Source organism: Salvelinus alpinus, chromosome 3 (assembly GCF_045679555.1).
Source record: "Salvelinus alpinus chromosome 3, SLU_Salpinus.1, whole genome shotgun sequence".
Lineage (NCBI taxonomy): Eukaryota > Metazoa > Chordata > Actinopteri > Salmoniformes > Salmonidae > Salvelinus > Salvelinus alpinus.
Genome location: NC_092088.1, coordinates 89571866 through 89624700, shown reverse-complemented (window position 1 = coordinate 89624700; position 52835 = coordinate 89571866). Strand labels below are relative to the sequence as shown.

The 52835-nt window shown below is 43.4% G+C and overlaps 1 protein-coding gene across 7 annotated transcripts; it reads right to left on the bottom strand.

The window, feature by feature from the left end:
- Positions 1-257: 257 nt before the first annotated feature.
- On the bottom strand, positions 258-40196 carry LOC139571500 (tetratricopeptide repeat protein 31-like). Of its 7 annotated transcripts, none has more exons than XM_071394433.1 (15): positions 39982-40196; positions 22869-22951; positions 22244-22327; positions 22044-22100; positions 21651-21854; positions 21240-21356; positions 9827-9872; positions 9554-9644; positions 7944-8085; positions 7685-7789; positions 4445-4535; positions 4198-4231; positions 3864-4044; positions 3634-3768; positions 258-2907 (listed from the first exon to the last, which is right to left on the bottom strand). In XM_071394433.1, exons 1-15 carry the CDS (start codon positions 40037-40039, stop codon positions 2809-2811), a joined length of 1527 nt encoding a protein of 508 aa, XP_071250534.1. In that variant the 5' UTR covers positions 40040-40196; the 3' UTR covers positions 258-2808. The 7 variants fall into 7 exon arrangements, with proteins under 7 accessions (XP_071250534.1, XP_071250530.1, XP_071250532.1 ...); XM_071394429.1 differs by having other exon boundaries at positions 3634-3749; positions 22869-22948; positions 39982-40194; XM_071394431.1 differs by having other exon boundaries at positions 3634-3749; positions 22244-22321; positions 22869-22948; positions 39982-40194.
- Between the last annotated feature and the right edge of the window lie 12639 nt (positions 40197-52835).

Sequence of the window (52835 nt, the reverse complement as noted above, 5' to 3'; positions counted from 1 at the left end):
TAGCAAATACTTATGTAAATAAGGTATGTATTTTTTTATTTATAAATCAGCTAAACATTCTAAAAACCTGTTTTTGCTTTGTCGTTGTAGGGTATTGTGTGTAGATTTATGATGTCATTTTTTATTTTAATTTTAAAAAAAATACATTTTAGAATAAGGCTTTCACATTACAAAATTAAGACATTTTCAAGGGTTCTGAATGCACTGTATACCATAACGGCAGGAAGAAAACAGAAAGATTGACTGAGAGGCTGAAATTATTTGAATTAATATATTATGTACAAAAGGACTCTTTGGCAGACTCTTTCACACATTTAAAATATTTGGTCAATTTGGAATGAACAGAGATTACATTGCTTGAGTTAAAAGTTTTGTGGAGTACATAGTCATTAAAAAACACTTTCTCCTGAAATTGGGACTAGAGAGAAATGGACTCATACTAAAACTGGGCTTCGCACATAAACACTTTATTATTAATTTCTATCAAACTCATAAAACATGCATTTGCCCAAATTAGTGAATACTGTGTACTTGGGATCACTGAACTAAGAAAACACACTTCTGTGAGTTTTTTAAAGATAATAGTATAGCGTTTTCTCATGTGACCTTATCCTAATATGAAGTTCTGATTTCTTTGACCAATCTCTACGAAGCCGAAAACCAGGCAACCACAAAAGAGCAGAAACTCCCACCACATTTAATAACAATTCTTTCTCTCAACAGTTACTACACAGATAGGGCTGATTTCCCAGACTAAGCTTAGTCCTGGACTAAAAATCACTTAAATGGAGAATATGCATTGTACTACTACAAACCATCCCAGAAAGTTCTAGCGGCTGGTGAGTCATTTGAATTTGAATCATATACCAACCACTATGGTCTCACAGGTAAAGCAAATATACATATAAATACTCAAATAAATAGCCTGCACTCGTCTGTACACAGTTTGAGATATAGAGTAGTGTGGACTAAGAAAAAATACTTTTCCATTTATAGTGGCAGCTACAGCTCCTCACCACGAGAGGCTTGTTTTGATTCACTGGGTCTCGGAGAAGTTATCCATTTGCATTTGAAGGCTTGAGTGACAGAATAAAGAAACAGCTTACACGTATTACCAGTGCAGACAGCCTTTGGTTGTCTACAAGCATTCTTTGGTTCAGACTAAATACTGACATGGAAGCCTTGGGTCTACAGAATGGTGAAAATCTGAAGAGGAACACAACAATGGGAAAGTAGATGTAGTTCCGTGTCCAAAGCCTCTCCCCTACAGTGTTGGGTGTCACCCTCACTCGGACAGCTCTTGACAGCTTAAAAATGACACAGGGACAGAATGACAGTCTAACGCTGCAGGGACAGACGATAGTGTGAGAAGAGCCTAAGAGGGCTTTACTGCAAAGTGGTGAACCCATTCCTGAAAACCAACCTCCAATAACTACTGTACCATTAGTAAAATCAGACAGATGTAAACCAAAGACTCAGCTAGCTTGGTCTTACATAGCTTCAGCTAGCCACTTTAGACTGCTGAGATGTACCCTCAAGCTTCGGTCTTGCCTACAGACATTCAGTGACACTGTCCTTTAATAGGACACATTGGGAAGGTGCAAGGTCTAGAGAGGGTAGATTGAAACAGAGAGCAAGAAACATATGGTTCATTTTACAAACAAGATGCTTATTTTCCAGATATTTTAAGGGCTGGCAAACTAAACTTTAAACAAACCCTGACAAACATAGAAAAAAGTTGGTGTCAGTTCTGTGTCAAAATCACCCAACAGATTTAGAGTGTGCATTTAAGCTGTTTGCCATCAGGTACAGTAGTAAAATGAAACATGGAATAATACATTGAAAAACAAGGTTCTCTGTTAAATTGGTGGTATACCTCTCTGCTCCACCCACACATTGCAATGGCCCATTTAGCTAAGGCCAATAGCACAGAGCCCATAGCCCACTGTATTGCAAGCCCTGGGCCATGTTCATTAAGGCATGACAAGGAAAACGTTTGAAAATGTGTGGCAAAGGAAAAGGAGTGTTTCATATTGGAGAAACACAGGTAGTCCCTCTCTGTTTCAGTCCTTTTAATTCCATTTGGTGCCTAACTAACATGACCATTTTAGTAGGCAGGTTACTTAGCAGCGAGGCAGAGTGGAAGGGAGGAGCCTCTCTTAGGGATGAACTGAAACGTCAGGTTGAATCTGCTGCAGGCTGGATGGCTGCTGGGTCTTTGGTGTGGTGGTCTGGGTGGTTATTGGTTCTCCTTTGGTGTGGAGAGCATGGCCGGGCCTGGTCCGTTCTGGTCTGGTGGTATTGGCATGGGAAGAGAGAGACATGGATGGGAGATGAGGATGAGGTGGAGAGCCCAGTTCCCTATGCCACAAACCCCAGACAGTAATAGTACTGATGTTAGCCGTAGGGCTAGCTGTAAGGCTATCAAGGTTTTAAGGCTTCAAGGTGTTGAGGTTCGTTGCCATGCAAAGCCTAAAGGCCCAGCTGTAGTCAAGGGGGACTGCTGATGTCTTCTGGTCCATTATTACAGTCATAATGCTCTTCTATTATAGCACTCATTATGCTGTCCTCCATTTTATTAGTCTGAACATTCGCCTCCATCACAACAACAAGTCCTACACTGTCCATTTAATATTGAGTCCATCGTCATAACGGGGTCCCAGTTTTTTATAGAAGGCCAGAATTGAGGAGGAAACATTTCACGGTGAAGTCTACACCAGTTGTATTGGGTGCATGTGACAAATAAAAATGTATTTAATTTGAAACGGTGCTCAGGGCTGCCAGGGCTTCCTGTCTTTGCCACTCTGTTCAGCAATGTGTTTGTAGCGACACTTGTCCCCAAAATGGCAGCCGGTGGTCCTCCAGAAGTAACACTCGTCTCCGTTCACTGGGCCACAACGTCTGGGACTGGAGAAGGGGCAAGAAGGTTAGAAGGTTACAAAAATTAGATTTTGGGATGAAATTATACAAAATGTTAAAGTGGGCCACGTAGCTCATCGTCAACGGATTTCCTCTTGCTTTATTTTAAAGGGATACTTCATGATTTTGGCAATGAAGCTCTTTATCTACTTCCCCAGAGTCAGATGAGGGCTTTTCATATGGATTTTTTAACAAGATGGTGCTGCTGAGTACGGCTGTTTGGGAGGCCCGAGATTGTGTTTTTGAACACCTGTAATCTAGGGCAAAGAAAATATCATAACAAATGTTTTTTTTAACATAGTGGTGCAGAGGTGGCACTGGTGGCACTGCGCCTACATTCTTTGGGTTGAACCCTGAGTTTAACTTGTGGAATACATTTTTATGTCTCTGTGTGCAGTTGCTAACTAGCGTTAGTGCAATTGCTAACTAGCATTAGCACAATGACTGGAAGTCTATTGTAACTGCTAGCATACTAGTAGATACCATTGACATCCAGTCATTGCACTAAGGCTGGTTAGCATTGGCTCGTGAAACTACCTCCAACTTTTTTCATACTGGTTCCAGACATAAAAAGGGTATCAATGAGTTCATCTGACTCTGGAGAAGGGATAACTATTCCACCTTTTGCAGTTTTAGGTTAAGTGCCTGTGGGAGGGGGGGGGGGGGGGGGGTTCACCTTTCACAGATCTCAGCTTTAAAAGGGTGTTTTCTTACCCAGCAGCTGCCTGTTGCAATGCAAGGGGGCTGGTCTTGAGGGGGATGGGCAGAACCCTCTGGCTGCGGTGGTCTGGGTAGCGAACCACCAACCTTGTGTTCTCTATACTGTAGCCCTGTGGGGGAACACACATACTAATACATTAAGGTCAATAGAATAGAAAGTTAAAACATAGACATACAAAATAAAAAACTGAAAAAAGCCACAGCATCTTTTGAAGGCCACTCACGTTGAGTTTCTCCATGGCCCTCGATGCCATGTTGGCGTTCTTGAAGTTGACGAAGGCACAGAACCGCTCGTGGAGAACTCGTATGCTGTCTATCTCCCCGTAAGCTTTAAAGAGGTCCAACAGGTGTTTCTCAGTCAGCTCAGCGGTCACGTTCCCCACCCAGAGAGACACACACGGGGACCTGAAGGAGGAAGAGACATCACTTATGTCCACAGACATCAAGTTACACATACTTGTCCACACCAAATAAGGAAATCAAAAATGTATGTTTTCTATTTGGGGCCATGACCCCTGACCCTTATTGGGTCAACGAGATTGGCTAATATCCACCTACCCTGGCAAGCCCAATGAGGAATCCTGGCTCACCACTGAGGAAAGAGATTAGACAACTGAATTAGATCACACAATATTTTTTTAAGTATGACCTACATTTCAGCAATAGCTCATAAATGTGTTCCTTTCCTTCCCATGTCATTTAAATTAGACTAATTCCTGACATTGCTGCCCTCTAGGCTTAAGAAGAGAAAGTGCATGTTTTTCCATACCACTGGCACAGCCTGCACAGTGGTGTTTGTCCTCACCCCTAGAAGCCTCAGGTGAGGTCAGCACAGCCTGTAGAGTGGTGAATCGCTCCAGCAGAGAGACACTCTGCCCCTCCTCAAAACCCAGATCCTAGAGACAGAGACGAGTGTGAGACAGAGCGAGAGGGAGAGCTTCCACCTAAAAGGAAGCGATTCCCAAACCTTCCATGACAAAGCCATCACCTAAAGAGAGATTAACCTGGAGAAGAGTCCCCTTAGCAAGCTGGTCCTGGGGCTCTGTTCACAGACACAAACAGACACCCCAGGACAGCAACACAATTAGACAACCAAATCATGAGAAAACAAAAAGATAATTATTTCCAATGTGTCAAGTAATTAACAAAAAACAGAGCAAACTAGAATGCTATTTGGCCTTAAACAGAGAGTACACAGTGGCAGAATACCTGACCACTGTGACTGACCCAAACTTAAGGAAAGCTTTGAATATGTAGACTCAGTGAGCATAGCCTTGCTATTGAGAAAGGCCGCCATAGCCTGTCTTCTCTTGAGAGTGAATTTTGATAAACTCCCATATCTACTGGGTGAAATACCACAGTGTGTCACGTTTGTCGTATTGAGGAGACCAAGGCGCAGCGTGATATGAATACATTCTTCTTTTAATAACGGAAGAACACTGAACAAACAAAGTAACAAAAACGAACGTGAAGCTAAATAGAACGGGTGCTGACATGCAACTCCACATAGACAACTACCCAGAAAACCTAAAGGGAAAATGGCAACCTAAATAGGATCCCCAATCAGAGACAATGATAAACAGCTGCCTCTGATTGGGAACCAATTCAGGCCACCATAAACCTACATTACCTAGACATACAAAATCCCCATAGATAAACAAAACCCCTAGACAAGACAAAAACACACATACCCACCCTCGTCACACCCTGACCTGACCAAAATAATACAGAAAATATAGAAAACTAAGGTCAGGGCGTGACACAGTGTGCCATCACAGCAGCAAGATGTGTGACCTGTTGCCACAAGAAAAGGGCAACCAGTGAAGAACAAACACCATTGTAAATACAACGCATATTTATGTATTTTCCCTTTTGTATTTTAACCATTTGCACATCGTTACAACACTGTACAGTCGTGGCCAAAAGTTGAGAATGACACAAATATTCATTTCCACAAAGTTTGCTTCTTAAGTGCCTTTAGATATTTTTGTCAGATGTTACTATGGAATACTGAAGTATAGCTACAAGCATTTCATAAGTGTCAAAGGCTTTTATTGACAATTACATGAAGTTGATGCAAAGAGTCAATATTTGCAGTGTCGACCCTTCTTTTTCAAGACCTCTGCAATCCGCCCTGGCATGCTGTCAATTAACTTCTGGGCCACATCCTGACTAATGGCAGCCCATTCTTGCATAATCAATGCATGCAGTTTGTCAGAATTTGTGGGTTTTTGTTTGTCCACCCGCCTCTTGAGGATTGACCACAAGTTCTCAATGGGATTAAGGTCTGGGGAGTTTCCTGGCCATGGACCCAAAATATCGATGTTTTGTTACCCGAGCCACTTAGTTATCACTTTTGCCTTATGGCAAGGTGCTCCATCATGCTGGAAAAGGCATTGTTCGTCACCAAACTGTTCCTGGATGGTTGGGAGAAGTTGCTTTCGGAGGATGTGTCGGTACCATTCTTTATTCATGGCTGTGTTCTTAGGCAAAATTGTGAGTCAGCCCACTCCCTTGGCTGAGAAGCAACTCCACAGATGAATGGTCTCAGGATGCTTTACTGTTGGCATGACACAGGACTGATGGTAGCGCTCACCTTGTCTTCTCCGGACAAGCTTTTTTCCGGATGCCCCTAACAATCGGAAAGGGGATTCATCAGAGAAAATGACTTTACCCCAGTCCTCAGAAGTCCAATCCCTGTACCTTTTGCAGAATATCAGTCTGTCCCTGATGTTTTTCCTGGAGAGAAGTGGCTTCTTTGCTGCCCTTCTTGACCCTAGGCCATCCTCCAAAAGTCTTCGCCTCACTGTGCGTGCAGATGCACTCACACCTGCCTGCTGCCATTCCTGAGCAAGTTCTGTACTGGTGGTGCTGAATCAACTTTAGGAGACGGTGCTGGCGCTTTCTGGACTTTCTTGGGCGCCCTGAAGCCTTCTTCACAACAATTGAACCGCTCTCCTTGAAGTTCTTGATGATCCGATAAATGGTTGATTTAGGTGCAATCTTACTGGCAGCAATATCCTTGCCTGTGAAGCCCTTTTTGTGCAAAGCAATGATGACTGAACGTGTTTCCTTGCAGGTAACCATGGTTGACAGAGGATGAACAATGATTCCAAGCACCACTCTCCTTTTGAAGTTTCCAGTCTGTTATTCGAACTCAATCAGCATGACAGAGTGATCTCCAGCCTTGTCCTCGTCAACACTCACACCTGTGTTAACGAGAGAATCACTGACATGATGTCAGCTGGTCCTTTTGTGGCATGGCTGAAATGCAGTGGAAATGTTTTTTGGGGATTCAGTTCATTTGCATGGCAAAGAGGGACTTTGCAATTAATTGCAATTCATCTGATCACTCTTCATAACATTCTGGAGTATATGCAAATTGCCATCATACAAACTGAGGCAACATACTTTGTGAAAATTAATATTTGTGTCATTCTCAAATTTTGGCCACGACTGTATATATGCACATAATATGACATTTGTAATGTCTTTATTCTTTTGGAACTTCTGTGAGTGTAATGTTTACTTTTGCAGCCCACGAGAGTGGGCGAGAGAGCGCGACAGAGCGGGCGCGACAGAGCGGGCGGGAGAGAGAGCGAGACAGAGCGGGAGAGAGAGCGAGACAGAGCGGGCGAGAGAGAGAGCGAGACAGAGCGGGCGAGAGAGAGAGAGAGAGCGCGTCAGAGCGGGCGAGAGAGAGAGCGCGACAGAAAGGGCGACATGTTCCCTGTATCTAATATTAGGTTTTTGGTTGAATATCTGATAACATTCAGTATCAAAAATATTCAAAAATAGAGAAAGGGAGCAAATACTTTTTCACGGCACTGTACATGGAACAGCTGTGTGAGTAGCAGTGTGAAAAAGCACTAAACCTAAACTCCAGTCTTCCCGTCCTCCGCTGCTTTTCATAAAAGAAAGGAGACTAGGAAACAGTTTAGGAGATCTGTAACTATAGCTATACATTGCCATTTCCCATACGTATCATGAGCACGTTGGTAGCACATAGCCACGTGTGTGTGTATTCAAAGATGTGTGTGTTCACCATAAGCTGTAAGACTTTGCAGTTGAAGAGATCGTTGACAGCCTCCTCACAGTCTTTATCCAGCTTCAGCACCTGTTCCATGGCTTTCTCCGCCTCACTGTACCGCTACACACACACATACACACACTTAGGAGGTCAAGACTCCTCAAGCCTGCATAAACATATATTATATAATTGGTAAATAATCACTATACAGAGAATTTGCATCCTATAGAATACAAAAGAACAGGAGAGGACAGTTATGCAGTCTGTGGTCCACCTTCATCCCAATGAGTGCACTGCCCTTGCGGAAGTGTCCTTTAGGCCAATCAGGTGCCAGCTGGATGGACCTCTCAGCATCAGACAGGGCCTGGGGGTACTGCTCCAAACAGCTATAACAGTACGACCGGTTCCCAAAGAACCTGGACGGACAGACAGATAAACACACACGGAGACACACACACACACACACACATACAGAGACACACACACGGAGACACACACACACACACATACAGAGACACACACACGGAGACACACACACACATACAGAGACACACACACGGAGACACAGAGGGTAAACTGTGGTTTATTGTCTATGTCGTACTGTACCAATGTATTGATGTCGGCTAGACACAGTCAGTCTCCAGTATCTATGCTGCAATAGTTTGTGTCGGGGTGCTGTTATATCTGGTGTAATTCTCCTGTCTTATCCGGTGTCCTGTGTGAATTTAAGTATTCTCCCTCTAATTCTCGCTCTCTCCCGCTCCCGGAGGACCTGAGCCCTAGGACCATGCCTCAGGACTACCTGGCCTGATGACTCCTTGCTGTCCCCAGTCCACCTGGTCGTGCTGTTTTCTAATATTTCTCTCTACAGCACCTACGGTCTCGAACTCTCAATGCTCGGCTATGAAAAGCCAACTGACCTGTTACACCCTCGACAACCACTGTGATTATTATTATTTGACCCTGCTGGTCATCTATGAACGATTGAACATATTGGCCATGTACTGTTATAATCTCCACCCGGCACAGCCAGGAGAGGACTGGCCACCCCTCATAGCCTGGTTCCTCTCTTTCTTCCTAGGTTGTGGCCTTTCTTGGGAGTTTTTCCTAGCCACCGTGCTTCTACATCTGCATTTCTTGCTGTTTGGGGATTTAGGCTGGGTTTCTGTATAGCACTGTATAGCACTTTGTGACATCTGCTGATGTAAAATGGGCTTTATAAATACATTTGATTGATTGATATTAGGACAGGGACACATTTGTTGTTGTTTTGGCTTTGAAATGATACAATGAGTATGAGGTTAAATTGTAGACTGTCAGCATTCATTTGAGGGTATTTTCATCCATATTGGGTGAACCGTTCAGAAATTACAGGACTTTTTGTACATTTTAAGGGAAGAAAGGTATTGGGACAAATTCACTTGTGTACTAAAGAAATAAAAAGTGAAGTAGTTGGTTCCATATTCCTAGAACACAGTGACTACATCAAGCTTGTGACTCCGCAAACTTGTTGGATGCATTTGCTGTTTGTTTTGGTTGTGTTTCAGATTATTTTGTGCCCAATAGAAATGAACGGTAATTAATGTAGTGTCATCTTGGAGTCACTTTTATTGTAAATAAGAATAGAATGTTTCTAAACACTTCTACATGAATGTGGATGCTACCATGATTACGGAAAATCCTGAAGTAATTGTGAATAATGATGAGTGAGAAAGTTAAGAGGCATAAATATCATACCCCCCCAAAAATGCTAACCTCCCCTGTAACAACAAAAAAGGTGTCACTGTCCTAATACTTTTGGAGCTCACTGTAACTAGCGTATTGAGGTCAGAGGTCATGCTGTAGTAAGTGATATAATGCAGACATATAACGATGTGATATTACCTGTAATCCTTTGGGTCGTATCTGATGGCTTCTGTAAACATAACGATGGCTTGAGAATACTGTCCCTCCTGCACCAGCTTGATCCCTTTTTCTACAGGGCACATACACAGCCAGAGGCTCAAATGTACAAACAACATCTGAGCATGTTTGCACAGCAAGGTGTGTGTGTGTGCACCCGTATGTGTGTGAGGGTGTGTACAGAGAGTAGTGTGTGTAATTGATCACTGCCTAACGCTGCCACACCTGGATGGATGGATAAACGCACACACTCACCTGTCAACGAGGCGCTTCTCTTAGTCACAGCATCTGTTCCATTCACCTGAAGAAGCCAGAACATGTTCCCGAAAAAGTAAGGCAAACACATTAATTTGTTCGCATATTAGCTCCCTAGAGTTTGTCCTACCTAGGAATATGTTTATTGTCACTGTAACCTGCAGCTTTAGGCCTAGGTTGCTGTTATAACATGCTAATAAGCACTTTGTGGAAAAGTGTTAGATAAAAAGCACGTAGGCCTAGGATACATCAGTAAAATGTGACTGACTTTCTAGGAAATGATATATATATATAAATAAATAAAACTGTTGGTAACCTCTGACCCAGTGACACGACTGACCGTGCTCTAGCCTGTGCACTGAGGCAGTGTATGTGTATCCATGTATATGTATGTGTGAGACTATGCAAGGTCAAACACATAAACGTTCCAATAACTGTTTACCATGCCATCCAGATGCAGAGTTCACCTCACCTTAGGGAGGACATTGAACCTGCCACGACCTACAGATATCAACACGATGGGAGACCAGATAAAAGCCTTTTGCTTATTCATGACAAGATTGTTGGAGTTGGATGAATAATATTTTTATATAAACATACAGTACCAGTCAAAAGTTTACACCTACTCATTCCAGGGGTTTTCTTAATTTTACTATTTTCTGCATTGTAGAATAATATTGAAGACATCAAAACTATGAAATAACACATATAGTAAGATGGTGCCGAAGAGGATGGCTGACGTTTTAATGTTCCTAACCAATTGTGCTATTTTGTTATTTTTATAGCTTATTTTTTAAACTTATTTTGTACATAATGTTTCTGGTACCGTCTCTTATGACCGAAAATAACTTCTAGACATCAGAACAGCGATTACTCACCACGAACTGGAAGAAGCGTTTTCCTTCAACGAGTCTGACGAGAAAGATATACTGCTCTCCCGGGAACAGGCCCAGATCCCTGCCATTTGCGTGAAGAAAAGACGGAGGAAAAGAGGAAGCAGATCACGCTGCCTTCTGAGAATCTATAGGCGAGCGAGTAAACTCCCACTGCCAACCGTCCTACTTGCTAACATGATTATCCTACCAACAGGACATTAAGAACTGTAATATCTTATGTTTCACTGAGTCGTTGCTGAACGACGACACAGATAATATAGAGCTGGAGGGATTTTCAATGCACCGGCAGAACAGAGAAGCTACGTCTGGTAAGACGAGGGGTGGGGGTGTGTGTCTTTTTGTCAATAACAGCTCGAGGTATTGCTCGCCTGAGGTAGAGTACCTTATGATAAGCTGTAGACCACACTATCTACCAAGAGAGTTCTCATCTAAACTATTTGTAGCCGTCTATTTACCACCACAGACCGATGCTGGCACTAAGACCACGCTCAACCAACTCTAAGGCCATAATCAAACAAGAAAATGCTCACCCAGAAGCGGCACTCCTAGTGGCCAGGGACTTTAATGCAGGCAAACAAATCAGTTTCACCACATTTTTACCTGCATGTCACACGTGCAACCAGAGGGAATTTTTTTTATAAAAAACCTACAGACCACCTTTACTCCAAACATAGAGATGCATACAAAGCTCTCCCCCGCCCTCCATTTAGGAAATCTGACCATAATTCTATCTTCCTGATTCCTGCTTACAAGCAAAAACTAAAGCAGGAAGTACCAGTGAGTCGCTCAACACGGAAGTAGTCAGATGACGCGGATGCTACGCTACAGGACTGTTTTGCTAGCACAGACTGGATGAATCCTGGGAACACATTCCAATGGCTTTATCAATAAGTGCATCGACGGCATCATCAACACAGTTACCGTACTACATATCCCAACCAGAAGCCATGGATTACAGGCAACATCTGCATTGAGCTAAAGGCTAGAGCTGCCACTTTCAAGGAGCGGGACACTAATCCGGACACTTATAAGAAATCCGCTTTGCCCTCAGATGAACCATCAAACAAGCAATACAGGATTAAGATTGAATCCTACTACACAGTCTCTGACCCCCTGCCAATGTGGCAGGGCTTTGAAAACTATTACAGACTACAAAAGGTACACCCAGACGCGACCTGCCTAGTGACGCAAGCCTATCAGACGAGCTAAATGCCTTTTATGCTTGCCTCAAGGTAAGCAACACTGAAGCATGCACAAGAGTACCAGCTGTTCTGGATGACTGTGATAATGCTCTCGGTAGCCGATGTGAGCAAGACTTTTAAACAGGTCAACATTCACAAAGCCATAGGGCCAGATGGATTACCAGGACATGTACTCAAAGCACGCGCGAACTAACTGGCAAGTGTTTTCATTGACATTTTCAACCTCTCCTTGTCTGAGTCTGTAATACCTACATGTTTCAAGCAGACCACCATAGTCCCTGTGCCCAAGGAAGCGAAGGTAACCTGCCTAAATGATTACCGCCCCATAGCACTGGACAGTAATCAAAAGTGCTTTAAAAGGCTGGTCATGGCTCACATCAATAGCACCCTCCCGTATACCCTAGACCCACTCCAATTTGCATACCGCCCCAACAGAGCCACAGATAACGCAATCGCACTACACACTGCCCTTTCCCACCTGGACAAAAGGAACACCTATGTGAGAATGCTGTTCATTGACTACAGCTCAACGTTCAACACCATAATGCCCACGAAGCTCATCATTAAGCTAAGGACCCTGGGCTGAAAACACCTTCCTCTGTAACTGGATCCTGGACTTCCTGACCGGCCACCCCCAGCTGTTAAGCGTAGGCAACAACACGTCTGGCACGCTGATCCTCAACACTGGGGCCCCTCAAGGGTGTGTACTTAGTCCCCTCCTGTACTCCCTGTTCACCCACGACCACATGGCCAAACACGACTCCAACACCATCAATAAGTTTGCTGACGACACAACAGTGGTAGGCCTGATCACCGACAATGATGAGACAGCCTATAGGGAGGTGGTCAGAGAACTGACAGTATGGTGGCAGGACAACAACATCTACCTCAGTGTGAGCAAGACAAAAGAGCTGATCGTGGACTACAGGACGAACAGGCCTCCATTAACATCAACGGCCTGTAGTGGAGTTTCAGGTTCCTTGGTGTCCACATCACCAATGAGCTATTATGGTCCAAACACACCAAGACAGTCGTGAAGAGGGCACGACAAAACCTTTTCCCCTCGGGAGACTAAAAAGACTTGGCATGGGTCTCCAGATCCTCAAAAAGTTATACAGCTGCACCATCGAGAGCATCCTGCCCGGTTGCATCACCGCCTGGTATGGCAACTGCTCGACATCTGACCGTAAGGCACTACAGAGGGTGGTGCGTTCGGCCCAGTATACCAGGTGGTGTCAGAGGAAAGCCCATGAAATTGTCAGAGACTCCAGTCACCCAAGTTATAGACTGTTTTCTCTGCTACCGCACAGCAAGCAGTACCGGAGCGCCAAGTCTAGGACCAAAATGCTCCTTAACAGCTTCTACCCCCAAGCCATAAGACTGCTGAACAATGAATCAAATAGCCTCCGGACTATTACATTGACGACCCCCCCCTCCATTTGTTTTGTACACTGCTGCTATTAGCTGTTTATTATCTATGCATAGTCACTTCACCCCCACCTACATGTACAAACCATCAAGCGCTATGTTGAAACTGGCTCTCATGAGGACCGCCACAGGAAAGGAAGACCCAGAGTTACCTCTGCTGCAGAGGATAAATTCATTAGAGTTAACTGCACCTCAGATTACAGTCCAAATAAATGCTACAGAGTTCAAGTAACACACACATCTCAACATCAACTGTTCAGAGGAGACTGCGTGAAATCAGGCCTTCATGTTCAAATTGCGGCAAAGAAACCACTACTAAAGGCCACCAATAAGAAGAGACTTGCTTGGGCTAAGACACACGAGCAATGGACAGTAGACCAGTGGAAATGTGTTCTTTGGTCTGATGAGTCCAAATTTGAGATTTTTGGTTCCAACCGTCGTCTCTTTGTGAGACGCAGACAGGACAATGTTTTGCAGCAGTTTTGCAACAGGACAATGACACAACACATCTCCAGGCTGTATAAGGGCTATTTGACCAAGGAGGAGAGTGATGAAGTGCTGCATCAGATGACCTGGTCTCCACAAATCACCCGACCTCAACCCAATTGAGATGGTTTGGGATGAGTTGGACCGCAGAGGGAAGCAAAAGCAGCCAACAAGTGCTAAGCATATGTGAAAACTCCTTCAGACTGTTGGAAAAGCATTCCAGATAAAGCTTGTGGAGAGAATGCCAAGTGTGCAAAGCTGTCATCAAGGCAAAGGTGGCTACTTTGAAGAATCTCAAATATTAAATACTTTTTTGGTTACTTCATGATTCCATATGTGTTATTTTATAGTTTTGATGTCTTCACTATTATTCTACAATGTAGAGAATAGTAAAAATAAAGAAAAACCCTTGAATGAGTAGGTGTGTCCAAACTTTTGAGTGGTACTGTACGTCTCAGCTACCATTACACAATAACTGCGTTTCTTGGACATACCAGTCGTTTACAATTCAACTGAGAGTGGCAGAAGTGAAATGTTACAATTGACCCCGTATGCGGGGTTAAACGTAACAGGCTGCACGGCAGTGTTAATTTTGTCAACAATAACTATGACGAAAAATATTAGTCAACAACCTGTTTTTCCCTGATGAAAACTAATGACAAAAACTAAATTGTTGCGTTTATATTTTTGTTCAGAATATTTTCATAAACTATACCAATCAAAAGACCTCATCTTACTGAAAAATGATACATCATTAGACACATGGGGAATGTTCCACAGGACAATCCAAAAAAGAGAGCTGGCAATTTAGAATGATAGTAAAAGGTATGATAGTATTTTTTTTTCTTCAATAATCACATCTATTAGTTCCTATTTTAACTCTAGACTAAGGCGTCCAATTTACCCCTGGTCTCCCCTATTACAGTAGACAGTTAACACTCCTACTACTGACAGCAACCTATTGCCAACACACAGTAAACAGATACTATACCTAGTTATCCTTAGACCCCGACCCCACACTCCTACCACAGTAAATAGATACTGTACCTAGCTATCCTTAGACCCCGACCCCACACTCCTACCACAGTAAATATATACTGTACCTAGCTATCCTTAGACCCCGACCCCACACTCCTACCACAGTAAATAGATACTGTACCTAGCTATCCTTAGACCCCGACCCCAAACTCCTACCAGAGTAAATAGATATTGTACCTAGCTATCCTTAGAACCCACACTCCTACCATAGTAAATAGATACTGTACCTAGCTATCCTTAGACCCCGACCCCAAACTCCTACCACAGTAAATAGATATTGTACGTAGCTATCCTTAGACCCCACACTCCTACCACAGTAAATAGATACTGTACCTAGCTATCCTTAGACCCCACACTCCTACCACAGTAAATAGATATTGTACCTAGCTATCCTTAGAACCCACACTCCTACCACAGTAAATAGATACTGTACCTAGCTATCCTTAGACCCCACACTCCTACCACAGTAAATAGATACTGTACCTAGCTATCCTTAGACCCCGACCCCAAACTCCTACCACAGTAAATAGATACTGTACCTAGCTATCCTTAGACCCCGACCCCACACTCCTACCACAGTAAATAGATACTGTACCTAGCTATCCTTAGACCCCACACTCCTACCACAGTAGATAGATACTGTACCTAGCTATCCTTAGACCCCACACTCCTACCACAGTAGATAGATACTGTACCTAGCTATCCTTAGACCCCACACTCCTACCACAGTAGATAGATACTGTACCTAGCTATCCTTAGACCCCACACTCCTACCACAGTAAATAGATACTGTACCGAGCTATCCTTAGACCCCACACTCCTACCACAGTAGATAGATACTGTACCTAGCTATCCTTAGACCCCGACCCCACACTCCTACCACAGTAAATAGATACTGTACCTAGCTATCCTTAGACCCCACACTCCTACCACAGTAAATAGATACTGTACCTAGCTATCCTTAGACCCCGACCCCACACTCCTACCACAGTAAATATATACTGTACCTAGCTATCCTTAGACCCCACACTCCTACCACAGTAAATAGATACTGTACCTAGCTATCCTTAGACCCCACACTCCTACCACAGTAAATAGATACTGTACCTAGCTATCCTTAGACCCCACACTCCTACCACAGTAAATAGATACTGTACCTAGCTATCCTTAGACCCCACACTCCTACCACAGTAGATAGATACTGTACCTAGCTATCCTTAGACCCCACACTCCTACCACAGTAAATATATACTGTACCTAGCTATCCTTAGACCCCGACCCCACACTCCTACCACAGTAAATATATACTGTACCTAGCTATCCTTAGACCCCACACTCCTACCACAGTAAATAGATACTGTACCTAGCTATCCTTAGACCCCACACTCCTACCACAGTAAATAGATACTGTACCTAGCTATCCTTAGACCCCACACTCCTACCACAGTAAATAGATACTGTACCTAGCTATCCTTAGACCCCACACTCCTACCACAGTAAATAGATACTGTACCTAGCTATCCTTAGACCCCACACTCCTACCACAGTAAATAGATACTGTACCTAGCTATCCTTAGACCCCGACCCCACACTCCTACCACAGTAAATAGATACTGTACCTAGCTATCCTTAGACCCCACACTCCTACCACAGTAGATAGATACTGTACCTAGCTATCCTTAGACCCCACACTCCTACCACAGTAAATAGATACTGTACCTAGCTATCCTTAGACCCCACACTCCTACCACAGTAGATAGATACTGTACCTAGCTATCCTTAGACCCCGACCCCACACTCCTACCACAGTAAATAGATACTGTACCTAGCTATCCTTAGACCCCGACCCCACACTCCTACCACAGTAAATAGATACTGTACCTAGCTATCCTTAGACCCCACACTCCTACCACAGTAGATAGATACTGTACCTAGCTATCCTTAGACCCCGACCCCACACTCCTACCACAGTAAATAGATACTGTACCTAGCTATCCTTAGACTCCGACCCCACACTCCTACCACAGTAAATAGATACTGTACCTAGCTATCCTTAGACCCCACACTCCTACCACAGTAGATAGATACTGTACCTAGCTATCCTTAGACCCCACACTCCTACCACAGTAAATAGATACTGTACCTAGCTATCCTTAGACCCCACACTCCTACCACAGTAAATAGATACTGTACCTAGCTATCCTTAGACCCCGACCCCACACTCCTACCACAGTAAATAGATACTGTACCTAGCTATCCTTAGACCCCGACCCCACACTCCTACCACAGTAAATAGATACTGTACCTAGCTATCCTTAGACCCCGACCCCACACTCCTACCACAGTAAATAGATACTGTACCTAGCTATCCTTAGACCCCACACTCCTACCACAGTAGATAGATACTGTACCTAGCTATCCTTAGACCCCACACTCCTACCACAGTAAATAGATACTGTACCTAGCTATCCTTAGACCCCACACTCCTACCACAGTAAATAGATATTGTACCTAGCTATCCTTAGAACCCACACTCCTACCACAGTAAATAGATACTGTACCTAGCTATCCTTAGACCCCACACTCCTACCACAGTAAATAGATACTGTACCTAGCTATCCTTAGACCCCGACCCCAAACTCCTACCACAGTAAATAGATACTGTACCTAGCTATCCTTAGACCCCGACCCCACACTCCTACCACAGTAAATAGATACTGTACCTAGCTATCCTTAGACCCCACACTCCTACCACAGTAGATAGATACTGTACCTAGCTATCCTTAGACCCCACACTCCTACCACAGTAGATAGATACTGTACCTAGCTATCCTTAGACCCCACACTCCTACCACAGTAGATAGATACTGTACCTAGCTATCCTTAGACCCCACACTCCTACCACAGTAAATAGATACTGTACCGAGCTATCCTTAGACCCCACACTCCTACCACAGTAGATAGATACTGTACCTAGCTATCCTTAGACCCCGACCCCACACTCCTACCACAGTAAATAGATACTGTACCTAGCTATCCTTAGACCCCACACTCCTACCACAGTAAATAGATACTGTACCTAGCTATCCTTAGACCCCGACCCCACACTCCTACCACAGTAAATATATACTGTACCTAGCTATCCTTAGACCCCACACTCCTACCACAGTAAATAGATACTGTACCTAGCTATCCTTAGACCCCACACTCCTACCACAGTAAATAGATACTGTACCTAGCTATCCTTAGACCCCACACTCCTACCACAGTAAATAGATACTGTACCTAGCTATCCTTAGACCCCACACTCCTACCACAGTAGATAGATACTGTACCTAGCTATCCTTAGACCCCACACTCCTACCACAGTAAATATATACTGTACCTAGCTATCCTTAGACCCCGACCCCACACTCCTACCACAGTAAATATATACTGTACCTAGCTATCCTTAGACCCCACACTCCTACCACAGTAAATAGATACTGTACCTAGCTATCCTTAGACCCCACACTCCTACCACAGTAAATAGATACTGTACCTAGCTATCCTTAGACCCCACACTCCTACCACAGTAAATAGATACTGTACCTAGCTATCCTTAGACCCCACACTCCTACCACAGTAAATAGATACTGTACCTAGCTATCCTTAGACCCCGACCCCACACTCCTACCACAGTAAATAGATACTGTACCTAGCTATCCTTAGACCCCGACCCCACACTCCTACCACAGTAGATAGATACTGTACCTAGCTATCCTTAGACCCCACACTCCTACCACAGTAAATAGATACTGTACCTAGCTATCCTTAGACCCCACACTCCTACCACAGTAGATAGATACTGTACCTAGCTATCCTTAGACCCCACACTCCTACCACAGTAAATAGATACTGTACCTAGCTATCCTTAGACCCCACACTCCTACCACAGTAGATAGATACTGTACCTAGCTATCCTTAGACCCCGACCCCACACTCCTACCACAGTAAATAGATACTGTACCTAGCTATCCTTAGACCCCGACCCCACACTCCTACCACAGTAAATAGATACTGTACCTAGCTATCCTTAGACCCCGACCCCACACTCCTACCACAGTAGATAGATACTGTACCTAGCTATCCTTAGACCCCGACCCCACACTCCTACCACAGTAAATAGATACTGTACCTAGCTATCCTTAGACCCCGACCCCACACTCCTACCACAGTAAATAGATACTGTACCTAGCTATCCTTAGACCCCACACTCCTACCACAGTAGATAGATACTGTACCTAGCTATCCTTAGACCCCACACTCCTACCACAGTAAATAGATACTGTACCTAGCTATCCTTAGACCCCACACTCCTACCACAGTAAATAGATACTGTACCTAGCTATCCTTAGACCCCGACCCCACACTCCTACCACAGTAAATAGATACTGTACCTAGCTATCCTTAGACCCCGACCCCACACTCCTACCACAGTAAATAGATACTGTACCTAGCTATCCTTAGACCCCGACCCCACACTCCTACCACAGTAAATATATATTGTACCTAGCTATCCTTAGACCCCGGCCCCACACTCATACCACAGGAGATACTGTACCTAGCTATCCTTAGACCCCACACTCCTACCACAGTAGATAGATACTGTACCTAGCTATCCTTAGACCCCACACTCCTACCACAGTAAATAGATACTGTACCTAGCTATCCTTAGACCCCACACTCCTACCACAGTAGATAGATACTGTACCTAGCTATCCTTAGACCCCACACTCCTACCACAGTAAATAGATACTGTACCTAGCTATCCTTAGCCCTGACACTACCACCAGAGCAGACAGTTAGCCATCAACACTCTTAGTGCAGACAGCAAGTAATCACCAACACTGCTATAACAGCTATCAAACAGCAAGCTTTCACCAACTAGCTAGCTACCTAGCTATCCTTAGACCCCGACCCCACACTCCTACCACAGTAAATATATACTGTACCTAGCTATCCTTAGACCCCACACTCCTACCACAGTAAATAGATACTGTACCTAGCTATCCTTAGACCCCACACTCCTACCACAGTAAATAGATACTGTACCTAGCTATCCTTAGACCCCGACCCCACACTCCTACCACAGTAAATATATATGATACCTAGCTATCCTTAGACCCCGACCCCACACTCCTACCACAGTAAATAGATACTGTACCTAGCTATCATTAGACCCCGACCCCACACTCCTACCACAGTAGATACTGTACCTAGCTATCCTTAGACCCCGACCCCACACTCCTACCACAGTAGATACTGTACCTAGCTATCCTTAGACCCCACACTCCTACCACAGTAGATAGATACTGTACCTAGCTATCCTTAGACCCCACACTCCTACCACAGTAGATAGATACTGTACCTAGCTATCCTTAGACCCCACACTCCTACCACAGTAGATAGATACTGTACCTAGATATCCTTAGACCCCACACTCCTACCACAGTAGATAGATACTGTACCTAGCTATCCTTAGACCCCACACTCCTACCACAGTAGATAGATACTGTACCTAGCTATCCTTAGACCCCACACTCCTACCACAGTAGATAGATACTGTACCTAGCTATCCTTAGACCCCACACTCCTACCACAGTAGATAGATACTGTACCTAGATATCCTTAGACCCCACACTCCTACCACAGTAGATAGATACTGTACCTAGCTATCCTTAGACCCCACACTCCTACCACAGTAGATAGATACTGTACCTAGATATCCTTAGACCCCACACTCCTACCACAGTAAATAGATACTGTACCTAGCTATCCTTAGACCCCACACTCCTACCACAGTAAATATATACTGTACCTAGCTATCCTTAGACCCCACACTCCTACCACAGTAGATAGATACTGTACCTAGCTATCCTTAGCCCTGACACTACCACCAGAGCAGAAAGTTAGCCATCAACACTCTTAGTGCAGACAGTAAGTAATCACCAACACTGCTATAACAGCTATCAAACAGCAAGCTTTCACCAACTAGCTAGCTACCTAGCTATCCTTAGCCCCAACAACACTTCTACAACGCAGTGACTTCTAGATGGCAAGATATCCTAAGTCTCACAGCAGACAGCTAGCTAGCTATCATCAACACACCTACCACAGAAACATCTTTAACCCCAACAACACTCCTACCAGTGCAACTTCTAAGTAGCTAACTAGCTAGTTATCGTTGCCACAACTCTTAGAGACAGACATCAACAAAACACCCACCACAGCAACCAGCTAGCTAGATATCCTGGCTAGCACCACTCTTACCATAGCAACTAGCCAGCAAGGTAGATATCCCAATGCTCACGATCCACTTACCTCTCTGGTTCTGCCCTCATTCTCCTTGGACTTGCGACCAGGTTTGGTCCAGCCTTTTGGCCTGATGTGGCTAGCAGCGTTGGCAAAGAACGCACAGCTCACATCCCACTCCGGTTCCTACAGTAGAGAGACAAAAATAAAGAAATCATATGTGTGAGAGAGAGAGAGTGGTTTACTAAAGTTACCCATCAGTGTGTATTAAGACTCCTCAAGTAGAGACGGCTCCCCTAAACTAGCCTGGGTAGCTTCCCAGACTGTTTCTTGACTCAACAACACTACATAATTGGCCTGGTTCCATCTCAGTTTGTGCAGTCTTTACAATTCCTATAGTCATTGTCACAGACAGCACAAGCAGACCTGGGACCAGGCTCTTACGCCATTGCCAAGATGAAGGAGTCAATCTATCCCTACCTCTTCAGAGTGTCGTGCAGCGGTCTTCTGGGGTACTTTAGTCCCCGAGGGGGCTGGGGATGGGGCGGGAGGCTCCTTGGAGCAAGGAATGGCTGCTCTATCCTCTTTTTCTTCTTCTTGCTCCTCCTCCTCAAGCTCAGAATCGCTCTCATCTGCTTCCTCCTCCTCAGATTCACCACCATCATCATCCTCATCTTCAGCGTCCTGGTAAACACACACAGTTAGAGAGAGCATATCATAACCTAGCTGGAATGCCAACTGTCCATTCCTTTTTATAACAACCATTCCTTTCCATACAAACCATTCCTTTTTTTGATTACTGCAAATTAGGGTGCTAATCGTCATATGATTCAGATTAATTTAGAAGACATGTAATATTGGTTTGGAGTTTACCTGCTCGGTGCTCTCAGGCATCTTTACCTGCTCCAGCTTCTTGCGCTCCCGTTGACGCTGAGAGAAACATAGAAACAGCATCACGCATCAGGAATACAGATGACTATGTTGTTCACTATGGACAGAGCAGGTCTCATGTATTTTAACTAAACACTATGGCTCAGGAGGAGTAGGTGTGTGTGTGTGCGTGTGTTGCTCACCTTCCTCTTGGCTCTGCGTCGCTCCACTCTGCGTTTGGCCTTCTCCTCCTCACTCAGACTGTCCTCTCCACTGATGTCCTGTTCCTTAAAGACATTATCTGGTACTACTGTATACGTTCTAGCCAGTAGTTCTGAAAGTAGTGGTCCTTGAAAATTGCATACTACGTCACATTTGTGAAGATATGTGCACCACATCATTGCTCTCCCTCTACTATGTGTGTGCAACACTTGTTGGCTGTCACTCAAATGTTGAGGGACTGAAGCTCATTGGCTAGAAGTCAAATTGCTAGGAGGCTGGTACCCGTGGGGGAAAATGTAGGGGAAAATGGTGCAGCACATTTTGTAGCTAATTGAGGTAAGACAGTAATTCTGCTCATAGATTATGCATGTATGAACTACACATTGGCACATCCAGCCCAAAGCGGGAGGTTTAAAAAAATACTCAGTCATCGCCTAAGTTCCAGAGCATGCCTTTTAACTTTAAGACCACAATGCTCCGAACACTCAAACATACATTGTCCTTCAGTGTAACATGTCCTTACCTCTGACTAATAGTGTCACATCATTTTCAGGAAAATCATTGGAGATTCCTGCAAAAAATATGATTTGAAGATGATTACCTTACCTGAGACAGTGTGACGTCATCAGTGGGGTCAGGGGTTGCTGCGCCACACTCCATCTCCTCCTGACCCTGGGCACTGGGGGCTTCTGGGCAAAAAACAAAAACATACGAGTGTACAAAACATTAGGAACAACTTCCTAATATTGAGTTGAACCCCCATTTGCCATCAGAACAGCCTCAATTAATCAGGGCATGGACTACAAAGTGTTGAAAGCATTCCACAGGGATGCTGGCCCATGTTGACTCCAATGCTTCCTTTCCTCAGTTGTTTCAAGTTGGCTGGATAACCTTTGGGTGGTGGACCATTCTTGATACACATGGGAAACTGTTCAGCGTGAAAAACTCTGCAGCGTTGCAGTTCTAGACACACTCAAACCTGTGCGCCTGGCACCTACTACCATAACCCGTTCAAATGCAATATTTTGTCTTGCCCATTCACCCTCTAAATGGCACATATAGACAATCCATGTCTCAATTGTCTAAAGGCTTAATAAACCTTCTTTAACCTGTCTCCTCTTCTTCATCTACACTGATTGAAGTGGATTTAACAAGTGACATCAATAAAGGATCATAGCTTTCACCTGGATTCAGGTGGTCAGTCTGTCATGGAAAGAGAAGGTGTTCCTAATGTGTACATCAGGGTTCTATTCATACGTTACATGCTCAAAGAGGTAAGCCAATCAATGTCTGATATAGAGAATTGGTTGAAACCTAGCTAACATTAACAGAACTGTGCGGTCAGATACAGGCTTGAACCAGGTCACGGCTTCGCTGCCATCGGATTCAAGTCAGTCTGTCACGCACATAAGTCTGAACAGTTCCTTCTGCAAAAAGGAGAACTGAGAATATATATCATTTTTTTTATATTGTTTATGGTCAAAGCCTTAAAACAGGGGTGTCAAACTCATTCCATGGAGTAGTGTCCATAGTGTCTGCTGGTTTTTGGTTTTTATCCTGTCAATTAAGACCGAGACAATTAGATGAGGGAAGTTCCTTACTACCCAGTGACCATAATTATCAATCAAGTCCAAGGGGGGAGCGCAGAAACTCTGCCCTCTGTGGAATGAGTTTAACATGCATCTTACACCGACAGGATTCAATCTTCTGTGTTTTACATTTCAAGCTCTGAATTCTGATGGAGACCAATGGATCAAAACGAGGACATTAAAAATGAAGAAGTGAAACAGCAGTCAAGAGGTGTACATGTGACTTCTCTAGAAATACAGCGCATTCGGAAAGTATTCAGACCGTGACTTCTTCCACAGCCTTATTCTAAAATTGATTAAATTGTTTTTTCCCCTCAATCTACACACAATACCCCATCATTTGGCAAATGTATAAAAAAATACTAAACTGAAATATACATAAATATTCAGACCCTTTACTCAGTACTTTGTTGAAGGACCTTTGGAAGCGATTACAGCCACAAGTCTTCTTGGGTATGACGCTACAAGCTTGACACTCCTGTATTTGGGGAATTTCTAACATTCTTCTCTGCATATCCCATTCAAGCTCTGTCAAGTTGGATGGGGAACGTCGCGGCACACCTATTTTCAGGTATTTCCTGAAAATAGGATGTTCGATCGGGTTCAATTCCGGGGTCTGGCTCGGCCACTCAAGGACATTCAGAAACTTGTACCGAAGCCACTCATGCGTTGTCTTGGCTGTGTGCTTAGGGTCATTGTCCTGTTGGACGGTGAACATTCACCCCCAGTCTGAGGTCCTGAGCGCTCTGGAGCAGGTTTTCATCCAGGATCTCTCTGTACTTTGCTCCGTTCATCCTGACTAGTCTCCCAGTCCCTGCCGCTGAAAAGAATCTCCACAGCATGATTCTGCCACCACAATGCTTCACTGTAGGGATGGAGCCAGGTGCACTCCAGACGTGACGTTTCGCATTCAGGCCATCTTGTTTCTCATAGTCGGAGAGTCCTTTAGGTGCCGTTTGGCATAATCGAAGCGGGCTGTCATGTGGCTTTAACTGAGGAGTGGCTTCCGTCTGGTCATTCTACCATAATGGCCTAATTGGTGGTGCTGCAGAGATGGTTGTCCTTCTGGAAGGTTCTCCCAAGTACACTGAAGCTCTATCAGAGTGACCATCGGGTTCTTGGTAACCTCCCTGATCAAGGCCCTTTTCCCCCTGATTGCGCAGTTTGGCCGGGCGGCCAGCTCATTAAATATTGATGGAGGCTACTGTGTTCTTGGGGACCTTCAATGCTGCAGAAATGTTTGGGTACCCTTCCCCAGATGTGTGCCTCAACACAAACCTGTCTCGGAGCTCTACGGACAATTCCTTCGACCTAATGGCTTAGTTTTTGCTCTGACATGCACTGTCAACTGAGGGAGCTTATATAGACAGGTGTGTGCCTTTCCAAATCATGTCCAATCAATTGAATTTACCACAGGTGGACTCCAATCAAGTTGTAGAAACATTTCAAGGATGATCAATGGAAACAGGATGCACCTGAGCTCAATATTGAGTCTCATAGTAAATGGTCTGAATACTTATGCAAATAAATGTTTTTTATTTTATTTATTTATTATTTATTTATTTATTCGCTTTGTCATGTTTTTTCTTTTCTTCCTTCAAATATTTTAGAATAAAGCTGTAATGTAACAAAATGTCTGAATACTTTCCGAATGCACTGTATGCCTAGCTGTGACACCAATCTGTGCCTTTCCACAACTTTGTCCCTGTTTTTTTTTTTAAGATCCTTGGTGCTCATGATTGAGTGTTTGCTTTGCAAGTCACTACTAGCAGACAGAACCTACAGGAACTGCTGAATGAATCCTGAAATCATGTGAATCAATACAATTTAACACAGGTTGAGGCCAATAAACGTGGTGTGTGATTCTGAATGTGATTGGTTAGCCCTGAGCTAATTTAGGATTGCCATTACAAGGTGGGTGGACGCTTACAGTACAGTACGCAACCAAGCTATTCCATTTATTGATTTTCAAAAAAATACATTAAAAAATGTCACTTGTGCGGTAGGATGTGTAGATCAAAGAGTGTTAAGTATTTTAATTCCATGCTATAAGGCAACAAAAGTTGAACATTTTGAAAGGGAGTATAGACTTTCTATAGGAACTGTATTTTTAGATTTGGATAATTTTTTCTGCCTTGTGTAAGTTTTAGAAACATTGGCTTGTGCCTTGAAATTCCGTTACCAAAAACCCACTCATCTTTAAGATATTTTCTCATTTCTCTCCCTCATGAGGGACAATAATGAAAGTTAACAGAAGTAACAAGTAAAGGTAGACAATTAGTTAGTGTTTTTACTGATATACATTTTTCGTTATAAATGATTAAGTCAAATAAAATGTATTTGTCACATGCTTCATAAACAACAGGTGCTGTGAAATAGTTATGGGTCCTTCATCAACAATGCAGAGTTATGATAGTGATTAAAAAAGTTACTTTGAAAATCACCAAAATCAGTGACGGATTTCTGCAATTGAATTGGCTACAATGGGAAATCATAGAAGTCAAACCACAGTTGGGTTCACAAGTTTGGACAGCACAGTAGAGCAGAGTATTAGTTCAGTGCAGTACAGTTCAGCACAGTACACAGTAGGGCACACGAGTTGAGAACACTATAATGTACTGTACTATACTTTACTGTGCTCAACTGTACTGATCTCTACCGTGTCGTAATTTGATGTCCAAACTGGTGAAACATAGACATCTATGATTGTTTCAGATTTGGTCCGGACCAACAAAATGTGGTCTTGTTTGAGAGCAGAGCTCATTAAAATAATAGCCAGTGTGTAGAATAATACCCAGATATGCAAAGGAGGATATTTCATATGTATACTTTAGTGTACCTATTTAGGATACATCACCATGAAGAGAATGACATTCATATCCATAATTATGCATTTCTATGTTGTACAGATCAGGGACCCATGATGAAATTCCGTTACCGGGTGTAAATCCACTTCACTTACTCAATAAACCAAATAGATTTTTTCAATGTCAAGGTGTGGTGTCATAGATGACACCCCATTGTTTCGGCTGACATCGTTGAATCTTAATTCAGAGCAGATATTAAACAGAGTTTTTTAAACATTTTGGGACTTTACAGAAATTCTGTTACCAAACTTTGCATCTGCACAGTTCTTCCAGTAAGTGTGTTTCTGTAAAAATGTCAATGTAAATTGTTAAAAGGAGTCCTTGTGTATAGCGTTGTATAGTTTGTTAAACTTTTAAATCAATGTTTTTTGTTTGGTATACATTCTAAGTGAAAAATCTAAGTCCTTCAATGGGCAACAAAAAACATGGTTATGCACTGGGCAACAACAGACAGTGATTCACTTGACACAAAACAGAGTTCAGTGGTTAAGGAGTGAAACTGATTGTTGTGGAATCATGTGTCATTTGCCTACAGTTTGTCTGAGGGGAGACAATAGGGAAACTGAAATAACAGAAGGAAATGAGCTCCGATGGGATGGGTTGACATGGAAACTAGAGGTTGACCGATTAATCGGAATGGCCGATTAATTAGGGCCGTTTTCAAGTTTTCATAACAATCGGTAATCTGCATTTTTGGATGCCGATTATGGCCGATTACATTGTAATCCACGAGGAGACTGCGTGGCAGGCTGACCACCTGTTACGGGAGTGCAGCAAGGAGCCAAGGTAAGTTGCTAGCTAGCATTAAACTTATCTTATAAACAATCAATCTTAACATAATCACTAGTTAATTACACATAGTTGATGATATGACTAGTTTAACTAACTTGTCCTGCGTTGCATATAATCAATGCGGTGTCTGAAATTGTGTCACTTCTCTTGCGTTCAGTGTAAGCAGAGTCAGGGTATATGCAGCAGTTTGGGTCGCCTGGTTCGTTGCGTTCTGTGTAAGCAGAGTCAGGGTATATGCAGCAGTTTGGGTCGCATGGCTCGTTGCGTTCTGTGTAAGCAGAGTCAGGGTATATGCAGCAGTTTGGGTCGCATGGCTCGTTGCGTTCTGTGTAAGCAGAGTCAGGGTATATGCAGCAGTTTGGGTCGCATGGCTCGTTGCGTTCTGTGTAAGCAGAGTCAGGGTATATGCAGCAGTTTGGGTCGCATGGCTCGTTGCGAACTGTGTGAAGACCATTTCTTCTTAACAAAGACCATCATTAATTTGCCAAAATTTTACATAATTATGACATAACATTGAAGGTTGTGTAATGTAACAGCAATATTTAGACTTATGGATGCCACCCGTTAGATAAAATACGGAACGGTTCTGTATTTCACTGAAAGAATAAACGTTTTGATTTCGAAATGAGTTTCCGGATTTGACCATATTAATGACCTAAGGCTCGTATTTCTGTGTTTATTTTTTTAAATAATTAAGTCTATGATTTGATATTTGATAGAGCAGTCTGAGCGGTGGTAGGCAGCAGCAGGCTCGTAAGCATTCTTTCAAACCACACTTTCCTGCGTTTGCCAGCAGCTTTTTGCAATGCTTAAAGCACAGCTCTGTTTATGACTTCAAGCCTCCCGAGATTAGGCTGGCAATACTATAGTGCCTATAAGAACATCCAATAGTCAAAGTATATGAAATACAAATGGTATAGAGAGAAATAGTACTATAATAACTACAACCTAAAACTTCTTAACTGGGAATATTGAAGACTCATGTTAAAAGGAACCACCAGCTTTCATATGTTCTCATGTTCTGAGCAAGGAACTTAAACTTTAGCTTTTTTACATGGCACATATTGCACTTTTACTTTCTTCTCCAAAACTGTGTTTTTGCATTATTTAAACCAAATTGAACATGTTTCATTATTTATTTGAGGCTAAATACATTTTATTTATGTATTATATTAAGTTAAAATAAAAGTGTTAATTGTTCATTCAGTATTGTTGTAATTGTCATTATTACAAATATATATACACTGCTCAAAAAAATAAAGGGAACACTTAAACAACACAATGTAACTCCAAGTCAATCACACTTCTATGAAATCAAACTGTCCACTTAGGAAGCAACACTGATTGACAATAAATTTCAGATGCTGTTGTGCAAATGGAATAGACAAAAGGTGGAAATTATAGGCAATTAGCAAGACACCCCCAAAAAAGGAGTGATTCTGCAGGTGGTGACCACAGACCACTTCTCAGTTCCTATGCTTCCTGGCTGATGTTTTGGTCACTTTTGAATGCTGGCGGTGCTCTCACTCTAGTGGTAGCATGAGACGGAGTCTACAACCCACACAAGTGGCTCAGGTAGTGCAGTTCATCCAGGATGGCACATCAATGCGAGCTGTGGCAAAAAGGTTTGCTGTGTCTGTCAGCGTAGTGTCCAGAGCATGGAGGCGCTACCAGGAGACAGGCCAGTACATCAGGAGACGTGGAGGAGGCCGTAGGAGGGCAACAACCCAGCAGCAGGACCGCTACCTCCGCCTTTGTGCAAGGAGGTGCACTGCCAGAGCCCTGCAAAATGACCTCCAGCAGGCCACAAATGTGCATGTGTCTGCTCAAACGGTCAGAAACAGACTCCATGAGGGTGGTATGAGGGCCCGACGTCCTCAGGTGGGGGTTGTGCTTACAGCCCAGCACCGTGCAGGACGTTTGGCATTTGCCAGAGAACACCAAGATTGGCAAATTCGCCACTGGCGCCCTGTGCTCTTCACAGATGAAAGCAGGTTCACACTGAGCACATGAGCACATGTGACAGACGTGACAGAGTCTGGAGACACCGTGGAGAACGTTCTGCTGCCTGCAACATCCTCCAGCATGACCGGTTTGGCGGTGGGTCAGTCATGGTGTGGGGTGGCATTTCTTTGTGGGGCCGCACAGGCCTCCATGTGCTCGCCAGAGGTAGCCTGACTGCCATTAGGTACCGAGATGAGATCCTCAGACCCCTTGTGAGACCATATGCTGACACATGCACATTTGTGCCCTGCTGGAGGTCATTTTGCAGGGCTCTGGCAGTGCACCTCCTTGCACAAAGGCGGAGGTAGCGGTCCTGCTGCTGGGTTGTTGCCCTCCTACGGCCTCCTCCACGTCTCCTGATGTACTGGCCTGTCTCCTGGTAGCGCCTCCATGCTCTGGACACTACGCTGACAGACACAGCAAACCTTTTTGCCACAGCTCGCATTGATGTGCCATCCTGGATGAACTGCATTACCTGAGCCACTTGTGTGGGTTGTAGACTCCGTCTCATGCTACCACTAGAGTGAGAGCACCGCCAGCATTCAAGAGTGACCAAAACATCAGCCAGGAAGCATAGGAACTGAGAAGTGGTCTGTGGTCACCACCTGCAGAATCACTCCTTTTTTGGGGGTGTCTTGCTAATTGCCTATAATTTCCACCTTTTGTCTATTCCATTTGCACAACAGCATCTGAAATTTATTGTCAATCAGTGTTGCTTCCTAAGTGGACAGTTTGATTTCATAGAAGTGTGATTGACTTGGAGTTACATTGTGTTGTTTAAGTGTTCCCTTTATTTTTTTGAGCAGTGTATATATAATTTAAAAAACTTTTTTAAAATAAATATTATATTTATTTTCTAGATCTGTGTCTAAGGGCAGCCTCTAAGTGAAACATGTGTAAGCACAGGTGTGGGAGTTCTGTAGAAACAAATCAAAATGTATTTATAAAGCCATAAAGCCATTTTTATCAGCAGATGTCACAAAGTGCCTATACAGAAACCCAGCCTAAAACCCCAACAGAGTTTGTGTGAGCCTAGTAAATGGTGGGACAGGGTGAATATGAGTTTAATGATGATGCAGATCATGAGATCTCTGAGTGTACACACAGAGACAAGAAGAGGGCGGGTGGAGACGGTTGGTATCCATATATAGAACATCTGCTATGATCAAACCAACACACATCAAAATCGTATTTATCGGTCTCTGTACTAGAGGCTAAAATTAGTGCTGGTGTTTAGCTTGGCTGTTATTTAATTTAGGAAATCTGTTAGAATGTATTCCCACGCATAAGAGAGATATTTGACTGTATACAAATGTAAGCAAGTTTGAAATTATTATGTTTTAGTCAAATGCTATATTTGTTTGTGCTTCTTGCGGTCAATTTGCATTTTACAAATTATTTCTAATTATGTTCCGGCCCCCTGACCATCAGCTCAAGAAAAAGAGAAAAAAAAACATATTTTCTAAATGACTTCAAATGGCTGAACAGGGACAAAGTCATCCAACAATATGTTCTGGGAGGGCAGGGAAGGTCTGGGGAGCTGGTTGACCTGTGAATGTCACAGCCTCATCATGACTAGGGCCCGCAGAGTCCCTTCCCTGAGCCGAGTTCAAACTTCTTAGGGGAGAAGGGAAGACATTTAAAGGGATAGTTATATGAAAAATGTATATCTTTATGGTCTTCTAACCTCAAAAGGAGCTCAGTGAAAAGTAGTCACATAAATACACCTTTTGAAAGGTATATATCTTCTTCTTTTTTTTCTTCTTCAGAAAGCTGTTCCTTTAATCTAAACGGCCATGATGTCAGTGGGGTACAAGTCCAATGATGAATATAATACTAGAGTGGTTGATGTCATAAGTTCCCCTCACATGACAGTATGCTGATTTCCTATTGGGCTGCTAGGGGTCAGGTCAGGGCCACTGTGTCAGTTCATTCTTCCTGGAAGACACCAGGACAAATATACAGGTAATGGGATACAGATACAGATACAGTGGGCATGTTTAGTAGGGCACAATGTAGCAAAATGTTTCCAAAATGGAAAGTGAACAGGGGGGACGTTTAGCTAAAACACTGGATTGACATCCATACATAGACCTGTACACTGTTGAAATGTCCATCTCCTCATTGTGGAAGATCTGTGGCGTTTCTTGCAGTAGTTCCCACGCGCACACACACAAACACCAACGGTGACTAACTATCCGTCTGTGACTCACCACCAGACCATATAGGGATGGAGTAAATCTCAGCATCTGGTCCCATCCAGAAACCCTGAGATCTGAGAGGACAGGATAGACGTAGACTAAACACTAGGCAATATGGCAAAAACTCCACCCAGTCCTAATTTTATGTCAGTGTCCGGCCTGCTACTTAAATGGCAGGACACGCATGTTCTTACTGCACCGTCTGAGTACCCATTACCTGCTAAATCATACTGTTCCTTCAATCCCCATCATAAAGGAATGTTCTCTGTCCAACAAATTATCCAGATCTGATGCCAATAGCAACAAAAGATCCGGTGTTTACCTCTTGAAGGAAATTAGTGGTGCTGAAAGGGGATTTTGCTGACACAAGAATGTAAAATATACAGTATATCATCCCAAACTGTGGGAGGCTAGCTACACCATCTAGCTAAATACGATACTCAGCCTCCCTCGTCATCGCTATTCACACACTACCCAAATCAGAGCTCTCCGACTCTGCCCTGTCCCAGAGAGCTATGCTTACTGTGTGCAGGCTTTCGTTCCAGCTTAGCACTAACAACCCCAGCACTCATTTTGGACTCATCATACTCTATAATTGTACCTGCTAGACATTTGCATGACTGAAATCATCTACCATCTCAGATCACAGGTGTGTGAGAAAGCGCAAAATTCTACCATGAGAGATTGTTGGGTCGTTCCGCCACAAAAAAGCACCAGAAAGAGGATTGACTGCCACCATCTCAAGATTGTTCGGGAATCATTTCTGTAGTTAGAAAAATATTAGATTAGCATTACAACATTTCGTTTAAATATATTTTGATCTCTGAAAAATTAAGCTAATTGATTTCTCCCAAATTGGCCATTTTAAATGATTAGATTCATATAAAATAAATATAGTACATAACATCCAATTTGGACCAAAAATAATTAAATCTAACAATGAGCAAGACATGAGGATTCCAACAACCAGTATATATAATCAGTTCTCTATGTTTGACAAGTAGTATTGAGCTGCAGCTTAGAGTCTTATTTCTTTATCCTATGTAAATTGAAAAGTCTTGTCTCTGTCTTTTCCGTTTTGCGTCGGACCTCAGAAAGACTAGCTGTCGCCATTGACATCGGTTAATGGGGATCCTAATAAAATAAAATAAACAATGCACTGTACCTACCTACGTAATTACCACATGTCATCAAGTTACTCAGGAAAAAAAATTAAATACAATAAATGGGGAACAGAGCTGCAAGCTACACTTTCTGCGACTGGAATCGGGCCTAGACAAAGAGATCTGAAACCAGGGGATTCAAGGAGCTACTTTGTAATCACAGCTTTTTTATTGAACCTTTATTGAACTATTAAAGTCAGTTAAGAACAAATTCTTATTTACAATGACGGCCTACACTGGCCAAACCCTAATCCAGACGATGCTGGGCCAATTGTGCGCCGCCCTATGGGACTCCTAATCATGGCCGGTTGTGATACAGCCTGGAACCGAACCAGGGTCTAGTGACGCCTCCAGCACTGACATGCAGTGCCTTAGAGCGCTGTGCCACTCGTACTACCCAACATGTTGTGGCGAATTTAGAGCGAGAGTAAAGTTAGTGATCAAAAAGAAAAGAGGAACAGCATGTCAGTATTTAGCACAAATGAGAAGGGGGAAAGTATTTAGTCTCTGTCAGTGGAGGCTGCTGAGGGGAGGACGGCTCATAATAATGGCTAGAATGGAGCGAATTAAATGGCATCAAACGCATGGAAACCCTGTGTTTGATACCATTCCACCTGGTCCACTCCAGCCATAACTGGGGAAGAGGGGCTCCTGGTAAAGGTGCCACCAACCTCCTGTGCTCTCTGTGTATCATGTTATGTAACTAATCTCTGATATCTACAAGAGAAAGAAAAATTGTCGACAAATTTTTTTGAGGAAAACTTGTAGAAAGTTTAAACATTTTGAAAATGTTATGTGGTTCCCGCAGTTGGGTTGGTTGGGGCAGTGGTGGGTTTGATTCCCATATGGGCCACAAACTGAATACCGTAAAACTTAAAATAATAGCCCAGGTGTTTGCTTAAATCACTGAACAGAACGGGGCAATTTTTGAGCCAGGCATCTAGCATCTATTTATTTAATTCACACAACCTTTTGCATAGTTAAATTGTTTATTTCCAGCATTTTAATCTATTTATTTATTTTCTGCACTAATGCATGATCATTTACACACTGTAACTAGGTTTCCATCCAATGGGTGACAGATTTACCTTGACACCCAAAAGTACTCGTTACATTTTGAATGCTTAGCAGGACAGGAAAATAGTCAAATTCATCACTACTGCCTCTAATCTGGCAGACTCACTTGTAAATTATGTGTGAATGTTGGAGCGTGCCCCTGGCTATCCGTAATATAAAAAAATGTGGCTGGTTTGCTACATATAAGGAATTTGAAATTATACTTTTACTTTTGATACTTAAGTATATTTTAAACCAAATCATTTTACTCAAGTAGAATTTTACTGGGTGACTGACTTTTACTTGAGTCCTTTTCTGTCAAGGTATCTTTACATTTACTCAAGTATGACAGTTGGGTACTTTTTCCACCACTCCCCATGTGTAAATGTAACTGGGAGTAAGTGTAGTTTGTTGGCTGGAGGCACACAGTCATAGGGATCTGTGCAAACCTGCTACAGTAATGGCGTTTTCACACATAGTTTGACTATTTGTTATATTGTATTTTTTCCATTTGGTCCGGTTGGAACTAAAATTCCAAAATAAAACCGAGTACTTGCAAGTCATTTGTTTATCGTCCAAAAATGCTCACCTTTTGGTCCTAGACTTGGCCCCAGTGATGTACTGGGCGTACAGCCCAGTACATCACTGGGGCCAAGCTTCCTGACATCCAGGACCTATATACTAGGCAGTGTCAGAGGAAGGCCCAAAAATGTGTCAAAGACTCCAGTCACTCAAGTCACAGACTGTTCTCCCTGCTACTGCACGGTAAGCAGTACGGGAGCACCAAGTCTAGGGCCAAAAGGATCCTTAACAGCTTCTATCCCCAAGCCATAAGACTGCTGAACAACTGATCAAATGCCCACCCGGACTATTTACATTGACCCCCACCCCCCCTTTGTTTTTACACTGCTGGTACTCACTGTTTATTATCTATGCATAGTCACTTTACAAATTACCTTGACTAACCTGTACCCCCACACATTGTCTCGGTACCGGTACCCTCTGTATATAGCCTCATTATTGTCATGTACATTTCTTGTGTTACTTTTTATTTTGTATTATTATTATTTTTTAAATACTTTAGATTATTTAGTACATATTGTCTTGACTCTATTTCTTGAACTGCATTGTTTAAGGGTTTGTAAGTAAGCAGTTCACGGTAAGGTCGGCACATGTGACAAATAAAATTGGATTTGAAAAGATGCCAACAAGAAACAGTGTGTATTTCCTAGGGCAAAAAATTATGACAGATCACCAGATAAGGAGACAGTGACCAGACACCAGTCCGTTTTAGAGTAATGGAGGTAATAACCACTAGGGCCGGGACAATACCAGTATCAGGATACTCGTTAGTATCCTGACAAGGAAACAAAACACAAAGTGGTTTTAACTTCTTTAGGAAAACAGCCATAATGTTGGTAACAAACATCATTATGCTATCATCCAGAGTCACATTTATATATTTTCCAAGCTATTAGCACACAATCTTTGACATAGAGTAGGTTTTTAAAGGACCAAAGAGTTCTATGCTTCGTGTTTTCATTTTGTTATCATAACACTGTTTAGAATATCTACATAAGTTCAGCTATTGCATTTTTGTCATATTACGCTGTAGGTTACTCAGTATGAGAAGAGTGCCATCCTCCTGCATCTCACATCTGTCTGTAGTTATTGAACTCTGCCTGCTTGACCCATGAGGCAAACTCTGTCATATCCAGGATGGAGTGTCATACACTCCACCCCTCCTGCCACCTGACTGCACCTGTCCATAACCTGTAATACATTACATAGATGGAAGGGATTTATCACTCACTGGCGACTTGAAGACAGAACCTCACCCAGAGAGGTGTGCATGTCAGTGTGTTAGATAGTCAAATAATCCTTAGATTTGGGCAAATAGACCATAGAAATGCCATTCTAGTTCTGGTTAGACAGCTGAAGTTATGCTCTAAACACAACTGATTTTATTTGTTAGGTAAAGTGTAGGCATAGCCTATATAAGCACAACAATATGATATTTACAGCAGAAAATGTTTCGTCTTCGTAACACAAACACATCCTTAGATTTTTTTGTTGATGCATCTACACTCAAGTTGGGTGATGTTTGTGCAATGTCCACATGTAGCCTACACCTGTAGGGAGATTAGTTCTAGGATTTGTTTCCCGGGAAAAATCTAACAGCGGACATAAGGAGAGACAAAACTTGCCAGTTATAGAATATTGTGTAGCTGAGCTGACTGAAGACCATGGGCATTCAACTGGCAGTAGTTTATATTGTTTCCACGATAACATGTATTTACATGATGTTATGAAATGTTGAAACTAAGTTGCAAGCTACTTTTGTAGCAAGTGTGTCTTATTTAACACATTTCAGACACTAATTCTTGCCATAACTGATTTGACAGAGAAATATAGCTGCAGCTGGCTACCATATCACCAAGCTATGCTAGCTAGCTGCTGTCAGATTGGCTAAATACAAGGTCTTTAGCCTACACGTTGAACCAAATTAGCTGACAATCTTGAGATGGTGAGTCAGTCAGGAGGGGAGAAGTCCTCAAATTCAAAACGGAATTCTCTCCATAGAAGGGTTGGTTGTTTAGCAACAACCGATGTGTGTGCACTATGGGACACAACAGACAGGGTTGGCTTAGATTGTTGACAACATGTAAACTAGATTTGTCTCCAAATGTTTATTGAAAGTATAAATACATTTGCACAATGAGCACTTGTTGTCTCTCAAATACATTGTTAGAGTTGAAAAGGTAACCATATTACAGTTGACATGAAATCAGTCAGACACACCCAAGGAACACGCACATCAAACCACAGCCCAAAGACAACTTGTTTGTCTTCAGTCCTGGCCATGAGCATTTCTTTGTGAGCATTGATGAAAATATTTTGGTTATGGAAATTCAGGTGTTTCAGACGTTTGAGGCTGCTGTACAAACCCGAAAATAAAAGATGCAACATTGAAACTTAAGAACGGAAAGCATAGCAATGCATAGTGACTATGCATAGATGTTGTTATCATCATAGTCACTTTCATAACTCTACCTACATGTACATATTAGAGGTCGACTGATTAATCGGAATGGCCGATAATCTGTATTTTTGGACACCGATCATGGCCGATTACATTGCACTCCACGAGGAAACTGCGTGGCAGGCTGACTACCTGTTATGCGAGTGTAGCAAGGAGCCAAGGTAAGGTGCTAGCTAGCATTAACCGTATCTTATAAAAAACAATCAATCTTAACATAATCACTAGTTAACTACACATGGTTGATGATATTACTAGTTTATCGAGCTTGTCCTGCGTTGCATATAATCGATGCGGTGCCTGTTAATTTATAATTGAATCACAGCCTACTTCTCCAAACAGGTGATGATTTAAAAAGGGCATTCGCGAAAAAAGCACTGTCGTTGCACCAATGTGTACCTCACTATAAACATCAACACCTTTCTTAAAATCAATACACAAGTATTAATTTTTAAACCTGCATATTTAGTTAATATTGCCTGCTAACATGAATTTCTTTTAACTAGGGAAATTGTGTCACTTCTCTTGTGTTCTGTGCAACAGAGTCAGGGTATATGCAGCAGTTTGGGCCGCCTGGCTCGTTGCGAACTCTGTGAAGACTATTTCTTCCTAACAAAGACAGCCAACTTCGCCAAACGGGGGATGATTTAACAAAAGCGCATTTGCGAAAATAGCACAATCATTGCACGAATGTAACTAACCAGAAACATCAATGCCTTTCTTAAAATCAATACACAGAAGTATATTTTTTTAGTTAAACGAAATTCATGTTAGCAGGCATATTAAACTAGGGAAATTGTGTCACTTCTCTTGCGTTCTGTCACCTTAGAAAACCTTTTTATGTCTCTAGTTGGTTTGGTCAGGGTGTGATTTGGGGTGGGCATTCTATGTTTTGTTTTCTATGTTTCTTTATTTCTATGTTTTGGCCCGGTATGGTTCTCAATCAGGGACAGCTGTCTATCGTTGTCTCTGATTGGGAATCATACTTACGTAGCCCTTTTTCCCTCCTTTCAGTGTGGGTAGTTGACTTTTGTTAGTGGCACTATAGCCCTCTAAGCTTCACGGTTGTTTCTTCGTTTGTTGTTTTGTTGGCGATATTTTAAATAAAAGGAAAATGTACGCTCACCACGCTGCACTTTGGTCCGCTTCTGCCAACGACCGTGACACGTTCATTGCACGCAGAGTCAGGGTATATGCAACAGTTTGGGCCGCCTGGCTCGTTGCGAACTAATTTGCCAGAATTTTACGTAATTATGACATAACATTGAAGGTTGTGTAATGTAACAGCAATATTTAGACTTAGGGTTGCCAGAATAAACGTTTTGTTTTCGAAATGATAGTTTCCGGATTTGACCATATTAATGACCTAAGGCTCGTATTTCTGTGTGTTATTATATTATAATTAAGTTATGATTTGATAGAGCAGTCTGACTGAGCAGTGGTAGGCAGCAGCAGGCTCGTAAGCATTCATTCAAACCGCACTTTACTGCGTTTGCCAGCAGCTCTTCGCAGTGATTCAAGCATTGTGCTGTTTAGGACTTCAAGCCTATCAACTCCCGAGATTAGGCTGGCAATACTAAAGTACCTATAAGAACATTCAATAGTCAAAGGTATATGAAATACAAATGGTATAGAGAGAAATAGTACTATAATAACTACAACCTAAAGCTTCTTACCTGGGAATATTGAAGACTCATGTTAAAAGGAACCACCAGCTTTCATATGTTCTCATGTTCTGAGCAAGGAACTTAAACGTTAGCTTTTTTACATGGCAAATATTGCACTTTTACTTTCTTCTCCAACACTTTGTTTTTGCATTATTTAAACCAAATTGAACATGTTTCATTATTTATTTGAGACTAAATTGATTTTATTGATGTATTATATTTAGTTAAAATAAAAAAGTGTTCATTGTTCATTTAGTATTGTTGTAATTGTCATTATTACAAATATATATATATATATATATAAAAATCGGCCGATTAATATCGTTTTGTTTTGGTCCTCCAATAATCGGTATTGGCGTTGAGAAATCATAATCGGTCGACCTCTAGTACATATTACCTCAACTAACTGGTGCCCCCGCACATTGACTCTGTACCAGTACCCCCCAGTATATAGTCTCGCTATTGTTATTTTACTGTTGTTCTTAAATAACTTGTTACTTTATTTCTTATTCTACTTTTTTTTTTTTACTTCATTGTTGGTTAGGGGCTCGTAAGTAAGCATTTCACTGTAAGGTCTACTACGCCTTTTCTATTCGGCACGTGTGACTAATACAATTTGATTTGACAAAGAACAGTTCTACCGCTTCTTAGACTTGCTTTCAATGAGAATGACATGTCTATAACACACTCCTCTATGTGAATTTTGTCTAGTTGCTACACATTGCAGCTTTAATGCATTGGGTTCTGGAGAGCAAGGCTATGTCATGTTATCGATTGAGCAATTCTTATCAGTAGTGCTTCATTAAAGTGTTTTTGGACGAGGCGATGTGAGGAAGTGTTACTCTAATAGCCAAGCCTTTATGGGTATGCATTCAGATTCCTGCATTCACTAAGATATGCAAATGTGCAAAAACCCTGTGCTGTTCTCACTATAGACCGACATACTTTATTGAAATATAGTTGACACGTTACAACTCTTTTTGTGGGCCATTCAACAATCCACATCATGAAAACTCAGAAGTAAATTCGTGTAGCAATCGTTACATTTTATATTTACTAATGTACCAATGTAGCGTCGAAAAAGCTAGCGGGAGAGTGGCAAGCGTAGCCACTTGTTTGAATGTATTTTAACTTCTAATCATAAACAAGCAACAAAAGCGCCGAAGTATGTTATTACAGATTAGTTATTCTACCAGTGTAACTAGTCAAATGTTCCAAACACTCCATTGAACTGTTTTGTAATCCTAGTTCAAAAGCCAAATCAACTTTTTTTGCCGACTAACTGTTAACGAGTTGAGAGGAAAGTTCGAAAAGAGTTGTAAAAAGTGGAGATTTCTTACCGCTCCCAAGCCCCAACAGCCTGTAAATATCCCATGTGAACCGCATGACACCGACCATTCAGCATTATCGACTCAAATACCCGTTAACAAAACCACACACATTGTTACAAAGTAAAAAACGCTTATAACATGGGGACCTTAGCTGTCTCAGATCTGCGGGAATTTGGGAGTTTTGGTCAGGGCTTCCTGGGCGTCATGAGTCGGCATATTTGGTTCGTTGGAGGTACCACCCAATGCCCACGTCTTAAAGAGGCAGTTCACGACAAAATCCAAAGTTTATATACGTTTTCACATAGAAATAGAATCTAGAAGTGTACGTGTGTACCCTTCAATCTGTGCTGTAATGTTTTGTGTTAACTCAACTGGCATTTCAACAAATAGGCCTACATTCCACTCCATGAGCCACATCAGTTAGCATAATTTGAATGAACATTCTACATGACAATTCAGCATCAGTTGATATAACATCCCAAATTTCCATGGAAATGATTTCACTTTCAATAGATTCTATAGAATGTTATTTTTCAAAATAAAAGGGTGGTGGCCACTATTTAGTGTATGATACTCTCAACCCCTGATAGTTACAACCTAATTTACATGGACCAGTGGGGATTCCCAAACCTCACCTAATGTTTTGACAGTAGCCTTTTAGTTTAAGATGTTTTAATTTGGACCAAAATATTAAATTGAGATCTTCACAGAAAGACCGACAGACAGACTGTCATTTCAGCTGGATTTTTTCAATTTAGACATTTGGTTCAAAGTTCATAAAATATATTTTTTACAACATTTGTAAACAATAGAGAGGGAGTTTTATTCACATTAGAAAGGATTGTTCAAAGTATATTCATTCACAAAACACATTTTATTTATTTAACTAGGCAAGTCAGTTAAGAACAAACTCTTATTTACAATGACAGCCTACACCAGCCAAACCCAGACAACACTGGGCCAATAGTGCGCTGCCATATGGGACTCCCAATCACAGCCGGTTGTGATACAGCCTGGATTTGAACCAGGGTGTCTGTAGTGACATCTCTAGCACTGAAATGCAGTGCCTTAGACCACATGTATGAATGTCAATGTTTAACATTTGCAGCAGATGAATCATGTGTGTGTGTGTTACAGCTGGAACGATAAATCATAAATGATCGACACCGACCATACTGATCACTTATCACAGACATTTTGCTGATATCGTTCATTACGATAAGTAGCCTGTGCTAGAGAAATGTGAAGTTTAAAGGATGATAAAAAACTAATGTTATAAACGTATCGTTCTATTCATCATTATCACATCAATTCAGACAAAATATTGCGATATGAATTTCTGTCCATACCTCGCAGCTCTAGCGTGTGTGTGTGTGTGTGTGCGTACGTATGCGTGTGTGTCACTCAGAGAGTGCAGTCATTTCTACCATTATAATTAGGCTGAGAGCTTTTGAGTTTGAGCTTTTGTTCAGTCATTTTTGTTCTATTCCAGAATTCAACTCCTTATAGTGTTCTATTCCAGAATTCAACTCCTTATAATGTTCTATTCCAGAATTCAACTCCTTATAGTGTTCTATTCCAGAATTCAACTCCTTGTAGTGTTCTATTCCAGATTTCAACCCCATCGTCACACCCTGATCTGTTCCACCTGTCTTTGTGCTTGTCTCCAACCCCCTCCATCTTCCCTATTATCCCCAGTGTATTTATACCTAAGTTCTTTGTTTGTTGCCAGTTTGTTTTGTTCGTCAAGCCTACCAGCAGTTTTCCCCTTGCTCCTGTCAGTTTCTAGTTCCTGTTTTCTAGTTTTCCCAGTTTTGACCATTCTGCCTGCCCCGAGCTTGCCTGCCATTCTGTACCTTGTCACATCACACTGGATTATTGACCTCTGCCTGCCCTGACCCTGAGACTGCCTGCCGTTCTGTACCGCTTGGACTCTGATCTGGATTACCGCTCTCTGCCTGCCCCTGACCTGTCGTTTTGCCTGCCCCCTGTTCTAGTAATAAACTTTTGTTACTTCAACACTGTCTGCATCTGGGTCTTCCCTAAAACGTGATACCCTTATAGTGTTCTATTCTACAAATCTAGTTTGCTAAGGATTGAATTAGCAGCCCTTTGGAATGTCATCAGTCGGAATGAGTTGAATGTTCAATAAAAGACATGTCATGGCGTCCCCGTACCATGCAAATGGATGGAGATCTATGTGAATGTGAGACCATTCCTCTAGAAAGATGCATCAGTGAGAGTGTTTGTTTTAGCTCAGCATGGTTACCGGGTGGGCATATTTTGTACATCATTAGTCATTATCCTAATCCTAAAGTGCAAACTCCGCCCAAACGGTTCAGCGAGCTATGAAGCACCTACAGCTGGGAGTCTAGTGTTGAGGCATTGGCATGTACCACCTCCCTCCTTCTCCATCACTCCCTCCAATCAGAGTGGGTTGGTAAGGTTTCAGCCACGTTTCAGGTCAACTATGGCAGCCAGAGTAGCATTCCACCCTGGAGAACCCATCACTCCACCACCTGAGGAGGAACACACGCCTTTCCAAACGCCTGAAGGTACCACGTTCATCTGTACAAACAATAGTACGCAAGTATTAACACAATGGGACCACGCAGCTGTCACGTTCCTGACCTGTTTTCTGTTGTTTTGTATGTGTTTAGTTGGTCAGGGCGTGAGTTGGGGTGGGTATTCTATGTTGTGTGTCTAGTTCGTCTGTTTCTGTGTTCAGCCTAATATGGTTCACAATCAGAGACAGCTGTCAATCGTTGTCCCTGATTGAGAATCATATAAAGGTGGCTTGTTTTGTGTTGGGGATTGTGGGTGGTTGTTTCCTGTCTCTGTGTTTGTGTTCTGCACCAGATAGGACTGTCTCGGCTTTCACGTTTGTTATTTTGTTATTTGTTAATGTTCATTGTTTAATTAAACATGTTGAACACTAACTGCGCTGCATTTTGGTCCTCTCCTTCATCCCAGGAAGAAAGCCGTTACAGAACCACCCACCAAACAAGGATCAAGCAGCGTGGCAACGGGCAGCAGCGACAGCAGCAGCGGTACCAGGAGGAATGGTCATGGGAGCAAATATTTAACGGAGAAGGACCCTGGGCTAAGGTTGGAGAAGATCGCCGCTCTCGGGAAGAGATGGAGGCAGCTAAAGCCCAGGAGCGGTGGTCTGAGGAGGCAGCACGGAAGCGGGGCTGGAAGCCCGTGAAGAAACCCCAAAAATTTCTTGGGGGGGGGGAGGGGGCTAAAGGGTAGTGTGGCGAGGGCAGGTAGGAAACCTGCGCTCACTTCCCATGCTTACCGTGGAGAGCAGGAGTACGGGCAGACAACGTGTTATGCGGAAGAGCGCACGGTGTCTCCTGTACGGGTGCATAGCCCGGTGCGGGTTATTCCACCTCCCCGCACTGGGCGGGCTAGAGTGAGCATTGAGCCAAGTGCCATGAAGCCGGCTCTACATATCTGGCCTCCAGTACGTCTCCTCGGGCCGGTGTCAATGGCACCAGCCTTACGCATGGTGTCCCCGGTTCGCCAACACAGCCCAGTGCGGGTTATTCCACCTCCCCGCACTGGACGGGCTACGGGGAGCATGCAACCAGGTAAGGTTGGGCAGGCTCAGTGCTCAAGGGAGCCAGTACGCCTGCACGGTCCGGTATATCCGGCGCTACCTTCCCGCCCCAGCCCAGTACCACCAGTGCCTACACCACGCACCAGGCTTCCAGTGCGTCTCCAGAGCCCTGTTCCTCCTCAACGCACTCTCCCTGTGGTGCGTGTCTCCAGCCCAGTACCTCCAGTTCCGGCACCACGCACCAAGCCTCCTGTGCGTCTCCAGAGCCCTGTACGCACTGTTCCTTCTCCCCGCACTCGCCCTGAGGTGCGTGCCCTCAGCCCGGTACCACCAGTGCCGGTACCACGCACCAGGCCTTTAGTGCGCATCGAGAGTCCAGTGTGCCCTGTTCCTGCTCCCCGCACTAGCTTTGAGGTGCGTGTCTCCAGTCCGGTACCACCAGTTCCGGCACCACGCACCAGGCCTACTGTGCGCCTCAGCAGGTCAGAGTCGGCCGTCTGCCCAACGCCGCCTGCACTGCTCGTCTGTCCAGCGCCGTCTGAGCTGCCTGCCTGCCCAGCGCCGTCTGAACTGCCTGCACTGCTCGTCTGCTCAACGCCGCCTGCACTGCTCGTCTGTCCAGCGCCGTCTGAGCTGCCTGCCTGCCCAGCGCCGTCTGAACTGCCTGCACTGCTCGTCTGCCCAGCGCCGTCTGAGCTGCCTGCACTGCCTGCCTGCCCAGCGCTGTCTGAACTGCCTGCCTGCCCAGCACCATCTGAGCCATCCGTCTGCCCAGCGCCGTCTGAGCCATCCGTCTGCCCAGCGCCATCTGAGCCATCCGTCTGCCCAGCGCCGTCTGAGCCATCCGTCTGCCCAGCGCCATCTGAGCCATCCGTCTGCCCAGCGCCATCTGAGCCATCCGTCTGCACAGCGCCATCTGAGCCATCCGTCTGCCACGAGCCTTCAGAGCCGCCCGTCTGTCCCGAGCCATTAGAGCCGTCCGCCAGTCAGGAGCCGCTAGAGCCGTCCGTCAGTCAAGAGCTGCCAGAGCCGCCAGCCAGTCAGGAGCTGCCAGAGCCGCCAGCCAGTCAGGAGCTGCCAGAGCCGCCAGCCAGTCAGGAGCTGCCAGAGCCGCCAGCCAGTCAGGAGCTGCCAGAGCCGCCAGCCAGTCAGGAGCTGCCAGAGCCGCCAGACAGTCAGGAGCTGCCAGAGCCGCCAGACAGTCAGGAGCTGCCAGAGCTGCCTTCCAGTCATGAGCTGCCTTCCAGTCATGAGCTGCCTTCCAGTCATGAGCTGCCTTCCAGTCATGAGCTGCCTTCCAGTCATGAGCTGCCCTACAGTCTAGAGCTGCCCTACAGTCTAGAGCTGCCCTACAGTCTAGAGCTGCCCTTCAGTCATGAGCTGCCCTTCAGTCATGAGCTGCCCTTCAGTCATGAGCTGCCCTTCAGTCATGAGCTGCCCTCCAGTCATGAGCTGCCCTCCAGTCATGAGCTGCCCTCCAGTCATGAGCTGCCCTACAGTCATGAGCTGCCACTCAGTCCGGAGCTGCCACTCAGTCCGGAGCTGCCACTCAGTCCGGAGCTGCCACTCAGTCCGGAGCTGCCACTCAGTCCGGAGCTGCCATTAGTCCAGAGTTGTCCCTCTGTCCTAAGCTACCTCTCTGTCCGGAGCGATTTCTCTGTCCTGAGCTACCTCTCTGTCCTGAGCTACCTCTCTGTCCTGAGCTACCTCTCGGTCCTGAGTTGTCTCCTCTATTTAGGAGGGGCCTTGGTGAAGGTTCCTGGACCATGGTCGGGGGCGAGGGTCGCCACTCAAAGGACGCTAAGGAGGGGGACAAAGACAGTGGTGGAGTGGTGTCCTCGTCCACCGCCGGAGCCGCCACCGCGGACAGATGCCCACCCAGACCCTCCCCTTGAGTTTTAGGGGTGCGCCCGGAGTTCGCACCTTGAGGGGGGGGGTTCTGTCACGTTCCTGACCTGTTTTCTGTTGTTTTGTATGTGTTTAGTTGGTCAGGGTGTGAGTTGGGGTGGGTATTCTATGTTGTGTGTCTAGTTCGTCTGTTTCTGTGTTCAGCCTAATATGGTTCTCAATCAGAGACAGCTGTCAATCGTTGTCCCTGATTGAGAATCATATAAAGGTGGCTTGTTTTGTGTTGGGGATTGTGGGTGGTTGTTTCCTGTCTCTGTGTTTGTGTTCTGCACCAGATAGGACTGTCTCGGCTTTCACGTTTGTTATTTTGTTATTTGTTAATGTTCATTGTTTAATTAAACATGTTGAACACTAACTGCGCTGCATTTTGGTCCTCTCCTTCATCCCAGGAAGAAAGCCGTTACAGCAGCCGTCATACCACTCAGGAAGGAAATGCGTTCTGTCTCCTAGAGATGAATGTACTTTGGTGCGAAAAGTGCAAATCAATCCCAGAACAACAGCAAAGGACCTTGTGAAGATGCTGGAGGAAACAGGTACAAAGTATCTATATCCACAATAAAACGAGTCCTATATCGACATAACCTGAAAGCCTGCTCAGCAAGAAGGAAGCCACTGCTCCTAAACCACCATAAAAAAAGCGAGACTACGGTTTGCAACTTCACATGGGGACAAAGATCGTACTTTTTGGAGAAATGTCCTCTGATCTGATGAAACAAAAATAGAACTGTTTGGCCATAATGACCATCGTTAGGTTTGGAGGAAAAAGGGGGAGGCTTGCATCATGTTGTAGGGGTGCTTTGCTGCAGGAGGGTCTGGTGCACGTCACAAAATAGATGGCATCATGAGGATGGAAAAATATGTGGATATATTGAAGCAACATCTCAAGACATCAGTCAGGAAGTTAAAGCTTGGTCGCAAATGGGTCTTCCAAATGGACAATGACCCCAAGCATACTTCCAAAGTTGTGGCAAAATGGCTTAAGGACAAAAAAGTCAAGGTTTTGGAGTGGCCATCACAAAGCCCTGACCTCAATCCCATAGAACATTTGTGGGCACAACTGAAAAAGCGTGTGTGTGCAAGGAGGCCTACAAACCTCTGTCAGGAGGAATGGTCCAAAATTCACCCAACTTATTGTGGGAATCTTGTGGAAAGCTACCTGAAACGTTTGACCCAAGTTAAACAATTTAAAGGCAATGCTACCAAATACTAATTGAGTGTATGTAAACTTCTGACCCACTGGGAATGTGATGAAAGAAATAAAAGCTGAAATAAATCATTTTCTCTACTATTATTCTGACATTTCACATTCTTAAAATAAAGGACCCCATTGAGATTGACCTAAAACAGGGAATGTTTACTAGGCTTAAATATCAGGAATTGTGAAAAACTGAGTTTAAATATATTTGGCTACGGTGTATGTAAACCTTCGACTTCAACTGTAGAACCCTCAGTGGAAAGGGTTCTACATGAAACCCATATGGTTCTAACTGGAACCAAAGGGGTTCTATTTGGAACCAAAAAGGGTTCTTTAAAGGGTTCTCCTATGGTGACAGCCAAAGAACCCTTTTAGGTTCTAGATATCACCTTTTTTCTGAGAGTGTACACACACACACTCAGCTTAGAACAGAATGAACACACCCACCCCTGAGCACCATATACTGTAGATCTACATACTGTGCATTCATTCACCTACTTGAGAATGGAACACACACATCTGAGAACACACACTCACTCAAGCCTTTTCTCCTGTCACAGATTTCACAGAACTGTGTACATTCTAGTAATTCTATATCTGTGCGTTGCGTATGAAAACAGCTGCAGTAAAAGCAATTACATCTCCCCATTAATCCAATTCTCTTATCTTAAAGGTGACGTATGCAGGAATCGCTCCACCATTTCCTGGGTGCTAAATTTCTAATAGTTGGCCTAATTTCTGTTTATGTGACAAAGCAAGCAATCTTTGTACCATCTAAAGGGCTGTGAAATATATTTTCAATAACCAAAGATATTATATTTTCAGCTGTTTGTGTACAAAAACGAAAGTAAAAGACACAAAACAAAAACAAAACTTAATTACGGGAAGCATAGAAATAGCACACATAGAACAGATCTACCACTTCTTAGACTTTCTTTCAATGAGAATGACAGATCTATAACTTACATTTCTATGTGAATTTAGATGGGTTGCCCAAAAAGGTACATATTGTAGCTTTAAAGAATTTCTCTTACAATGTCCAAAGCTCCAAAAGTGATATTACTGTACACGTCCAACAATATGGTGCCAAGTGTAGAACACACACACACACACACACACACACACACACACACACACACACACACACACACACACACACACACACACACACACACACACACACACACACACACACACACACACACACACACACACACACACACACACACACACACACACACACACACACACGCACACTAGGATGACTTGGAGCTGGCACCGGATAAAACGCCAATAAACCATTTACGACCAATTTCAAACCTGGATGGCAGCCGCTGCAACACAGGTAAAGTCCTTTGGTGGACGGTAGTCTGAAAGGGAGGGCAAAGGTCGAGCGAGGTAGAGCTGATCCAATGACATCGCTCCGTGGAAGAAATTCTGTAAAGGATAAAAGAACATACAACATAAACCCAAGTCCAATTTCACCCTTCTCCCTAAAGTGCCCTCTTGTTCAATCCCCCTCAATGATCAAAGCATTCGATTGGCGTGAGCATGTGCTAGGGAGAGTTCCCACCATATTTCTTACACCACTCCATCCTTTTGAAACTTTTAGCCATGCAAGTAGAATAGGGAGTTTCTGATTGTGTGGATGGGCTCTAGGCCTAGATACATGGTGAGTGTACGAGTGCACACTTCAGGGGGAAGGATAGATTATTGAAATTTAGGGAACGGAGGAAACAATAAGGGTTTAGAGCATAACTTTGCTAACCACACTTCTCATTTAGGCATGACTAAGAAGACAGGGGCTTTGTTTCACTCATCCTCGTCTCGGAGGGATTCCCCTGATGGGGAACTGAGAGAGTGGAAAGAACAGAACTGAGTGAAAAATGCAGAAATGGAATTGAGCCTCTGAATGAGTAGAGGAGATTGAAAAAGGGAACGTTAGTTCAGTTAATAAAATCTTGAGTTATACAGTCAAGATAGTAATAGACTTGTACTTACTAACTGCACTAGTCTAAGAATTAAGTCCTTAACTCTTAGCGCGGAAATCCCGTTAACGGGATCAAATTCGACAACATCCGGTGAAATCGGAGCGCGCCAAATTCAAAATACAAAATCGTAATATTAAACATTCATGAAAATACAAGTGTCTCACATCGTTTAAAAGCTTAACTTCTTGTTAATCCAGCCACTTTGTCAGATTTCAAAAAGGTTTTACGGCGAAAGCATACCATGCGATTATCTGAGGACAGCGCCCCGCATACAAAAGCATTACAAACATTTTCCAAACAAGCAGAGGTATCACGAAAGTCAGAAATAGCGATAAAATGAATCACTTACCTTTGAAGATCTTCCTCTGTTTGCAATCCCAAGGGTCCTAGCTACACATCAAATGGTTGTTTTGTTCGAGAAAGTCCTTCTTTATATCCCAAAAAAGTCAGTTTAGTTGGCAAGCTTGATTCAGTAATCTACCTGTTTCCCTCGTTCAAAATGCATACAAATGAATCCCAAAAGTTACCAATAAACTTTGTCCAAACAAATCAAACAACGTTTCTAATCAATCCTCATGTACCCTAATATGTAAACAAACGATCAAATTTAAGACGGAGAATAGTATGTTCATTACCGGAGATAAATAACGAAGTGCGTGCCGTCATCCACGCGCGCCACAAAACTACAGTCAAAATGGGAGCCACCTAGAAAAACTACAAATTCTATCTCATTTTTCAAAAAACAAGCCTGAAACTATTTATATAGACTTTTGAAATCTACTGGAAGCCCTAGGAACTGCAATCTGGGAGGTATTCCTTTAACTTTCCCATAAACAAGGATTTGGATGGGCAGACACCTAAAAAAAAATTCTGGATGGGTTCTCCTCGGATTTTCCAACATATGATAAACACTTACACAAATACTGCAGATCCAAGTGCTTGAACTACTTTGAATATCAGATATGAACTTTGATTCTGAAGGACAGTATAATGGTAACTGTTGGCCTAAGCATTAACCGTTCAATGCCATTCGTTATATGCTTTGTTCTGTTCTCTCTCCCCCCCCTCGCTCTCTCTATCTCTCCTCCCTCTCTCCTCTCTCTCCTCTCTCTCTCTCTCCTCTCCGCTCTCTCTCTCTCTCCTCTCTCTCTCTCTCTCCCCCTCTCTCTCTCTCTCCTCTCTCTCTCTCTCTCTCTCTCTCTCTCTCTAAAGGAAAGCAGAAGGAGGAGGAGAGCCGCTGCTATACAAATCACTTTCTGGTCCAGAGCCAGTGGTTCAGCGGTATGCAAATCCATCCCAGTGGAACACTATCTACTCCATATTTCTGTACACAGAAATATTCACACACACACACACACACACACACACACACACACACACACACACACACACACACACACACACACACACACACACACACACACACACACACACACACACACACACACACACACACACACACACACACACACACACACACACACACACACACACACACACACACACACACACACCCCCCTCCAGTTAGGCCAGATATCCTCTCCAGGTCAGGAGGAGTCAGGATGTCTTGCCAACAATGGATGATTTGAACCCAGGGGCGTACTGCTCAATCCAACTAAATGCTACACAGATACACAGTTACACGCAGACATTTGATCACGTTCTGTGACAATGTATGTGTTGCTGTCTATTCACTAAAGTTATATAGCTTTAGTGACCACTGCTCTAAGAGTGTATGTGAATCAGTGTGTGCCTGCGTGTGTGCGTGTCCATGTGTGCATGTGTGTGTGTGTATGTGTGTGCGTTGTAACCTGAGTCTGCGAAGGCCTCTCTGTCCTGGTCTGTCCACGCTCTCCTTCCGTCCAAACAGTATGGAGAAAACTGGGTGAACAGTGACACTACGTGACAGCCAGGGGGAGCCAGAGTAGGGTCCAACACTGACAGAATGGTCATCTAACCTGGGTCTGTAGGGGAGAGAAGAGGGAGAACGTGTGTGTGTGTGTGTGTGTGTGTGTGTGTGTGTGTGTGTGTGTGTGTGTGTGTGTGTGTGTGTGTGTGTGTGTGTGTGTGTGTGTGTGTGTGTGTGTGTGTGTGTGTGTGTGTGTGTGTGTGTTCCTTTGTGCAAAGGAAGGAAGCAAAAGTCTCCTCCTTCGTAAACGGAAACTCTCGAGCAAACCCCTCCCTTCCGTAGATTTCACCCATGTTGATCATGGCCAAAAAGCACATTTTTGTTTCATTAATTTTGACAATACAGCCAATTTTGACATTGTGGCTGTGGAATCTAGTGGAAACGATTTATCATCCGCACACAGGCTTGAAAATTACTGCATCAGTTTAAGCACCGCCTTCGCCCAATCCTGATTCCTCCAGATAATCAACGACGAAAACCAAATACCAAACCAAGAGCTACTGGTTAGTGGTTATTGCTGCTCCTAATCACATATTTCTACATGAGCCTTTACAGATTCTCTCATCTGCCAGAGATATATATTATTATTATATTAGGATTACGGTAAGAGGACACACACAGTATATTACACTTCTGAGGACAATATGTATATTATATAATATCATATTTTTAGTACTATTTTTGTCTTCCTGTTTGTTATGTACACAGGCTATTGTGTTTTCTGAATCCTGAATTAAGTTTGGTCCATAAGATTTATGTATTTGAGCTATGGAATTTTTAGCTTGTTCTCCAAGGTGATAGTCTCGCATTGCCAGACTCTGGAGTCTCACATTCACTCTGACTGGAGATTAAAGTTCCTTCACCTTCTTAAACAACACTGGAAGCAAATAATCAAGTTGTATTGGATTAAATGTAATGTCACCATTGATGAGGTGTGTTAAGGTATGTTACCTGTAAGATACTGCATTACCTGAGGGTTTTAAAAGTGACGTAGGGGGTAGCGATGGACAGCAGCACTCTGCTGTGGATAACTGTGCCATCCTTCAGACATTACCGTCTTTCGACAAGTAGTCTCACCAACAGCACAAAAGGGGAACCAGGTTTGATGTTGATGAATACACCTGTGTGCCAAATACACCAGATATTGTTGGACGCCTACATGGAGCAGGCCTTTGCCAAGAAGCTGCTTAAATACCAGCCCCTAGAGGCATGCTGGGACAGTTTAGGGTGGAGGTGCAAGCTGGTGGCTCTGATATTTGGCAGTCTCAGCCACATACACTGGCGTGCAGTGTGTGGCCTCCAGACTGCAGGACTGACAAAAACTAGGGCAAAGCAATTGGCTAGGTACTGCTCTGTTTCAGCTGTCATGGGCAGCCTAGCTGTTTGGAGAATGAGGTGCTTTCTGTACACTTGAGTGCCATGCGTACAGGGACCTCTGAAATGTTGGATTCAAATAAAGTATTTAAAATGTGTGTGTGTGTGTCTCACCCACTGCCCGTGCTGTTAGGGCTGATCATAGTTCATATCACAGTATCTGTAGCCAGTGTGACTATAAGCGCCTCAGGATCTGAGAGTTAGGAAGACATACATGTAGTATAGATATTCAGCAGGCACAGAAGATTCTGTAAAGCTTTACAACATGGAGACAATTAGAATGACATAAGGAAGGGTTAGACAGCAACGTCAAAATTCTTATTCAATATTCTAGCTATATAACCAGCTCTGATTCAAACCATCGGATCAGGATCTGAGAAACATTGCAGAACACAGGGGTTTACACTGCAGAAATTCAGTCTGAATGGAGCCCAGATCTAACCTCATTCCCATTACCATAGATCTGAACACGATGACCATAGATCTGAACAAGATTACCATAGATCTGAACAAGATGACCACAGATCTAACCTCATCCCCATTACCATAGATCTGAACAAAATTACCATAGATCTGAACAAGATGACCATAGATCTAACCTCATCCCCATTACCATAGATCTGAACAAAATTACCATAGATCTGAACAAGGTTACCATAGATCTGAACAAGATTACCATAGATCTGAACAAGATGACCATAGATCTGAACAAGATTACCATAGATCTGAACAAGATGACCATAGATCTGAACAAGATTACCATAGATCTGAACAAGATTACCATAGATCTGAACAAGATTACCATAGATCTAACCACATCCCCATTACCATATATCTGAACAAGATTACCATAAATCTAACCACATCGAATCAAATCGAATCAAATTTTATTAGTCACATACACATGGTTAGTAGATGTTA

Bases quoted from the DNA above. Each gene is read 5' to 3' on its own strand.
- LOC139571500 (XM_071394428.1), bottom strand. From the start codon at position 40,039: ATGGTCGGTGTCATGCGGTTCACATGGGATATTTACAGGCTGTTGGGG. The intron at 9,645-9,826 runs GTGAGTGTGTGC...TGTGCCCTGTAG, and splicing joins GAGAAGCGCCTCGTTGACAG to AAAAAGGGATCAAGCTGGTG. The intron at 8,086-9,553 runs GTAATATCACAT...CTGTCCGTCCAG, and splicing joins TACGACCCAAAGGATTACAG to GTTCTTTGGGAACCGGTCGT.